The sequence below is a fragment of the Mesoplodon bidens genome (genome assembly GCF_964165515.1).
Source record: "Mesoplodon bidens genome assembly, chromosome: 4".
Classification (NCBI taxonomy): Eukaryota; Metazoa; Chordata; class Mammalia; order Artiodactyla; family Ziphiidae; genus Mesoplodon; species Mesoplodon bidens.
In genome coordinates, this window is record NC_138160.1 from 137639979 (window position 1) to 137712067 (window position 72089).

The 72089-nt window shown below is 44.0% G+C and overlaps 2 protein-coding genes and 1 pseudogene across 3 annotated transcripts in view; 1 reads left to right on the forward strand and 2 right to left on the reverse strand.

Moving 5' to 3' along the window:
* LOC308616384 (EP300-interacting inhibitor of differentiation 1-like) overlaps positions 1–108 on the reverse strand; it is a 568-nt pseudogene extending 460 nt beyond the window's left edge. The window contains exon 1 of the transcript in view: positions 1–108. This exon is cut by the window's left edge and continues 168 nt beyond it. The product of the transcript in view is annotated as an EP300-interacting inhibitor of differentiation 1-like (transcript).
* A 14421-nt stretch (positions 109–14529) lies between these two features.
* Positions 14530–15463, forward strand: LOC308615342 (olfactory receptor 2M3-like; the record flags this gene model as incomplete). Its single annotated transcript, XM_081230693.1, is given in 3 exon segments — positions 14530–14610; positions 14612–15229; positions 15233–15463. Coding segments are annotated over 3 exon segments (930 nt in total).
* Positions 15464–43640: 28177 nt separating this feature from the next.
* Positions 43641–57014, reverse strand: BTNL9 (butyrophilin like 9; the record flags this gene model as incomplete). Its single annotated transcript, XM_081230682.1, has 10 exons — positions 56903–57014; positions 54613–54960; positions 52469–52750; positions 49836–49964; positions 49628–49660; positions 49309–49329; positions 48093–48113; positions 47831–47857; positions 45179–45205; positions 43641–44263 (listed from the first exon to the last, which is right to left on the reverse strand). Exons 1-10 carry the CDS (start codon positions 57009–57011, stop codon positions 43641–43643), a joined length of 1620 nt encoding a protein of 539 aa, XP_081086808.1. The 5' UTR covers positions 57012–57014.
* Positions 57015–72089: the final 15075 nt, after the last annotated feature.

Genomic DNA, 72089 nt, shown 5'->3' on the forward strand with positions numbered 1-72089 from the left:
CTCCCGGCTCCCGCTGCCTACCTCCGTCTGTGGAAGGTCACTCTTGCCAGGCATCAGGTCCATCTGCACGTCATTGCTCTCTTCATAGAGCTGGAACGGCTCGTTCATTCCCAACACTATGCAAGCGGCTCAACCTCCCAAAAGGCATTTTTAGCACGATCGGAGCTACGCCTTGAATCACGTTTTTTAAACTTAGATTTTTATGTTATTAAAATTTCCAAAACCTCATTTGAATGGTTGGCTCAAATTCTAGAAGACAAAAGTAGCCTGATTTCTGTCCCTAGGGCTCTGAGTTTGGATGGGAGATTCGAAGAGAAGAGGGTAACCAATACTCTAGGATTACTGCTGCATTCGGTGGCTTTATTCCTTGTGCTTATGTTAAATCTTAATGTAAAGATTGTGGTGTGATTTTTATAACTTTGTATAGCTGTCTGCTTTTCAACCAATGTGTGTGTCTTTCAGGCCTCATGGGCCTGCAGAGATTGGCCTTAGCTGAGTATTTCGTGTTTTAATAACACGACCTTCCACTCAGTCATTTTATTAACAGGCCCTATCACTGCTCCACAGTGAGGTCCTCAGTGTGGATTAGAAAATGTCTGTAAAACCACATGGAATCATGAACTGACCACAGCCCCTGACATTAGCAGGGCTCTTACTATCTACACATTAGAGCATTAGCTTCTTAGAATGTTAATTTGGAATCTGGGCTCAAAGAAAGAGAGAAAGAAAGGAAGGAAGGAAGAAAGAAAATATTTTGAAATAATTATAGATTCACATAAAGCTGCAAAGAAATATACAGGGAGGTCTCATGTACCTTTCACCTGCTCTCCCCAGTGATGACATCTTGTATAAGTATAGTGCAGTAACAAAACTGGAAATTGATATTGGTACAACCCATAGAGTTTATTCAGATTTCTCCATATCTCTATATAGCAATTTTTTTCCCCAGCACATTCATTTTCTCATTCTTTATTTACACTGGAATCAGCTCACTATTTAAACTTATATAATTTGCCTTAATTTAATATGTACATCATTATTCTTTTTTTTCAATAACAGAAGTAAAACTTTAATTCACTAATTTGTGGAAACTAAACAATACAATCTTAAACAACCAATGGATCAATGAAGAAATCACAAGGGAAACTGCAGAACACTTAGAGACAAATAAAAATGAAAACACAGCACACCAAAACTGCATGTTTTTTCAATGTCATGATTGAACATTGTCTATTAGGCTACCCAAGATTTAAATTTACCTAGTTCTCAAGAGGCATGATTCTTTGTTTGACTCACTACTTCTTTTTTTTTTTTTTTAAGGGGACAGGGGAGGATCTAAGAGATGGCACCGGGCCACAGTCGACCCCCCCGCCCCGTGACAGGTAACAGCTTCACGGCTGCCCCTTCCTGCCCCAGGACCTGATATATAGCAATTTTATCACACGTGTAGCTTCATGAAAGTGTCACAGTCAAGATACAGAACTGTTCCATGACCACAAGACTCCCTTGGGCTACTCTTTTATAGCCACATACAACCCCTCTAATTTCTCCTGTCTCCCATCCCTAACCCCTGGCAACCACTAATCTATTCTCTGTCTCTAATTGTGTTGCTTCAAGAATGCTATATAAATGCAATAAGACAATATGTAGTCTCTAGAGATTGGCTTTTTTACTCTGCATAATTGCCTTGGGATCCATTCCAGTTATATCAATAGTATTTCTTTTTTTTTTAATTGCTGAGTAATATTCCATGGTATAAATGTACCACAGTTTGTTTAACCATTCACCTGTTTACTTTTATTCCTAGTCTGTTGAATGTTTTTATCATGAAAGGGTACTAAATTTGGTCAAATGCTGTTTCTGCAGCAATTGAGATGATCATGTGATTTCCCCCCCCTTAATTCTGTTAATGTGGAGAACTTTTTAAAATATTAGGTTTTGATAAGTTCTTTATTTAGTCCAGCTACAAGTCCCTTGTCAAATATGTGGTTTGCAAATATTTCTCCCCAACTAATCTTTTTGTCATTGTTGTTGCTATCCTTTTTGCTGCTTGCCTTTTTTTTTTTTTGAGGTAACATTGGTTTATGGCATTATATGTTTCATGTGCAACATTGTATTTCTACTTCTATATACGCTATGCTGACAAAGGGGCAAAAGCAATTCAATTTCTCAGAGAAAGGACAGCCTTCTCTATAGATATTGCTGAAGCATCCATAGGCAAAAGGATGTATGTTCTGCTCTCCCTGGAATTTCCTCCACTCAAGTCTCACTGGCCTCCCTTCTGTTCCTCCAACAGAGCAGGCGGATGCAAGGCTTGTTCTTACCTCCTCATATAAGACTCTCCCCAGGTATATTCCACCTTGTTCCTTTACCTGCTCCTCACCTTCTTATCCAGGCCTTCCTCCACATCTATTTAGAGTTGAAATCCTTTTTTCCTTCTCATTCCTAACCTGCCACATGTTTCTCATTGCACTAAACACCATTGGGCATGCTACATTTAATTCACATGAATTTTGTTATACTCCTAATTTCTCAACTAAAACCTATATTCACTGATGCCACTTTTGCACATGGTGGGATCTCAGGCTCTTAGGACAGTGCCTGGCATATATTGTGTTCTCAGCACATATTTGTTGAATGAGTAATTGTATTATGCAAAACAATTCAAGAAATTATTCTGGCATCTCACATGCTCATTTCTTGCACTATAACGTCATTCCTTTCTCTGGGTGTTTAGTTAGCAAGTTCATTTTTCTTCCTAGAAATGTCACCATAAAACAAGTCACCTTTTGGGGAAAAAGCGACTCTACCTCCCCTCTCCTCCCTGCCTCTTTACCTGCATCTCTCTCCACTCATCCTTTGTCTTCCTGCTTTAGAAAACTCTTCAACCCATCACTGTGGCCCCCCAATCCAGACAGAGGGAAAGAGAAAAGAAAAAGGTCAATGAGACACTAAGTTAAGAAAAAGGGAGAAGTAGATCAAAGGAAGAGGACTGGAAGAAAGAGTGAGAAGAGGCATAACAGGCCCACTGCCTTATCCCCCCAAAAGAAAATAAAAACTAACAGAGGCAGAAAATAACAGGAAGAGAAAATGCTGATAAATAGAAATGCGAAATAACCAGCAATCAGTAATAGGAACTGCAAAAAGGAGAGAGGCAGGTAACAGGTAAAGACCCTCACCTAAAGGTGGGTTCCCTGGAAGAAAATAAACTCAGCAAATACCCTGTGAAGGAGATTCCAGCCTCAAAATCACTTCAGCCTCCTTTCTTTGTTTGCACTTACTGGGTCAGAGGGGTCAGAGAGGAGCCCCTCAGCTCTGACCTCCTTCCTCAGCTCCCACCAACCTCTCAGCCCAGCTGTGGGTGTCCACGTCACCCTCAGCCTCGCTGTGACTCTCTAGCTCAGACAGTGGGCCTCAGACAGACAACAGCCTCCTCTCAGCAAAAGGGGTGTGGAGAAAGTGAACTTAGTCAAGGAGATGGTGGCGGGCAGATGGGGACAGAGCCAGCATCCGTGTATCTGAGCCCACCCCCTGATTCCCGTCCACCTTCCATGGGCTGCCTCCCAGCATGGGCTGCAGAACTGTCTCCCGTTGCCCATGCAGGTGCTTAACACTGAACCTGAGTGAGGAAGGGAAAGCTGTGAAGTCCCAGGGGAGCCCACAAACTCCAGCCCTGGAGCAGAAGCTCCCAAGTTTATAACTGAAGAAAACCAAACAGGGAGCTTGGGAACAGGACCAGAAGAAGGGCCAGTGGGACAGTGCGGGGAAACCTGGTCATGGGAGGGGCATAGGGCAGCCAGGGCACAGGCATGGGGGGCAAGTTTCTTGGTGCTCTAACCCCCACCACAGACACATTTCAATGGTTCCCCAGTGTCCTCCCAGGCCCACATGGGGTCTTTACCTGTGACTGCCCCAGTTGACTCTCCCTGTACTACGCCGTCCACACCTGTCCTTTTCCTGCCCTGTGAAGTCAGCCTGCGTCTACTGGAGGCCTATGGTATGCAGAGCGCTGGGTGAGATGTTGCACTTGAATCAAAAGTGGGAACTGAACACGATTCTGTCCCTCCTAGTGGGAGGGAAAGAAAAGCACCCACCTTTGAGAGAGTCAGATGGTGGCATGGGAGCTGGGTGTCTTCCCAAACCCTGTTAGATGTTTATCTAAGCTCAGTGCCCTTCACGTGTTTCTGTGGACAATCCTGTGGTCTAGTTATTATACCTGTTGTCCCAGCGTAATCATGGATAGCACTCCCTTTCACTCTCAAGAGTGTCTCATGTTGAATGATAAATTTTAGGGTTTCTCTATTTTTGGCTTTATGTCCTATAGAATTAATTAATTTTCTCACTGACCAATATGGTGGCATTTTACCTGCCAAATGGCTAAGTCACCAAACTTGTTTCTTCTAAATCCTTATATTTTTAGGTGTCTGTCGTATAAGCTCTGACAGTGGCTTTCTTGTTTGTTTGTTTGTTTGTTTGTGTTTTGGGTTTTTTTTATAATGCAAGTACCTGACTTAAGCTTTGATTGCCACTTCTTTGAAGGCATCCACTTCAAAGAAGACTGTGTGGAATGAACACATTGCCATCCATGTTGCCAGACAAAGAGCCAGAGCCTGGCTGCCTCTCCCCACTGAGGCTCCTTTGTTTTAGACATCCTGGTTGATTTCAGTAATTAGCCATTTGGGCTGCTTGTTTTTTTTTTCTCTTCCTGTGATTTAAATTCATGGTCTTATGTTTAAATTAACTAATAAAGAGTGATCCCCTAAAGTCCTAGGCCCCCACTCTTGACCCCTGTAAAAGCAGGACCCCAGGCCCACTCTTTCTTTCTCTTTCTCTACTTGCTGCCTCACTGTGTGGTCCCAGGTGTGTTGTGTATGTAATAAACCTCTATTTTTTCAAAGTTTCCTGATGGCTATTGCTGAAGGGTATGTTGCAGTCATAATAGGAACCACAAGGGCTGGTCCAGCCACAGCACTGGTTATTGATAAGATGAGACCATCATAAAACAGTGTCTTTGTTACAGGTTTTTTTTTATGTACCCCTTTGTATGGTCTTGCTTCCAGCTCCTTCAGCTGGAGGCAAGGAACACATTGAGGGGGATGCTTAGAGGGAGAGGCAGGAAGACCAGAGAACAGAGAATGGAATTGGGTTCTAGCAAATTGGTTTTCAGCACATTGGCTGCTGAGGACATGACTTAGAGCATTTGCCACTCTTCTCCCTTTTCAGCCCATTCCTCTTATCCTCCTTATACATCTGATGGTTTTCAATGTCCACACTTTTGCTCAAACCATTTTTCCCCATTGGAGATTACAGTCAGCCCTCTGTATCTCTGGGTTCTGGATCTGCAGAGTCAACCAACCATAGATGGAAAGTATTCAGGAAAAAAAAAAAAAAACTCCAGAAAGTTCCAACAAGCAAAACTTGAATTTGCCATGCACTGGCAACTATTCACATACCATCTACATTGTATTAGGTTAAGTAATATTATGATGATGATTTACAGTATATGGGAGAATGAGCACAGGTTATATGCAATTTAACCATTTATAAAAAGGACTTGAGCATGCAGAGGTTTTGGTATCCACTGGGGAGAGGGGATCCTGGAGTAAATCCCCATGTATACCTGGGGACGACTGTACTATGTCTGTTTCCTCTAGTCTTCCTCGGTCATTACTAATTCTCCAAAATCGAGCTTGAGCACATCTTCTCCTTTCAAACTACCCCAAAACTCAATCCACCATGATTTCAGCCTCCCACGAATCACTGCAAGCCTACTGTCTACATCCTGGGAAACATATACTGTATTGCCATGTGACATCTCCTATATTACCATTCATTATACTGAACAGGCTCCAGTTGACCTTGTACAAACACGGAAATGCATTTATTTTTGTACAACCACTGCTTTTAAATAGGACATCTCAATTCTTTCATCCCCATTTTTTCATGATATCTCATGCATATTCAAGAGTTGGGTGGTCAGACTAAAGCTCATTTAAGTATTCTAAATCCAGTCCATTAAACATCAAACTTGAATCTCATATCCAAATTCAGTGTTTTTCTCCTTGATCCATCCTAAATCAAGATAGCTTGAGGCTTGAGGACCCACAGTAGGGAAGTGAGAAAAGTCTATTAATAGCAATTATTCCTTATCTTTAAAGATTCTAAAGTCTATAGATGTAGTCTTTGAAATGCCCATTTTTCTCAAATAAATTACAAGGAAGTCTGAACTGATACCTTCTTTTTTATTTTGAAAACTACCTTGAATAAATAGAAGTATTCTGTTTTACTTTAATGCATAAGTGTAATTTTCTAAAATAATTTTTCAAGTGTCTGAGAGTATTCAAATTACTCCCCCAAACTTTAAACACTATAAAGAAAGCAGTAACTGTGGCATAAATGTCCATGAGATGTCAATATCAATATTTGTTAGAAATTCTTTTAAAATGTTCATTCCATTATTATTTTTAATTTCCTTATCTTTTAGAGAAACACACTAATGTATTTACATGTAATGAAGTTATATGATTCCTGAATTTTTGTTTCCAAATAATCCATAGATGAGGGAGGCAGGGAGAAGTGGGTGGGAGAGCAGATGAAATAATATTGGCCATTAGTTGATAATTGTCAAAGCTAGGTGATAGGCACATGGACATTTATTAAACCATTCTCTCTAACTTCATACATGTCCAAATTTTTTTCATAATAACAAAAATTGAAAGCTCACTAAAGGTGGTCTGATCAAGTTATAATATAGCCACATGATGGAGTACTATACAACTGTAAAAAGCAACATAAAGTATTTCTATCTGCTATGCTGAAGTGATCTTCAGGATATAATGTTGAGTGCAAAACAGTGTACATAGTATGCTATCTCTTGTGTAAGAAAGGAGGATAATTATATATATATGTATATATATACATTTGTTTATATTTTCAAAATTGAAAAATGAATGGATAACCAAAAACTAATAAAAATGTGTTTCATATAGGAAGAAGGAAGAAATTTTGGAGAAGACAGATAGAAACTAGGCATCTTTGAATGTACTTTTGTTTATAGTTTGGGTTTTGGCAAATGTTTCACACAATTAAAAATAAAAATTAAATAAAGAAGAAAACATTTCTAGCTATAGTGGAGTAATTTGTATTAGAGCAACTTTCACAATGAGAACAATTATAGAAGTTGGATAAAATACAAGAAAGCAAAATTTTTTGAAGGCATCATAACAATAGCAAAGCAACCATGACTTGAGAGGCTGAGGTCCCAGATAGAAGGGAAGTATTTTGAGATGGGTTGGATGTTCTGTGGTGCTTTCTCTTTCAAGGAATTTGTTGATTTAAACAGCAAAGGGTCTAATGGCTGGAAAGCTGAGCAGAGCTTTCAGTAATCTCATAGATCTGGGAGACAGACATTGGAGTTCACAGCCCTCAAAAACATCCCAGGTTTCCAGCTAAGACCACAGAAGGACTATACCCTAGGAATAATAATTAATCAGAAATAGACAAATTCTCATAAATACTGACCCAGCTTCCTACAGGTCAGTCATAGGCTAGATTAAAATCTGCTGACAATTTAGCTGCATGACAGAAGGAAAAGATTATCATCCAGAGCTTCAGACTATCTCTTAATATGTAATTCATAATGTTTTCCATTCAAGAAAAATACGAGGTATTCCAGGGCAAGGATAAAATGACCAAAAATCAAGAGAGAAGAAAAAGAAACAAACTCAAAGGAGATTCATATATTGACATTACCTTTTAGAGACTTTAAAATAACTATTATTATTATACTCAAGAGGAAAGAAAAGAAGATGGATAATTTCACCAGACAGCTATAATCTATGAAAACATTCAAATAAAACTCTAGAATGAAAAAAATCAAAAACTAAACTAAGAACTTAATAAATGGATTTAGGAGCAGTTTAGACACAAGTGAGGAGAGCAGTAGGTCAATAGAAAAATCAAGGCTGAAACACAGAAAAAGAACATAAAATATGGGAAAGAGCATGAGAAACATATAGACTCAGTGAGGTCTAACTTAAATGTAACTGGAGTCTCAAAAGCAGAGGGGAAAAAGAGAATAGGGCAGAAACAATATTTGAAAAAAATAATGGTAAAGAAACTTCCAAAAGTGATGGAAAACATCAAGTCATAGAAGCTCTATTAGTCAAAAGCAAGGTGAATGAAAAGAAATACATAGTGTAAACTCTGGATAATCAAAACAAAAAGAAAAAATTTAACAGCATCCATCAAAAAAGACAGATTACATTAAGAAGTGCAGTAAGAAGACTAAGAGTTGCCTTTTACAAAAAATAATGGGTAGAGTGTGCTGAGGTCCTCATGTTAAGCAGGAAGTAACAAAAATATTTGGATTAGACACTAGTAATCAAGTATGCCAGCTGTAATTTCTAGGTAACAACTAAAAGAAGAATAAAAATAATGATAACTAACAAGTTATTAGAGAAAAGAAAAGAATGAAAAATATTACCTAATTAATAATAATAATAACAATACTAATAAGGCAAGCAGAAATTAGTACAAGTGGGACAAGTGAAAAACCAAATAGTAAGATTATGAGTTTAAACTGAAATATATCAGATATTGTTAGGGGCTGAATTGTATCCCCCCTATATTCATACACTGAAGCTCTAACCCCCAAGTACCTCAGAATGTGACTATGTTTGGAGCTATAGCCTAATAAATGTGATTAAGTTAAAATGATGCTATTAGGGCAAGTCCTAATCCAATCTGAGTGGTGTCCTTATTAAAAAGAGGAAATTTAGACACACAAAAGAGACATAAGGGGCAAAAACACACAGAGGAAAAAACATAGTGAGAAGGCAGCCATCTGCAAGCCAAGGAGAGAGGCCTCAGAAGAAACCAAACCTGCTGACATTTTGATCTTGGACTTCTAGTCTTCAGAGCTGTGAGAAAATAAATTTCTGTTGTTTAAGCCACCCACTCTGTGGTATTCTGTTATGGCAGCCCTAGAAAATTATCACAGACATCATACTAAATGTAAGTGGACTAAATATGTCAAAAAATGATGAAAATTGTCAGGCTCAATTTTTTAAAGAGCATAAACTGTACACAAAATATTCTCTTAAAATTAAGGGTATTAACAGTATAAAGCAAAAGAATGGACAAATACATGCTATGCCAACAATGTAAAAAATGTTGATGAAACTATGTTACTATCAGGCAAAACAGACATTAAAGTAAAAAGCAAAGCTAGAGATATAGTGGGATATTTCATAAAAGGTTTATTCAACCAGGAAGGTAAAATAATTTAAAATTTATATGTACCTCAAGCAACTATATGCTAATAAAATGGACAAACTGGAAGAAATGGACACATTCTTAGAAAGGTACAATCTCCCAAGTCGGAACCAGGAAGAAATAGAATATATTAATAGACCAATCATAAGTACTGAAATTGAAACTGTGATTTAAAATCTCCCAAAAAACAAAAGTCCAGGATCAGATGGCTTCACAGGCAAAGTCTATCAAACATTTAGACAAGAGTTAATACCTACACTTCTGAAACTATTCCAAAAAATTGCAGAGGAGACAACACTCCCAAACTCATTTTATGAGGCCACAATCACCCTGATATCAAAACCAGACAAAGATACCACAAAAAAAGAAAATTATAGGCCACTGTCACTGGTTAACATAGATGCAGAAAGCCTCAACAAAATACTAGCAATCCGAATCCAATAACACATTAAAAGGATCATACACCATGATCAAGTGGGATCTATCCCTGGGATGCAAGGATTCTTCAATATCTGCACATCAGTCAATGTGATACACCACATCAACAAATTGAAGAAAACCATATGATCATCTCAATCATTGCAGAAAAATCTTTTGACAGAATTCAACACCTGTTTACGATAAAACTCTCCAGAAAGTGGGCATAGTGGGAACATACCTCAATATAATAAAGCCATATATGACAAACCTACATCTAACCTCACACTCAATGGTAAAAAGCTGAAAGCATTCCCTCTAAGGTCAGGAATAAGACAAGAATGTCCACTCTCACCACTTATACTCAACATAGTTTTGGAAGTCCTAGCCCAGCCAATTAGAGAAAAAAAAGAAATAAAAGGAATCCAAATTGGAAAAGAAGAAGTAAAACTCTCACTGTTTGCAGATGACATGATACTATACATAGAAAATCCTAAAGATGCTACCAGAAAACTACTAGAGCTCATCAATAAATTTGGTAAAGTTGCAGGAAACAAAATTAATACACAGAAATCTGTTGCACATCCATATACTAACAATAAAAGATCAAAAAGAGAAATGAAAGAAACAATCCCATTTGCCATTGCATTAAAGAATAAAATACCTAGGGATAAACGTACCTAAGAAGACAAAAGACCTGTACTCTGAAAACTATAGATGCTGATGAAAGAAATCAAAGATGACACAAACAGATGTAAAGATATACCATGTTCTTGGATTGGAAGAATCAATATTGTTAAAATGACTATACTACCCAAGGCAATCTACAGATTCAATGCAATCCCTATCAAGTTACCAATGGCATTTTTCACAGATCAAAAAAATCTTAAAATTTGTATGGAGACACAAAAGACACTGAATAGCCAAAACAATCTTGAGTAAGAAAAACGGAGCTGGAAGAATCAGACTCCCTGACTTCAGACTACACTACAAAGCTATAGTCATCAAAAAAGAATGGTACTGGCAGAAAAACAGAAATACAGATCAATGGAACAGGATAGAAAGTCCAAAAATAACCCCACGCACCTATGGTCAATTAATCTATGACAAGAGAGGCAAGACTATACAATGGAGAAAAGACAGTCTCTTCAATAAATGATGAGGGGAAAACTGGACAGGTACATGTAAGAAAATGAAATGACCATTCTTTAACACCATATATAAAAATAAACTCAAAATGGATTAAAGACCTAAATGTAAGACTGGATACTATAAAACTCAGAAGAAAACATAGGCAAAACACTCTTTGACATAAATCACAGCAACATCTTTTTCAATCTGTCTCCCAGAGTAATGGAAATAAAAACAAAAATAAACAAATGGGACAGAATTTAATTCAAAAGCTTTTGCAAGCAAAGGAAGCCACAACAAAATGAGAAGACAGCCCACAGAATGGGAGAAAATATTGCCAAATGATGCTATGGACAAGAGATTAGTCTCCAAAATTTACAAACCACTCATGCAGCTCAATATCCAAAAAACAAACAATCCAATCAAAAAATGGGCAGAAAACCTAAATCGGCATTTCTCCAAAGAAGACATGCAGATGGCCAAGAGGCACAAGAAAAGATGCTCAACATTGCTAATTATTAGAGAAATGCAAATCAAAACTACAATGAGGTATCACTTCACAACAGTCAGAATGGCCATCATCAGAAAATCTACAAATGATAAATGCTGGGTGTAGAGAAAAGGGAACCTTCCTTCACTGTTGGCATGAATGTAAATTGGTACAGTCACTACGGAGAATAGGATGGAGGTTCCTTAAAAATCTAAAAATAGAGCTACGATATGATCCAGTAATCCCACTCCAGGACATATATCTGGAAAGAAACATGGTTCTAAATGATACATGCACCCTAATGTTTATTTCAGCTCTGTTTACAATAACCAAGACATGGAAGCAACCTAAGTGTCCATCAATAGATGAGTGTATAAAGAAGATGTTGTACCTATATACAATGGAATATTGCTCAGCCAAAAAAAGAATAAAATACTGCCATTTGCAGCAACATGGATGGACCTGGAGATTATCATATCAAGTGAAGTAAGTCAGACAGAGAAAAATAAATATCATATGATATTGCTTTTATGCGGAATCTAAAAAAATGATACAAATGAACTTATTTACAAAACAGAAACAGACTCACAGACTTAGAAAATTAACTTATGGTTATGGGGGGAAGGGCGGAGGGGTGGGATAGATTGAGAGTTTGTGACTGACATGTACACACTGCTATATTTAAAATAAATAAACAATAAGGACTACTGTAAAAAAATTTAAAAATTAAAAATTTTTTTAAATTAAAAAAATTATATGTATCTAACAATGTGGCGTTATATAAAGGGAAACTTGAAAGAACTAAACGTGGAAATAGACAAATTCACAACATAATGTGAGATTTTTGCACACATGTCTTAGTAACTTTAGAATACAGTAACAAAAATACCAGTAAGGATATGGAGGATTTGAACAACTAGAGTAGCAACTTGGCCTAGTGGGTATAAGTAGAAAATTATACCCAACTACTACAAAATACACATTCTCTTCAAGTGCATACCCAACAGTTGCCAAAATTGATCACATGCTGTTCCATAAAGCAAGTCTTGACATATTTCAGAGCCTTGAAATCAGATTTCAATATTCTTTTAGTATTACACTAGAAATTAATTGACAAATAAACAAAACTAGAAAATCCATTTATATGTATTATGAAAAATTAGTAAACAGAAAATTCAATTAAATAGAGCTGTGAGACAAGAAGGGGGAGCTCTCACGCCCTTCCATGATAGCAGAGCCCAACAGGAAGAAGAAAAACTTCTTTCCTGACAAGGACTCAGCAGATGAAAAGCTGTGGATTCTGCTTGCTCTACCCCTCCCAATTTGTGACCACCTGGAGAGGTGGGATAGGGAGGGTGGGAGGGAGACCCAAGAGGGAGGGGATATGGGGATATATTTATACGTATAGCTGATTCACTTTGTATACAGCAGAAACTAACACAATATTGTAAAGCAATTATACTCCAATAAAGATGTTAAAACAAAAAAAGTTTCTCCTTCCCTTGCTGTTAGGGCACTTGCATATGGCTCCCCATCGTAGCAGACCTTGAATTGCAATTTTCTGCTGATCCTGAATAAATCTATCTTTGTTGGAGAAATATCTGGAGTCTATTTGTTTCAGGTCAACAGTATATTCGTATATATGGAAATTAAGGGATAAGCTTCTAAGTAACCCAAGAGTTAAATAAGAAATTACAATGGAAATTTTAAAATATTTTGAAAAGAGAGATAACAAAGATATGACATGTCCAAACTTGTGGAATATAGGTAAAGCTATGCTTAGTGGGAAATTCATAACTTTAAATGGATATGTTTTAAAATGAAAAAGGCAGAAAATCAGCTGTCTAATTTCCATCTCAGGAAGTTAGCAAAGAAACACTACATATATAAATCTCTTGTATACATTATATATTTTTTTAAAATAAAAAACTAAAAATTAGAAAATCAAGGTGTAGAACAGTGTTTATAGTGTTATAACTTTTGTGTAAACATGGGGAAGGGATTTATGTATGTACTGGTTTTTAAATGCACAAAATATACCCAGAAAGATACATTCGATACTTGGGAGAGAATTTCACTCTACACCCCCCCCCCACTTTGTTTTTATTGGGGTATAGTTGTTTTACAATGTTGTATTAGTTTCTACAGTACAGCAAAGTGGAGTTCCCTGTGCTATACAGCAGGTTCTCATTAGTTATCTATTTTATACATATTAGTTAGTGTATATATGTCAATCCCTATCTCCCAGTTCATCCTACCCCCAATCCCCCTTCCCCCCTTGCTGTCCATATGTTGTTCTCTATGTCTGTGTATTTCTGCCTTGCAAATTGGTTCATCTGTACCATTTTTCTATATTCCATATACATGCATTAATATACGATATTCATTTTTCTCTTTCTGATTTACTTCATTCTGTATGACAGTCGCTAGGTCCATCCACATCCCTACAAATTACCCAATTTTGTTCCTTTTTATGGCTGAGTAATATTCCATTGTATATATGTACCACAACTTCTTTATCCATTTGTCTGTCGACAGGCATTTAGGTTGTTTCCATGAGCTGGCTAGTGTAAATAGTGCTGCAATGAACATTGGGGTGCATGTGTCTTTCTGAGTTATGGTTTTCTCTGGGTATATGCCCCATAGTGGGACTGCTGGGTCATATGGTAGTTCTATTTTCAGTTTTTTAAGGGACCTCCATCCATAGTGGCTGTATCAATTTACATTCCCACAACAGTGCAAGAGGGTTCCCTTTCTTCACACCCTCTCCAGCATTTATTGTTTGTAGATTTTTTTTTTTTTTTTTTGCGGTACGCGGGCCTCTCCCTGTTGTGGCCTCTCCCGTTTTAGAGCACAGGCTCCGGACGCGCAGGCTCAGCGGCCATGGCTCACGGGCCCAGCCGCTCCGCGGCATGTGGGATCTTCCCGGACCGGGGCACGAACCCGTGTCCCCTGCATTGGCAGGCGGACTCTCAACCACTGCGCCACCAGGGAAGCCCTCCCTAGTCTTTCAAGAGAAATAAGATCAAATCCTGAGGACAGCTGAGAGCAAATGGATATTCACTGCAGAAGGAAAGAATGGGGCTATGACAGTGCGCTGGGCACTGCCCTGTAGAAGAAACAGGAGGCAGTTATTTTCCTTGTATGATGCAGATGCCAGGCAAGTTGCTTTGTTCTTATGCTTGCTCCTCTATTTTTTCTTCAGGGCCAAGGCCATGGATGTCTGGAACCACACCTCCCTATCGGATTTCATCCTTTTGGGTCTGTTCAGCTACTCACCATATGACTTCTTCCTTTTTTTCCCTTGTCCTTCTGGCCTCTGCTGCCGCCCTGGCTGGCAACATCCTCTTCCTCCAGCTCAGACAAGCCGATAGGCGCCTGCACACCCCGATGTACTTTTTTCACAGCCAGCTCTCTATCTTGGACCTGACCCTGAATGGCACGGTAGTACCCAAGATGACAGCCAACTTCCTCTTGGGCAGTAAGTTCATCTCTCAGGGTGGCTGCGCAGCTCAGGTCTTCTCAGTGGTCATGGTAGGAGGAGCTGAGTGCTTCCTCCTGGCGGTCATGGCCTATGACAGGTACGTGGCAGTGTGTCACCCCCTGTGGTACCCTGTGCTCATGAACTGGAAGACCTGTTGTCTGATGACCTTGGTGTCCTGGATGGTTGGAGTGGCCAACAGCGTGATTGACGTGGGCGTGGTCTTCAGCTTCCCCTACTGCTGCTCTCTACAGGTGGATCACTTTTTCTGTGAGATCCCCACCCTGCTGAGGCTCTCTCGTGCTGACACCTCGCTCTTCCAGGGCTTCATCTGTGCTTGCTGTGTGGTCATGCTGCTGCTGCCTCTGGGGATCACTGTGGCTGCCTATGCCCGAGTCCTCACGGCTGTGACTAGCATGCCTTCTACTGAAGGGTAACAGAAGGCTCTGACCACTTGCTCCTCCCACCTGGCTGTGGTGGGCCTTTACTATGGGGGAGGCATATTTAACTACATGCAGAAGGCTTCTGCTAGAACACCAGCGGGAGACAGAGCCATCTCCACCTTCTACACCATCTCTGTGCCAAGGCTCAACCCACTCATTTACAGCCTGAGGAACAGGGAGGTAATGAGGGCCCGGAAGAAGGTTCTGGGGAGATGGAGAGTGTAGACACGCCCACCCTTTTGGGGCCTCCTCTCTTGTTCTGCTCCTTCCTCTGCAAGCTCAGGTGCTCTTGTGGTTCATGTTCCTCCTCTCTACTCTTTGGGCCCTTCTGGCTGGTTGGGTTGAGGCTATGAGCTGAGCAATCTGAAAACATTTGGATTGAAGAGGTCAAGGAAACAGATGGTAAGTGATCAGTTTTACAGTGAATCTTTCCTCCACTGAGCACCCCTATTTCTGTCCAATGAAGGTAGATACATAGATACATTATTTACCTTTTCTCCAAGATTGCTAGGGGCAGTCTTACTTCTGAATTGCATGTTCAAAGTGAGCAAGGAGTGGGGACCAATTCAGAGCTCATTGTTCCCTGAAATGTGGTGCCAGGATCAGAGGTGGAGTCTGACATGTAGGAGCTGTGCGACCTTGGACAATGTTACTTCATTCTCTGGGCTTCACTTTATCCTCTGTACCATCATAGCTACCAATAAAGTAAGTCCAACATTTCCTGACACTAATTACTAGTTACTTACTATAACACAAACTCCGTTTCAATCTATCTTATGTCATTGAGCAATGTAAAGAGTTTTGTGCCTTCTTGAAATTGTATGTTAAATATAAGTGCCAAAGTATAAAATCTCAAAGAGAAACAGCCAGAACATTTTTATAGTCTGTAGGTCAGTATAACACTACAGAAGACACAAAGGGATCACTCCACGCAATCAGGGAATTTGGGGAGACTATTAATTCTTTTTTTTTTTTTTTTTTTCTTTTTGTGGTATGCGGGCCTCTCACTGTTGTGGCCTCTCCCGTTGCGGAGCACAGGCTCCGGACGCGCAGGCCCAGAGGCCATGGCTCACGGGCCCAGCCGCTCCGCGGCATATGGGATCCTCCCAGACCGGGGCACGAACCCGTATCCCCTGCATCGGCAGGCGGACTCTCAACCACTGTGCCACCAGGGAGGCCCGAGACTATTAATTCTTGATCATTGAAACCAAAGATGGAATGGGAGTGACGTGAGTGTAAGACCCCAGCAGGAACTGGCTTCTATCATGTTTCCATCACAGGGGCTCTGGAGGGATTTGGGAAATAATCTCTTGAGCCACGTCTTCTACAAAGATCTCCTTGAACACACTGGACCTAAAATCTCCCCTCAATTGTTCAATCACACTGCTCCCAAGGGTCCTGCTCTCAAATCCTGAGAGCCTGTGGGGTTTGGGGCACCAAGTGGCTGTGCACACAGAGTGATGAAGGAGAGGGTATGTTGCCAAAAACCCTTGGCTCTCTGCACACTGATGCCAATCAGAAATACAGAGACAGAGTTTTTGGAGGAAAATAAAGATAGCTCTTAATTCTTTGCCAGGCAAAGGGGAAAACACAGCAGACCAGCACCTCAAGAACCATGCCCCGCCTTCCCGGGGAATCGGAGGAGATCTTATAGGTGGGGTTCGCACTCCAGGGTATATGGTTAGGATCTAAGTCATGAAGGTCTTGCATTTTTCTTCTTCTTGCATTATTTCAAAACAGTCTCAGCTGGTGTCAGGTGTCCTGGTAATTGGGTCCAGCAGCCCAGTAATTGGGCTCATTTTCTCTGGTTTATTGGTCTATGACCTTTTTTTCTGAAATGCAAAAAGCTACAAGGGGTGATTTGTTACAAGGGAGTGCAGGGGCGGTAAACACCAGGTGCAGGATGTAATTTACATCACACAGAGTTAGGGGGTGACAGGTGCAGGATGTAATTCACATAGTGTCAGGGAGTGATAGGTTAGCTTTGTGAAGGACAAATCTAGTTACAGACACTACAGACTAGTAACAGTTAAAATAAAGCTAGGAGTGATTAACTCTTTCAGGCCCGTTTATGTTTCTTCTCTAGGCTGTTCACTGTTCCCTTTACTTTCCTTGTTCTCAGGAGGGGAAAAACTTCATTTCTATTTTTGCTGCAACAGGTATGGTCCAGCCCTGGGAGAGTTTGGAGTCTGACTACTGATACAGAGTGTTCCAGGCAGAGGGGACAGCTGAGCAAAGACTAAAGACAGTATTCTAGAACAGAGAGACTCAGGGAGACTGAGTAAGAGCTGGCCAGAAAACAGGGCCCACATCTTGTAGGGCCTTATTGGCTTGTGAGGAGGTAGGGCTTTGCCGTTTTGTTTTTTTTTTTTTTTTTTTGCGGTACACGGGCCTCTCACTGTTGTGGCCTCTCCTGCTGCGGAACACAGGCTCGGGACGCGCAGGCTCAGTGACCATGGCTCACGGGCCCAGCCGCTCCGCGGCATGTGGAATCTTCCTGGACCGGGGCACGAACCCGTGTCCCCTGCATCGGCAGGCAGACTCTCAACCACTGCGCCACCAGGGAAGCCCTGCCCTTTTTTTTTTATAGAACTAAAAATAAGTGCACAACCTAAAAGCTGAGAGTTATATTTTATTCAGTGGACAAAACCGAGGACTTATGCCCAGGACACAGCACCTCAGATAACTTTGCAACGAAGACCATGTAGTCAGAACATAAAAAGATTACTGTTAATTAAAGGAAACCAGATATCTCAAGTTACAAAATTTAGCACTTTTCTGCGTATGGGAAGATGCAAAGTCTGGCCTCACTGAAATCATTCCCTTGATACGCGCCTCAGCTATTTGAGTCCAGTATCCTGTGCTTCTCATCCTGAGTCTCCTCAGGGTGCACCCTCAGGCTTGACTGCTGACTGCTAGTTGGTGGGCAAATCCTGCCTACCTCCTGAGTTCCCTCAGGGCTTACCGTTGGGGAGGCTATAATGTGATGGCTTGATGGCTCTAACATCCTTTGTTTACTGATATGGCAGGTGGCATTTTTAGTTCACAGAACCACCCTGGAAGCTCTGTAGGGTCCACCCCAAGGCTCCTGTAGTAATTCAGGTGAGAAATGATGGCACTTGGACCAGGGTGGAAATACAGGAGGTAGCAGAAGTGGGTAGGTTCTGGATACATTTTGAAGGTCAAGCTAACAGGATTTTCTAGCTTTCAGTTGAGCTGATATTAGCTCACACAGTTTTAGGAGGGATAGAATGAGAAACTGCACTTAACCTGCTTTGTACTTTGAGCTCTTTGCTAGCTCTTTCTATTAAAATGCATATATACTTGCATAATCGATGCATTTCTTTTCTTTTTTTTTTTTTTTTTTTTTTTTTGTGGTACGCGGGCCTCTCACTGTTGTGGCCTCTCCCGTTGCGGAGCACAGGCTCCGGACGCGCAGGCTCAGCGGCCATGGCTCACGGGCCCAGCCGCTCCGCGGCAAGTGGGATCTTCCCAGACCAGGGCACAAACCCGCGTCCCCTGCATTGGTAGGCGGATTCCCAACCACTGCGCCACCAGGGAAGCCCTCAATGCATTTCTTAAAAAACGATAGATAATTGTATACCATTAATGAAGCATGTTTTCAAACGATTCTCTATAAGGCCAATGAGTTTTGGGGTGGATGCATTATACACCAACATTTGTGTTGCCCAACATTCATTTTGGAACCTTCCTGGGATCCTGTCTGGGCAGTGTCTTCCACGTCCAGTCAGACCTCTGAGCCTTGTTCCCATTTCCCAGGAGCCAAAAGTCCCACATACCTTTCTCTCCAGGGCCCAAGGCAGTGTAGCGTGGGCCAGGCTCTCCTCCCATTGTTTGCAGCCTCAAGGGCACAGGCCATCCCACTCTGGGTCTCCTCTTGTGCCCTCTGGGGCTCTAGAGGTGGTGACTTCTGACCCCTGCCCGGGACTAAAGCTGCAGTGTGCCTGAAAGGCAGATGGGTGGCCTGGGGGCTTCCTGGCATCCTAAAGCAGGCAAACACATCTCCAGCTGCCAGGGCCAGGCATAGGGCAGACTGGGCCGTTCTCCAGCAAGAGGTACCCTCTGGCTCAGTTGGGAAGTTGCAGGGTGGGAGTGGAGACCCAGAGTGGGGTCTCTGCCTCCTCCTCCTCCCTTGGGCCCTGAGCTTTGTCCAGGTGTGAGTGTCTGGGTGCCTCTGCCTCTGCTGACCTCCACTGTAACTGAGGCTCCATCTTCACCAAAGTGTGGTGTTCCCTTGGACAGAGAGGCTTAGGTGTTTATTGGTGATGAGGTGGAGATTAAAGTATCAAGTGGTTTCCAGGCACCAAGGATTATGGGGAAATTTCCTAATATTCCTTGTCTGGTATTGTTGCAGGAAAGAGAGGGGGCGCAAGAGGACAGTCACATACCAAGTCACATCCGAGTCCCTGGGATGGCCGCCAAGTGTGGGTTCTTGGCCTCGTGCAGGAAAGAATTTAAGGGCAAGACATAGTAAAGTGAAAGAAGGTTTATTCGGGGAGACAACACACTCCATAGACAGAGTGTGGGCCATCTTAGAAGGCAAGAGGTCTCAGGGTATGGGGTTGTCAGTTTTTATAGGGGTGGGTAATTTCATAGGCTAATGAGTTGGAGGAGTATTCCAGCTATTTTGGGGAAGGGGTGGAGATTTCCAGGAATTGGACCACCACCCACCTTTTTTTTTTTTTTTTTTTGCGGTACGCGGGCCTCTCACCATTGCGGCCCCTCCCGTTGCGTAGCACAGGCTCCGGACGCACAGGCTCAGCGGCCATGGCTCACGGGCCCAGCCGCTCCGCAGCACGTGGGATCCTCCCAGACCGGGGCACGAACCCGCGTCCCCTGCATCAGCAGGCAGACTCTCAACCACTGCGCCACCAGGGAAGCCCACCACCCACTCTTGACCTTAACATGGTCAGCCTTGGAACTGTTACGGCCCATCTTGGACCTAGTTGTTTCTACTCAGTTGATGCTGTGTCCTCAGGCTCTGTCATTCTTTTTAAAGGTTGTGCTCTGACCCCTTCCGATCTCACTCCCCCCCCTCAGAGATTTTAATCCTATAATCTTATAGGAAGTTGAGGGGCGACAGTCTGCCTTCTGTAGCTGTTTCAGGGCTGAGTAGCGGCGTCGATCGACCCCGCATGTCGGGGAGTAAAAATGTCTGGATGCCTGACCTAGGGGCCCCAGGGGCAGGACAGCTTCTTGTTTTTGAGTTGTTATGGGCTGGAATCCTTGCATAGTCATCATCTTGATGTGGAACTGGTTGTAACTGCTTCCATGGCCTTTCTATGAATCTCATTGTTGATGAAACACTTTTTGTAACAGCAACAGAGTACAAGAATAACTATAAATGACAAAAGACTTAAAAGCCATGGTTAAACATCTGATTACAGTGCAATCGATAAAGAAACTTGGTTACAATAACCTGAATTATGAATGATTGCATTTAACTTAACATACCAAATAATCCTAGTTAAATATTTCTCTTTGAGATAGTTTAGGGGTCCTCTAAATTATCTCAAGGTTAGCTGGAAATCAAAAGAACTTTAATTAAAATTTTTATTTGGGAAGTTTGTCAAAAAGTTTTCAAACACTTGGTTAAATAAGGTCACAGAGGCTTCCCTGGTGGCGCAGTGGTTGAGAGTCCGCCTGCCGATGAAGGGGACAAGCGTTCGTGCCCCGGTCCGGAAAGATCCCACATGCCGCGGAGCAGCTGGGCCCGTGAGCCATGGCCGCTGAGCCTGTGCGTCCGGAGCCTGTGCTCCACAACGGGGGAGGCCACAACAGTAAGAGGCCCGCGTACCGCAAAAAAAAAAAAAGATCACAGGTGACTGTGAGACAATACTTATTCTGGCCAGATTATTTTTTACTTCTGATTATATAAGGGCTTAATTTTCTTTAAGTCAATTAAATAGAGCTCTTTTATGAATTAATTTTTGGCAATACCATACATCCACGACACACACGTAGATACATGCAAACACACAGACAAACACAGAGGCCTCAGAGTTCCCATTCCAAAATTTCAGCCATGAGTCAGGTACAGCAATTTAAAACCCATCAGTCTACAAAAGAGATTGGATCTGGCAGATGGAACAAATCAAGCTCACTTGTCTAAATGGCTAAACCCTTTTTACTAATATTTATGGAAAAGATACTTAAGATTTTTATTTGTCCTTGACAAGTTCCAAATTATTTACCTCCTTTTTCAAAATTTGTATTTTAAAAAGATGGCAGAGATAAGTGTTCCTGAGAAGACCAGATAGGACATTTTCATCTCAAAGGTACAGGTAAGTTCCTCCTAGGATGACTTTGTTTCCCCTTTGTTTAATACTTACAAGCCTCTTAACATAAATAGGGAAGGTTTGGGGAGTGGTAAGTGGATTGGTGGGTTTTGGATTATTTTTGGAGCCGTACCTCTGGTCCTGTAAAAACTAGATTTGTAAAACAAGGACAAGTTTTTTTTTTTTTTTTTTCCCAAACAATTGGATGGTTACCTCAATGATATTGAAGGACTGACATACCCATTTACCTATGTTGGAATGTTTTACTTTTCCTCATTTAGTTTAGGGGAGAAGCCCTCCCCCAAAATTCCTATCAGGTATGGTTAGTTTAGTCAGACCAGTGGCCTCTCATTTTGGTAATGTATTTACAATTTGGGGGATCCTTCCTGGGCTTAAAAAATTTTTAAATTATGGCTCTTACTCTGGCCTTTGATCTGAGGAGGCTTGCCTATAGCTTCATGTGATCCCATTTTTAAAGGTAGCTGGACAATTTTTAGTCTAATTTTTTTCCATCCATTCCATTCCTATCCTGTAGGCACCCTCAGCTTGAATTTTATAAGCACACAGAGTGGAGGCATTCATGGCATTACAGCGTCTGAATTTGTCCACTCAAAGGCAAAGAGATATTGGGAGTCTTGGTGCAGCAGGGGAATGCAGAAGAAAGTGACCTTTAGTTCTACCACTGTGAACCAGTCTAATAGCCCATAGCTTAAAAACTCAGACAGGGTGGAATGGAGACGTCCTCTGGCTTGGAACTGGGGTAGACTCCTTCAGCCAAGAGTAATTGTCTTTCTTGGTGGGTGTCTTCCCTGTGAGTGTCTCCAGCTTGGACTATTGTCTGGAATTTAATGAGCGAGTCCGTTCCCAACAAGGGGAGAGGGCACTCAGGCATGAGCAGAAACTGATGTGCAAAGGTAAAATTTCCTAGCAAGCAGTTGAGGGGAGGGGTGAATTGCCTGGTTTGGGGCTTTCCACCAATCCCCATTATCATACAGGATTGGGAGGACAAGGGTCCAGGGAAATCAGTCAGCACAGAGCAGGAGTTCCCTGTAGCGAATAAGAAAATGAATTTCCTACCTGCCTCATCAAGGGTTACCCAAAGCTCCGCCAGAGAAATAACCAGGTGTCCTTTGGGAGCTGGGGAGGTTCCCAGGTCCTATCAGTCTTCAGTCCTCTTGGCCATTACTGGTTTGGGGGCCCCGAGTCCACCCCCTTTGGGGGTGGTCCCAATTCCAGTGGCCCTCTCATTGGCATACTGGGCAGTGTCCCAGTGAAATTTTCCCATACAGGGAGTGTTCGTTCTTCCAGTGGCCCTCTTGGCTACACTTAAAACAGATGTTTTCTCAGGAGACAGTGGCTCTGCTCTAGGCTCTCTGGATCTTGTCCTCACCATGGGTCTTCACAAGGGAGGGTAACCCTGAGGTGGTACAGGGGTAGGGCTGCCTCCAGTAATTGTGCTGTTAGATGTTGTCCCTGAATCCTTTTTGCCTCTTCAACCCTATCTCTATTGTTAAATACTCCAAAGGCCAAATCCATGAGCTGATTTACGGTGGGGGGGGGCGGGAGGGGCAGGGGGGGATTAGGGTAAATGGTCTGGAAACTGTCCCCCCTCAGAATCGGGGTAGGTAGGATATCCCGGTTGTGGACCTTGGGGAGGTTGACTCATAAGGAGATCATCTAAAACATCAGGTTCCTGTTGGGGGGGTGGGTGGGGGGAGAAGGCACTTTGAAGGTATGTGAGCCAAGCACACCTGGCAGGAGTTCTTTTTATTTTTTTTATTTTTTAGCTGTGCTGGTTCTTCGTTTCTGTGCGAGGGCTTTCTCTAGTTGCGGCAAGCGGGGGCCACTCTTCATTGCGGTGCGCGGGCCTCTCACTATCGCGGCCTTTCCTGTTGCGGAACACAGGCTCCAGACGCGCAGGCTCAGTAGTTGTGGCTCACGGGCCTAGTTGCTCCGCGGCATGTGGGATCCTCCCAGACCAGGGCTCGAACCCGTGACCCTGCATTAGCAGGCAGATTCTCAACCACTGCGCCACCAGATAAGGACCCTGGTAGGAGTTCTTTAGACCTGGATTTTGGAATAGGGCCATGAGCATTTGGATGTATGGGACTTCCACCCATTTACCTTCCCTTTTACAAAATAGGTCCAGCTGAAAGATGGTATTGTAATTCAGTGACCCATTCTTTGGCCGGATCTCTTGGTCCCCTAGTTTGTATTGGGGCCATGCAGTATTGCAAAAGGAAATTAATTTCTTTTTTCTTAAGCCATCCTCTTTAAGCCATAGCTAAATTAGCCATATTAGCTAATTTTCCTCAGTTAGCTAATATACATCCTAGTGGGGAGTCCATTGGGATGCTTGTAGTTGCCCCATTTTTTGTTGGGATGTCTTGACAAGACAGCGGTCTGATGGATCCTGGACAGATGGTAGTTATGGTAGATATTTGTCCTGGCATTCTCCCAGTGTCAACTGTGGGGTCCCTGTGAGCACCCAAAATCTGCCTGGTCAGTTAGCCTGAGGAGGCCCCTTGGATTAGTCAAGGAAAGGAACAAGAGCCAGGGTGAGAAAAAGCAATTAGTCTCAGGGCCTAAATCCTTCAGAGAGGGAGGGAAGAGACCTAGCCCCCCCCCCAAATGGATTAACTTTATCCCTACTGAAACAAAAGAAAGAGAAACAAATAGAGCCGAAGGGTAGGGCTGGAGCCTACAAGGCGGTGATAACAATAAAAGGCAAAAACTCCCCTCAGGATATGGTCCTTGGGATGTTGAGGAGGGCTACCTCTCCACAGAAGTAAAAGAGGTAATACCCAACTTGCTGGTAAAGCCAGCAAGGAGGCTCAAGGATCAATAGTCAGTCCAAGAAGTCATGAGAAAAGGAAGATATAAGGGAAATCCAGGACAGTAAGGAAGGTGTCCAGCCATGATGCTTCCCAAGAGAGATTTGTAAGCCTGCTGAGAAAGGTGTTCACCCACTACCTCCCCTCAGGGGTTGATAAAATCTGGAAAAATTAGGAAGGCTGAGTGGGATTAGGAAGGTGCACAGCCCCGATGTTTCCTAGGGAGGAAGGGACTGCAACCCTCTTGAGGGAAGTGCTTGCCTGCAACATCTGCTCCAAGGTGCAATGAGGCCATAAGCCTCACTGCGGGCAGGCTACAAATCTAGGAGTCCCCCAGTTTGGGCCCCCTCGCAGTTCTGACTTCCCAGAACTGGACTGGGATGAAACGAGTAGGGAGGGGGAATTGGGCTCGAGGAGCCACAGGGGAAACTCACCCAACCAATTTGTCAATTACTTGTCACACAGTCTTAATTTGGATGTTTGGTGGTCCTCTGGGTGGATCTTATCAAGTCCAAAGAGATAGAGCAATAGGAGAATGAGAAAGACTGAGGGGGGAAAGCCTTGGCCTCAGTGCGCTTCTTCACAGCCAGAGAACTGGTCTCTGCCAGATCCTGCAGGCGACGTCAGCTGCCACTTAACGGGCTACTTGAATCTAATGGCTCAGGATAAGTCCCAGCCACTCTTCAGAGGGCAGCTGTAGCCCACTAGGCAGATCGAGATTATGGCCTTTGAGGCCCCGCATTGGGTGCCAGAAAAGATGTTGCAGGAAAGAGAGTGGGGTGCGAGAGGATGGTCACATCCCAAGTCATGTCTGAGTCCCTGGGATGGCTGTCAAGTGTGGGTTCTTGGCTTTGTGCAGGAAAGAATTCAAGAGCAAGACATAGTAAAGTGAAAGAAGGTTTGTTCAGGGAGATACACACTCCATAGACAGAGTGTGGGCCATATTGGAAGGCAAGAGGCCTCAGGGTATGGGGTTGTCAGTTTTTATAGGGGTGGGTAATTTCATAGGCTAATGAGTTGGAGGAGTATTCCAGCTATTTTGGGGAAGGGGTGGGGATTTCCAGGAATTGGGCCACCGCCCACATTTGACCTTAACATGGTCAGCCTTGGAACTGTCATGGTCTATCTTGGACCTAGTTGGTTCTAATCAGTTTATGTCATGCCCTCGGGCTATGTCATTCTTTTAAAGGTTGTGCCCTGCCCCCTTCCTGTCTCAGTATCACCTCAGTCTTGGCAGTAGAGAACTGACAAGATAGTGGAGTGGTAAGAATTTGAATTTGGGTTCTACACATTTCTCATTTCATTTCCTTCATGTTTTCCAAGTAGAAGCCTGGACCCCATTATCTCTTTAATTTTTTTTTTTTTTTTTTTTTTTTGCAGCTGAATATGATGTACATAGGTGTGGGTTTCAAGACATTTTTTCTGCTTGGTATTCTCTGAGCTTCCTCGATCTCTGCCTGCATTAATTTGGGGAAATTTTTGGTCATTATAGCTTCAATTGTTTCTTCTCCTGGTATTTCCATTATGAGTGTGTCATAACTTTTGTGGTTGTCTCACAGTTCTTGGATAATCTGTTCCTTTTTTATCTGTCTTTGGTTTACTTTTCAGTTTTTTAGTTTTTTTTTTTTTTGCGGTACGAAGGCCTCTCACTGTTGTGGCCTCTCCCATTGCGGAGCACAGGCTCCGGATGTGCAGGCTCAGCGGCCTTGGCTCACGGGGCCAGCCGCTCCGCAGCATGTGGGCTCTTCCCGGACTGGGGCACGAACCCGTGTCCCCTGCATCAGCAGGCGGACTCTCAACCACTGCGCCACCAGGGAAGCCCTCCGTACAAATTTTAAAATTTATTGTTCTACTTCTGTGAAAAATGCCATTGGTAATTTGATTGTGATTGCATTGAATCTGTAGATTGCTTTGGGTAGTGTAGTCATTTTCAAAATGTTGATACTTCCATTCCAAGAACATGGTATATCTCTCCATCTGTTTGTGTCATCTTTGATTTCTTTCATCGGTGTCTTATGCTTTTCTGAGTACAAGTCTTTTACCTCCTTAGGTAGGTTTATTCCTAGGTATTTTATTTTTTGTTGCAATGGTGAATGGAATTGTTTCCTTAATTTCTCTTTCTGATCTTTCATTGTTAGTGTATAGGAATGCAAGGATTTCTGTGTGTTAATTTTGTGTACTGCAACTGTACCAAATTCATTGATGAGCTCTAGTAGTTTTCTGGTTGCGTCTTTAGGATTTTCTGTGTATGGTATCATGTCATCTGCTAGCAGTGACAGTTTTACTTCTTCTTTTCCAATATGTATTCCTTTTATTTCTTTCTTCTCTGATTGCCATGGCTAGGACTTCCAAAACTATGTTGTATAAAAACACCTTTCCAAAATTTACAAACAGTTCATGCGGCTTAATATCATCAAAACAAACAACCCTATCAAAAAATGGGCAGAAGAACTAAATAGACATTTCTCTAAAGAGGCCAAGAGGCAAATGAAAAGATGTTCAACATCACTAATTATTAGAGAAATGCAAATCAAAACTATAGTGAGATATCACCTCATGCCAGTCAAAATGGCTATCATCAAAAAATACACAAACAATAAATGCTGGAGAGGGTGTGGATAAAAGGGACCCCCTCACACACAAAAAGTGGTGAGGGTGGACATCCTTGTCTTATTCCTGATCTTAGAGGAAATGCTTTCAGCTTTTCACTGTTGAGTATGATGTTAGCTGTAGGTTTGTCATATATGGCCTTTATTATGTTGAGGTAGGTTCCCTCTATGCCCACTTTCTGGAGAGCTTTTATCATAAATCGGTGGTGAATTTTGTCAAAAGCTTTTTCTGCATCTATTGAGATGATCATATGGTTTTTATTCTTCAATTTGTTGATGTGGCATATCACACCAATTGATTTGAAGATAGTGAAAAATCCCTGCATCTAGGGGCTAAATCCCACTTGATTGTATATGATCCTTTTATTGTATCGTTGGATTCAGTTTGCTAGTATTTTGTTGAGGATTTTTGTATCCATGTTTATCGGTTGTTAGGGGCTGCTTTTATCTTTCCTGGCATTTCTCACCATAATTAATGTTAAAATAATTTGTTTAGTATTTAGAAAATAAACAGACCTCTTTAATTATATTCCAAAATAAAGAGCAAGGAATTAAAAGTAAGCAGGCAAACCGAGGTATATGTTAACCTTCAGCTGACAGGGGAAGATCTTTCTAAATTTAAGAAGGAAATTTCACAGGTTGATCCTTGAATATAATATCTGTTTATCAAGACACCCATGTATAAAGCAAACAGATAAGTGAAAAATTGGTAAATTTTGTTAAATTTCACCAAAAGAGAGATTGATTAACATCCAATATATAAAGAGAGCCACTATAGAGAGACATACACTTTGACAGAAACATGGACAAAACCCCTGATTAGCAATTCATGGAAGAAATAGAGATAGCCAATAAAGATGAAAAAACTAGTATGTTTATTGATTATATTTTAATTTGAGATACCTTTCTACTTATCAAATTATTTCTGATTGAAAAACTAATCTACCTGGAGATGGAGAGGGGATGGAGCTGGCTGCTGTCTTGATGGACCCCAGAGATACAGCCCATCTGGGGTTTGTGTTCATAACAAGTTCCCAGCAGATGTCGCTGCTCTCTGAAAATTATGAATGGAAGCAACAAATCACGGTAGTGTGTGTCTCACCAACAAAAATCACAGCCATTTACAGATTATATTGCAGTTGTTGCAGATACCTTGAAATATTGTTTATGTTTACCACTTCTTTGTAATTACATCATTTGTTAGTCCTACTGCTCTATCTTGTTATTTACTGTATAATAAGTATGTGTTACTATTTGGTTGAACCATGTGGAATTACTGGTGGTTGTTAGACCATTTTGACATAGAAAAATGGCCCATCTAAATAAAATTTGTTTTAGTTTTTGATAACCAAGGGTTAATACAATAACTTTCCTTTGTAATACTATGCATTTTGAATGTACCTCAAACATTCTGAGAAGGTGTCCATGGTACAAAAAAGGTTAAGACCCCTCCTTTGGTGCAATGGTATTCCTCCTTGGCTGCCCATTACAGTCACCCACAAGCCTTACATTCTTTTATCTTGCTCCCAACTGAGAGCTTTTGATTTAACTGGTCTGGGGAAGGGCCAAAGCAACTTTTAAAAGATATTCATGTGATGGATAAAGAAGATGTGGTGTAGACAGTATTAGCCATAATTTTTTAAAAACTTGACCATGGAGGGCAGAGGGAATAGGATGGAGAAGACACAGATAGAAGCTAAATTTCTTTGAATATACCTTGTTCTGTAGCCTTGACTCTGAACCCATGTAAATATTTAACATAATTATAAAAAAATTAAAATTTCAAAATTTTCTCAAAAAAAAGATGTGGAGTGTGTGTGTGTGTATGTATGTATACATATACATATATATACATATATATATCTAATGGAATATTATTCAGCCATAAAAAGGAATGAAATATTGCCATTTGCAGCAACATGGATGGTCCTAGAGATTATCATACTAAATGAAGTGAGTCAGACAAAGACAAATATATATCACATGACTTATATGTGGAATCTTAAAAAATATATACAAATCAACTTATTTACAAAACAGAAGCAGACTCACAGACATAGAAAACAAACTCATAGTTACCAAAGGGGAAAGGGGAGGTGGAGAGGTGAATTAGGAGTATGGGATTAATAGATACACACTGTTATATATAAAATAGATGAGCCACAAGGGTTTACTGCATAGCACATGGAATTATATTCAATATCTTGTAATAACCTATAATGGGAAAGAATCTGAAGCTGCACACCTGAAACTAACACAATATTGTAAATCAACTACAATTAAATACAAAATAAATAAATAAAATATATTCATGTGATTCCGATAGGCAGCTAAAGTTTGGAACCATTGCTTGTGATGACCTCTTCTCCACCCTCCTCAAATCCCGGGGCAGGCAGAGCAAATTGAAATGAACTGCTAATCCAGCTGGGAAAGCAGGAGAGTACAGTGTAGCCTTCTCTCCCCAGCACACTGTTAACAAACTGGAGAAAGGCCCAGACAGACTCTCTGGGCCTTGATCAGTGGGTCTTTTCAAGTTGACTGCTTAAAAGCCACCCAGGTTGCTTGTTGATGGAGCAGATCTGGGTCGGGGGTGGGGGGCGTCTACCTTCACAGGGTCTGATTTAGTACATCAGGTGTGGGATCAGGAAGTCATTTTTCCAAAAAGCTGCTGGGAGATGGTGGTGCAGGTGAGCCACCCTCATTTGGAGAAGCACTGCTTTGGGGGTGCTTTTCTCTCTCTTCATGCTTGGTTCAGCCCCCCTGCAAATCCTGCCCCAGTGCCTCCTACTCAATAAGCCCCTCTCACTCTCACTTGGAAGCTGAGTGCCTCCCATGGCCATGCTGACTCAGTTGCCTCTCAACATCTTTCTGCTGCCTTGGGGTGTGGGGTGCCTGGAGAAAGGAAAAGTACTAAACCCCAAGGGAAAAACCCCATTCACCACCCCTTCTAGTAAACGCTGAGGAAGGTACAAAGCTTAAGTTCTTCCATCCTCTGACCTCTCTCTAGCCCACCTGAATAGCTTCTTGTCCTTTGCCTCCAGCCCCTCCCACCTTCTCCAGCCCTGTACTCAGTGACCGCCATCCCACCCTCTTCCCTGAGGCCTTGTGTTCTGCCCTTTCCTGCCTTCCATGTAACTGGCACCTTTCATCCTGCATTGCCAGTCCGCTCTGTCAGTGACCTCAGTTTCCTCCACCTTTATCTCACCTTCCACTTCGTGGCTGCAGAGCCATGTTCCCCCTGCTGACTGGCAGGAGAAGTGGGCATCCTTCTCAACTGTTTCTTGGAGAAAAAAGATCATCAGTGGTGCAGAAGAGGTGAGGAGTTAGGTACCATCCCTGGAGTTTGACATCCAGCAAGTTTTTGTTGTTGTTTTTTTTTTTTTTTTTTTTTTTTATTTATTTTGCGGTACGCGGGCCTCTCACTGTTGTGGCCTCTCGCATTGCGGAGCACAGGCTCCGGACGCACAGGCTCAGCGGCCATGGCTCATGGGCTCAGCCACTCCGCGGCATGTGGGGTCCTCCCGGACCGGGGCACGAACCCGTGTCCCCTGCATCGGCAGGCGGACTCTCAACCACTGCGCCACCTGGGAAGCCCCGTTTTGTTTTATTTTTTATTTTTATTTTTTGACTGCCCAGTGGGGCATGCAGGATCTTAGTTCCCTGACCAGGCATTGAACCTGTGCCCCCTGAAATGGAAGCGTAGGGTCTTAACCACCAGGGAAGTCCCACATCCAGCAAGTTTTGACCTCACCTGGCTTTGGGGGTGCCTCTGAGATTTTTCTATTCCTTGTTCTGGAACTCTCTATGCAGGTTAAAAAAATTAAAATCCCCAAGGGCCATCCCCTGTGTGAGGCCTTCTTGTAGCTCAAAGAGTGGCAGCTGGTGGTTCTAAGGGTGAGGCAGGACCGCATTTGGAAGTGAGCGAGCCTCGTGTTTGTGCTGCAGTTGGGAAGCTGGTGCAAATGGAGAGCTTATGGGGCTTCCCTGGTGGCGCAGTGGTTGGGAGTCCGCCTGCCAATGCAGGGGACACGGGTTCGTGCCCCAGTCCGGGAAGATCCCACATGCCGCAGAGCGGCTGGGCCCGTGCGCCATGGCCGGTGAGCTTGCGCGTCCGGAGCCTGTGCTCTGCAACGGGAGAGCCCACAACAGCTAGAGGCCCGCGTACCGCAAAAAAAAAAAAAAAAAAAAATGGAGAGCTGATGAAAACTGTGCACTGGACTGTTAGGTCCCAAGAAGGAGGGGCATGAAGGAAGAATTAATCTGTTCTAGAGAAGTGACTGGGAGATCAGGTGTCACTCACTGAATCTCCTCTGGAAGGTACACAGGACCTTCACTCCTAGAGAACATTTGGGACAGTGTTCTCCTTTTACACCCATCTTGGGACCTCTGTTGAGCACAGCTGCTCTTTAGCCTCACTTGTCCTTCCCCATCTATACTCTTTGCACACCCCATAACCAGCCCCACTAGAACTGCTAGGAAATATACTGGGGCTCCAAACCTTCTCTGGCAGCGGTGATGACCATCAGCCCATTGCTCCCCTCCCCACAGCAGTCTGATTCCCCAGGCTTCTAAAATAGATCCACCTGAGTTAGAATCACCCAGACCCTGTTAAACCTGTGGGTTCTAGGGCTCCTCTCTCGACTTCCTGAATGTTTTGGGGTGGAGCTCATGAATCTGCATTTGTGACAAGGCCCTGGGCGGTTCTGAAGCATCCTAAAGGGTAAAGACCAGCTCCAGCACTTCCTGGTGTGGGGGCTTCTTCTTCTTCTTTTTTTTTGCGGTACGCAGGCCTCTCCCTGTTGTGGCCTCTCCCGCTGTGGAGCACAGGCTCCGGACGCGCAGGCTCAGCGGCCATGGCTCATGGGCCCAGCCACTCCGCGGCATGTGGGATCTTCCCGGACCAGGGCACGAACCCGCGTCCCCTGCATCGGCAGGTGGACTCTCAACCACTGCGCCACCAGGGAAGCCCTGGCCTTTTAGATTGGCTTATTTCACTAAGTAATATGCATCTAAGGTTTTTATGTGTCTTTTTGTGGCTTGATAGATCATTTCTTTTATTGCTGAATAATATTACATTGTATGGATGTACTACAGTTTGTTTATCCATTCACCTTTTAAAGAACATCTTAGTTGCTTCCAGTTTTCAGCAATTATGAATAAAGCTTCTATAAGCATTCACATTCAGATTTTTTTTTAATGTGGACATAAATTTTCAATTCATTTAGGCAAATACTGAGGGGTGTGATTGCTGGATCATATGACAAGGCTGAATTATGGTCATAAGACTATGTTTAGTTGTGTAAGAAACTAAACTGTCTTTCAAAATGACTACATCATTTTTGCATTCTCAACCAGCAGTGAATGAGAGTTCTTGTTGCTCCACATCCTTGTCAGTGTTTGGTGTTTGTCAGTGTTTTGGATTTTAGCCATTCTAATAGGTGTGTAGTGATAACCTGATGTTTTTATTTGCAATTCTCTAATGGCATATGATGTTGAACATGTCTTCATATGCTTATTTGTCATCTGTACATCTTCTCTGAGGTGTCTGTTTGGATCTTTTGCCCATTTAAAAACTGGATTTGTTGTTGAGTTTTAAGCATTCTTGGTATATTTTGGATACAAGTCCTTTATCAGATATGTATTCTGCAAATAGTTCCTATCAGTCTGTGACTTGTATTTTTATTTTTAACACTGTCTTTCACAGAGCAGAAGTTTTAAATGAAATCCAATGTATAATTTTTTTCTTTCATAGATCATGCTTTTGGTGTTTATCTAAAATCTTATTACCGAACCAAGGTCTCCTAGACTTTCTCCTATGTTATCTTCTAGAAGTTTTGTAGTTTCGTATTTTACATTTAGGCCTGTGATCCATTTTGAATATTTGTGAAAGGTGCAAGGTCAGTGTCTAAATTCTTCTCCTTCTTCTTCTTCTTCTGCATATGGATGTCCAGTTGTTCCAGTACCATTGCTTAACAAATATTAGTTGGCTATATTTGCCTGGGTTTATCTCTGGGTTCTCTATTCCTTTCCCTTGATCCATTTATTCTTTTGCCAGTGTCACACTGTCATAATTACTGTAGCTTTACAGTAAATCTTGAAATTGAATTGTGTCAGTCTTCTGACTTTGTTCTTCATTATGATTGTGTTGGTTACTCTGGGTCTTTTGCAGCTCCATATTAGCTTTAGAATCAGTTTGTTGATATTCACAAAATAACTTGCTGGGATTTTGATTGGGATTGCATTGAATCTATAAATCAATAGGAAGAATTAGCAGTTTAACAATATTGAATATTCCTTTCCATGTACATGGCATATCTCTACATTTATTTAGAATTTATTTGATTTCTTTTATCAGACTTCTTAGATTTCTTCATATAGATCTTGTGTCTATTTTGTTAAGTTTATTCCTACGTATAATACTTTGTGTGTGTGTATGTGTGTGTGTGCGCACTAATGTAAATTGTATTGTGATTTTAGTTTCAAATCCAACTTGTTCATTGCTGGTATATATAGGAAGGCAATTGACTTTTGTATATTAACTTTGTGCCCTATAAACTTGCTATAATCACTTCTTAGTTCCAGGAGTTTTTTGTCAATTCTTTGGGATTTTCTACAAAGATAATTACGTCGTCCTTGAACAAAGACATTTTTATTTTTTCCTTCACAATCTGTACGCCTTTTATTTCTTTTTTTTTTTTTTTTTGTCTTACTGCATTAGATAATTTCACTGACTACGGATTTCTAGGTTGGTGGTTTTTTCTTTCAATACTTTCAATACTTCACTCAATTCTTGCTTACATGGTTTGTGATAAGAATTCAATGTAATTCCTATCCTCTATAGGTAAGGTTCATCTATAGGTAAGGTGTTTTTTTCCCTCTGACTTTTTTCAAGATTTTCCTTTTTGTCTTTGTTTTCTGCAATTTGAATATGATATGCCTAGGTGTCGATTTTTAGTGTTTTATCCTGCGTGGTGTTCTCTGAGCTTCTTGGATTTGTAGTTTGCTGCCTGTTATTAATTAGAGGAAATTTTTAGCCATTATTACTTCTAATACTTCTTCTGTTCCCTTCTCTCTTTCTCTTCCTTTTGGTATTCTTATTATGCATGTGTTAGACCTTTTGTAATTGTCCTACAGTTCTTGAATATTCTGTTCTGTTCATTTTTTCTATGTTTTTCTCTTTTTATTTCAGTTTGGGAAGTTTCTATTGACATATTCTCAAGCTCAGAGATTCTTTCCTCAGCCCTATCTATTGGTGAGCCCAACAAAGGTATTCTGCATTTCTATTATAGTGTTTTAGGTTGCTAGCAATTTTTTTTCATTCCTTCTTAGGGTTTCAGTCTCCCTGCTTATGTTATCCATCATTCTTGCAATGTTGTTCACCTTTTCCATTAGAATTCTTAGCATATCAATCATAGTTATTTTAAATTCTCAGTCCAATCATTCGAAAATCATTGCCATATCTGAATTCAGTTCTGTTGCTTTCTTTTTATCTTCAGACTATTTTTTTCCTTGCCTTTTAGCATGCTTTGTATTTTTGTTGAAAGCTGAACTTGATGTATTAGGTAATAGAAACCAGGTAAATTGGCTTTAGTGTGACGGTATACATTGATCTGGCTGGGAGTTATATTGTGTTTGCTGTGTGCTGTAGCTGTAGTTGTCTGAAATGTCAGTTTCCTCTAGTGTCCTTGTTTTTCTTTCTCCTATCAAGTCCTTGTTAAATAGAGTCTGAGCCTTTCAGTTTTTTAAACTATAACCCTCTGTCATTGTGCAGGGGTTCTGTTGCTGAGTTAGAAGAAGGCACTGGGGAGAGGGAACATTCTATAGTCCTATAATTATGTCTCAGTCTTTTTGTGGGTCTGGGACCCTGGGGTATGATCTTCACAAGTGCTTCTCAGCCTCCCCCTCCCCTCTTCTACATGACAGGAAGACTAGAGGGGCTGGCTAATTGCCCTTCCCCAGGTCAGATAAAGTAGTTTCCCTTGAGTGCTGGCCTTTGTTACAGAGAATTGGAGGAAGAACGGGGTGCTCTGGCAGATTTCAAAATGGTTGCTTTTACACTGCTTCTGCTGGAAGCATGAGGGGATTTTCCTCCAATCTTCATAGTGAGAACTTGGTGGGGCTCCTGGAGGTGAAACTCAGAAAAGTGCGAGAGGGGACTAAACTGGTCCCCGCCTAGAATTTTGAACTCTCAAGCTTGTCCACGCTCTGCCCCCAGCAGTTGGTTAATTACAGTTTGTGTTCCTACTGGTACTGTCCCCACCAGCAGGCTTCTCCTCTGGGGCTCCCTGTGAAACAGGAGGGAAGGGGGCAGAGCACAACCCTTAAAGGATGACATAGCCATTGAGGATATGACATAAACTCATTAGAACCAACTATGCCCAATATGGTGGAAGATTTGACTTCCCTCAGACCTTGAGCCTCATTTTATGCATATTGTAATGCATTAGCATCTAGAAGATGCACCCACAGGTGCCATGACTGTTCTGAGGCTGACCATAAAAGGCCAAAAAGTGGGTGGCGGCTCAGTTTCTGGAAATCTCCGCCCCTTCTCCAAGATGGAATAATCCTCCCATTTATTAGCCTACAGAATTACACAGCCCATAAAAACTAACCACCCCATATTTCAGGGCCACTCTCGCCTTTTGAGATGGACTGCATTCTATCTATAGAATGTGTATCTTACTAAATAAATCCACTTCTTACCTATCGTTTTGTCTCTCACCGAATTCCTTCTGAATTGAGACATAAAGAACCTGAGCTGCAGCAAGTCCTGACACCAGGTGAGTGATTTTAACTAAAAGACAGTGGGTTCAAGTCCCGATCTGAGTTTTGGCTGAGTAGAAGTCCTAGTTCGTGGGTTCAATTCCCAGCCTGAGTTTTGGCTGGGTTTGAATCCCATCTGAGTTGTGTGGTTTCACCTATAAACTATGATTCTCTGTATCTGCCTCTCTCTCTAGTTACAGTTTGCCTTGTGACTTCAGTTCTCTGATGGATATAAGAAGAGATATTGTTTTTCAATTTTTCAGTTATTTTCTTATTGTAAGAATGGGAGTGATGCTTCTAAGCTTTTAATAGTGCAGAGAAGAAATCTGAAATCTAGGTTACTGTGCCTGAGGTTCCTTACCATGGCTGACAACAGAGGGACCTAATTCCACTTGAATGACCCATTTCCTTTCACTGACTTTGGTTTTTTTCATGCTACTGGTGTTTCTCTTGCTTCTTTGACCTACTGAGAGCAGCAAAGAAGGTGACAGTTAAAATTGTGGTCAGCACCTGGCCTTACAATGAGGTTGTGAACATCCAGATTAGTAGAAGGCAGATGACAGGTGGCCCCCAGCTTGTGTGGGGTTTACCATTCTAAAGCCAGCTTCAGTCCCAACAAAGACTCTGGCCCGCACCCCCTTGCGCCCAGCTAACCTGCTACTTCTCTGTTTCCCAGTCCTAAGGTTCTCCCAGGTCTCTCATTGACCAGCTCTTCTCCAAGGGCTCCCTCCCGGGAAAGTCTAGAGAACATCCAGGGAAGCAGCAGCAGTGATATAATCAGAGTGCCAGCAGTGATGTGGACCTTTGTCTACAAAATCTTCTCCAAATTGCTGCTGGGAAAGAAGACGACAGTGAGAGTTCCTCGGCCTGATGTGGACTGTGGCAACCAGTATACAGGGGTCTGCTGGCTGGAGGAGGAACCCCCCAAGTCTCACCAGTGTTGGGGATGTCCTGAGCCTTGGCCCCTGTGGAACTGAGTTTCAGACCAAGACTTTGGGAGCAGGCACAGTCACTGGACACAAAGCTGCCTGGAGCCAGAGTGGAGCTACCAGTAGAAGGACCAGGGAAGGAAGCAAGCAAAGTGGTGGGTGAAGGCCCTGCCCAAGGCTGCAGAATCAGAACCAGAGACGCCCATGCTGGAGTAAGGCTGGGGGAGTACCAGTATTATTGTTTGCAATGATTCTTTTAAATTATTTTTGAAGATCCTTTCTTAACCTTTAAGAATCAGAATAGTTAACATTTGAAACATTTTCTGTATCAGTTAGTTTTTAGGTGTTAGAAACTGGCAAGGAGCCTGAGAGGAGGCTTAATTCTGGAAAGTGTGTCTTTTACAACAATTTCAATGTGAAAAACCTTTTTACAAATGAATTTTGACTCTTGTGGTGAACACACACTGATAAGCTGACGCATTCTAGTATCTGATATGGTCACGGTCTTCAAATGAAAAAGCAAGCACTTGCTGTCCTTTGAAATATCTGCTGCATCTCCTGCTGCTATGTGTGCGTGAGTGAACCTGCTTTTATGGTTGTATTTTTTGTATTGAATAGCTACTTTGAATTTTCATGATTATGCTTTGATTATTCATAGTTTTTCATTTTATAGAACTGATGTATGTTGACAATAAACTAAATAAAAGAAATAAATGTGTGAAATAAATAAGTGGTTAAAAGAGATCATTTCCTTTGGGGGACAGAGGATGGGAAGGAAACTGGAGAGGGGGGTCACCGAGGTCTTGGGAGTTTGAATGCATATGTTGAGAGGTAATTACCCTCCCTGGGAGTGGAGTCACTTGCCACTCCCCTAAGCCAACTCTCAAAGAATCATGTAATTTTCGATGATGCCTGCAAGAAGAGCTTGTCATCTTGTTTGATAGGATTGTTGATCTACCCAGAGGAAGAGGAAACTGGGGGATGTGGTCCTTGAAGAGAGCATGGCCAGCCTGCACTCAGTATGCACACACGTGTGAGCTTCCCATGGGTCAAAAGAACATCTGGGAAGCTAGCCAAATTGAGCCACTTTGCTGCATCCTTCTCAAGCATGCTGTCTGCAGGTGAGGGAATCCAGAATCAAAGGAGCATTGGGCTGTCCTGGCAGGAACAGGATGGAGCAGAGATTAGGGGTTCAACCAAAGCTGAGGGAACTGAGGAATGGGGAGGATCTGGGGAGGTTGTGGCTGCACCATTTCTCTCATCTCCCGTTATTGCCTCATCGCTGAAGGAACAGCAAGAGCCTGTGAGAGGGATCAAGAGGAAGTTTCCGGAGGCAGAATGGCCCCCTCCCCACAGCAGGCCCCCAACCTGCTGGGATCAGAATTGGATACGAGGTCAGAGTTTGCAAACTGAACAGTATAATCAAAGTTGTATGAACACGATATGCTCTGTTCAAGATGCTATTGAGGGACAATAAGGAAGGATTCCACAGAGGAAATCAAAGGCAGTGATTTGAAAACTATAACAGACATGACAACATGTCATGTTACTACCCTGTGCTGTTAAGAGTGTTCAGTCAGGGCTTCCCTGGTGGCGCAGTGGTTGAGAGTCCGCCTGCTGATGCAGGGGACACGGGTTCGTGCCCCGGTCCGGGAAGATCCCACATGCAGTGGAGCGGCTGGGCCTGTGAGCCATGGCCGCTGAGCCTGTGCTGTGCGTCCGGAGCCTATGCTCCGCAACGGGAGAGGCCACGACAGTGAGAGGCCCGCGTACCGCAAAAAAAAAAAAAAAAAAAAAGTGTCCAATCAGATCAATTCAATTATACATTTAAAAAAGATTTTCTTGTGATTTTTTTCCCATTGAGATGAGGCAGAAGGAAAAGAATCATCAGCTTATTTTTAAATTTTAAACAGAAGCAATATATGCTCCCTTTAAAAAGGTATGTGCACCGTAAAAATTTATAGTGCCATAGTACCCCATAGTATGAATAAACCATATATATCTGTTCTCCTAGTAGCAAGTAGGTAGTTCCAGACATCTGCTTTCACACTGCTTCTGTGAGCATCCTCTTGTATCTTTAGGTATCGGTGTGAATATTTCTGTAGAACAGATTTCTGGATGTGGAATTCTTGGTCAGAGGACGTTCATGTTGAGAAATTGGTACACATTACCGAAATTGACCTTGAAATGGCTCTACCAATTTATAAGCCCACCAAAAATGAGCCCAATCCATGGGAATCTTTGTCTTTTCGTGTAAGATTTCTATGGAGCCAATGATAACTTGACTTGCATGCTGTTGTCATAGTCTAGGGGCTCTCTCAGCTCTGCCAGTTTTTGTGAGTTAACCATCACAAAGGCTGCGTCAAGCAGGGAAAGCCTCACCTCATAAGTGTGTTTTGTACACTGGATTGGGATCCATACATAGATGCTGGGCTCACCCTTTCCCGGGTTTGAGGCATAGCTGCATAGAAAATGTGAACAGTGGGGAGAACTGAATATACCATGTCCTATTTTTAGAAACTTGCCAGAGGGTCACTGGGTGTGGGCTGGAAGGAGATGGGTGTGTATTCTGAATGTTCCAGCCTCCTAGGTGGCCTCCAGCATGGCCTTTATGGGTCACAAAACAGTCAGCTGAATGTCTAAGATCTTTAATGTTGCCTTTTGTACCAGCTATATATGCAAATGTTTTAATACGCAAAACTCTTAAAGCAATAGATAAAGATTGCATATGGTCAAGGAACATATTTTTAATGTTATCACAAAACACCTGTTTGGACTCCAAAATATCTGCACACTAATGTAAATGATTATAGAAAATAAAACTTCTGGGCTTCCCTGGTAGCGCGGTGGTTGAGAATCTGCCTGCTAATGCAGGGGACACAGGTTCGAGCCCTGGTCTGGGAAGATCCCACATGCTGCGGAGCAACTGGGCCCATGAGCCACAACTGCTGAGCCTGCGCGTCTGGAGCCTGTGCTCCGCAACAAGAGAGGCCGTGATAGTGAAGAGCCCCGCACACCGCGATGAAGAGTGGCCCCCGCTTGCCACAACTAGAGAAAGCCCTCGCACAGAAAGGAAGACCCAACACAGCCAAAAATAAATATAAAAATAAATAAATTTAAAAAACCCCTTCCTTTCTCTGAATACCATTCATGGTATGTAAATAAGGCTATAATTGTATTATAACAGGTGGCCGAGCATATTTTCATAAGCTCAAAAATGTTTGATTTGTTAGAGAAGCCACAGGAGGTGACCAAATGCCTTACGTGAAATTGTATAAACTCAGTGATGGGCTGGAGCTGGTGTCTCATGAGAGCTGATCGAGGGCATCTCTTCCCAACTTCACCAAAGAAGTCACATCAGCAGCTTGAAATCAGCCACAGTGTGAGTCAAAAAATGTTACAGATTTTTTTCCCCAGAAAGTCAATTTTTAAATATTTATCAGACACCACTGCATTACTTTATCACTCCCTCTATATTACCATATTTTTAAATAAACCATTTGGAAATAATTATGTTCTATTATTCCTTAATACAGAAGTGTATATTTTCTTAAAATAAGGACATTCTCCTAGATCAAAATCAGGAAATGAATATCTATCCAACATTACTAGCTGATCCATAACCATTTTTTTAAAAGATTTTTTTGGTTGTGGACCATTTTTAAAGTCTTTTTATTGAATTTGTTACAATATTGCTTCTGTTTTATTATTTTTTTTGGCCACGAGGCATGTGGGATCTTAGCTTGCTGACCAGGGATTGAACCCACACTCCCTGCATTGGAAGGTGGCGAAGTCTTAACCATTGGACTGCCAGGGAAGTCCCTGATCCATAACCATTTTTTCAAAATGTCTCTTCTTCTCGAAATAGTGTCTTGTATAGGTCTGGGATCCCACTCAGAGTCACCTGTTGCATTTAGTTGTCATGTCTCTTTAGTCTCCTTCAATCTGAGGCAATTCCTTAGTCTTGCTTTATCTTTTTTTTTTTTTTTTTTTTGCTGTATGTGGGCCTCTCACTGTTGTGGCCTCTTCCGATGTGGAGCACAGGCTCCGGACGCACAAGCCCAGCGGCCATGGCTCACGGGCCCAGCCGTTCCGTGGCATGTGGCATCTTCCCGGACTGGGGCACGAACCTGTGTCCCCTGCATCGGCAGGCAGACTCTCAACCACTGAACCACCAGGGAAGCCCTTGCTTTATCTTTTCTATGACCTTGACATTGTTGAAGAGTATCAGCCAGTTTGTCTGATGTTTCCTCCTGATCTATGAATTTTGGGGGCAAGAATACCTCAAAAGTGATGCTGCTGTATTCTTCTCACTGTACTGTATCAGAAGGCACATCGTGTGAATTTATGTTGTATTTGGTGATGTTAACTTGTCACTTGGTTGAGGTGGCATCTGCCAGTCTCCTCCACTGCAAAGTTGGTAAGTGTTTTGTACTTCTAAAATAATTAGTATTTTATGTTGAGATACTTTGAGACTTCTATTGTAGGGTAAAGTTTTCTCTTCTCCCCCATTTATTTGTTCATTTATGTATATCAGTACAGATATACATAATCTTGGATTCCATTTTTCTCAGTCTGTAACTTCTATTAATTATTTTGATGTTCAAATTTGGCTATTGGGAGTCCCTTCAAGCGGGCTTTTCTGTCCATTTGACATCTCCCCACTATTCTTTGAGGACTTCTTTGCATTCTGGTAAAAGATGGTTTAGACCCATTCTGCTATGTGTTTCTTCAACATCCTCAAGCTATTAAATCAATTCTGACACTATTTACCTAGAGATAGTGTCAGATCCCACAGGTTAAAAGCTCAGTCCTATAAGACTCCCCCCACCCTTCTCACACCGATTACAAATCCAGGTTGCCTGTGTTTCTGTCCCACCCACCATAAATTGGAGATTCCCAAGACCCCTGCCTTGGGTTCTGTTAATTTGCTAGAGCAGCTCACAGAACTCAGGAAGAGTTTACTAACTAGATTACAGGTTTATTATAAAAGGATATAGCTCAGGAATCAGATGGAATAGATGCATAGAGGAAGGTATGTGGGAAGTGGCACAGAGCTTCCTTGCTCTCTCTGAGCACCTCTCTCCCTGCATCTCCAAGTGTTCACCAACCTGAAACCAGTCCTTTTGGGGTTTTATAAAAAGGCTTCATCACATAGGCATGCCTGGTTAAATCATTGGCCCTTGATGACTGAACTCAATCTCCAGCCCCTTTCCCCTCCCAGCGGTGGAGGGGGGTGCGTGGGCGGGGGTTAGTTCCAACCCTCTGGTCACACAGTTGGTTCCCCTGGCAACCAGCCCCATCCTTACTGGCTTTCCAAAAGTTATCTCATTATCGGGTGTGGTTGAAAGGGGCTTGTCATGAATATCGAAAGACACCCTTATCACTCTTATCACTTAGAAATTCCAAGAGTTTAAGAGCTCTGTTCTAAAATCTAGGTTGAAGACCAAATAAATATTTCCTAGTATAAATCAGAACATCACACCCTTCTTATATTTTCCCTGCCCCAGCCCTGGAGTCCACCATTTCTCCAAGGAGCCTTGGTTCCTTTCAGTGGTAAATAGTACTAAAAACTAAGTTCTGGGTGCAAGGTGTGCTCAATGGTACAGGGGTGTTATTGTTTCTAAGCCCTCAAAGCAGACAGAGCTAGGAACTATATGTATGTGCACACACTACCTCTCTATCTCTCATCTATCTATCTGATCTATCTATCCATCTATATATCATATGTGTGTTTCATCTATTACATAGTAAAAACCATGAGTTCACAATTATTCTTTCATTCTCTCCTTTTGCTTCTGTTTTTCGTTTGTTGTTGTTTTTGTATTTCTTCTCTCTGGCTGAAGAGACAGCACACTTAGTGAACTTTTTTCTTTGATCAACCCCTTGTTGAGCAATTCTTGTCATTATCCATTTTAATGTGCAAATTGTCCCATGATTGGTCAGTGGAGCCTCTTCGACCTAGCTCCTATATCTTTTTGTTATGTTCCCATCAGTGTTTTGACATTTAAAAAATTTTTATTTATTTACTTTTGGCTGCAATGGGTCTTCGGTGCTGTGTGTGGGCTTTCTCTAGTTGCGGTGAGTGGGGTCTACTCTTTGTTGCGGTGCGCGGGCTTCTCATTGTGGTGGCTTCTCTTGTTGTGGAGCACGGGCTCTAGGCACGTGGGCTTCAGTAGTTGTGGCTCGTGGGCTCTAGAGCGCAGGCTCAGTAGTTGTGGCACACGAGCTTAGTTGCCCCGCGACACGTGGGATCTTCCCGGACCAGGGCTCAAACCTGTGTCCCCTGCATTGGCAGGCGGATTCTTAACCACTGTGCCACCAGGGAAGCCCCCCGTCAGTTTTTGAGCATGTTTGTACATTACAGCAAAAGATGTTCCAGATTTACCTGTACTTTCTCTGCTCCAGCCCTGGAACCCATCATTTCTCCAAGTTCATTTTAGTGGGAATTGACAGTGAAAACTAGGATCTGAGCCTTAAGTGAACTCATTGCTTATGAAGTGTCATTGTTTCTAGATCTTTCTAGAGCTAGAAAATATATACAAAACTATTAAAATACACAAGTTAACTGATACCTCTAATTTTATCCAGTGAAGTTTCTCTTTTCCCCCCATTCCAGTTTCTTTCATGTCTTCCACAGTGAACACCCTGACTAGCAGCAACATGAATATATTTCTACTCATCAGCTCAAGCCTACAACATGCACAAATAAGCTTTGGAATTGCCTTTTTTTTTTCAAAGAAAATCATATTCATACATGTACACATACACATCTATTGATACATAGGCAAAGGTCTCCGTTTTTCCCATTTCTGCTATACTGAGCCTTTTAAGCCTTTGCTTGCGTTTTGGTTCATACACTGGGGTCGGTGTATTTGTTCCGTCTAGAGGAAGCGGCAGAGCAAAGCACTGACTGGGTATCCAGGAAGCCGCCCAGGACCCAGTCCTGTGGCCACGAGGGCGCCTCATCACATGGCCAGGGCGGGGTCCGAGGGCTCATAGGGTTGTAACCAGGTGTCATTGTCCTCCTCTTCGGGGACGCGTTTCTCTCTAACTGGCAATGGGCAGATGGTAAGTGGATCTGGGTGTTCGCTTCCGTCATGGGCTCTAGGCCTGAAATACGCGCAGAGTGTCCCAGAGAAGGTGTCCGTGAAGGTGAAGATGTGGGAGCCATTGGATACATTGAAGAAGGACAGCTTTCCCGCCTCGCAGTCCAGAAAGATGCCCACGCACCGGGGTGGCACGCGCATGGTGAGCGCGACGCGGTGCGGGTCCAGCACGAAGTACTCGCAGCCGTTCCACAGCCCCATCACCCAGTAGCCACCCGCCGGGCTCAGGCGCGCCTGCCCTGCGCGCGGCACCGCTGCCAGGCACGCCCCTAGGAACCAGCGGCTGCGGCGGCCCACGTGCACCTCCCAGTAGTGGCGGCCCGTGGAGAAGCGCTCCCGGCTTAGAACGCACATCTGCTCGGAGGACCGCTGCGGGTCAGCGGCCGCTGAGTCTGGCGCCATCCTGCGGGAGGACACGCTCTTGCCATCCTCGGAGACCTCCAGGCTGGGGTGGGCGGAGCCAGGATCCAGGGTCACATCCACTGCGCAGAGGCATATGTTTAGTGCAGGTGAAGGACGGTTCTGCCCCTACTCCCACACCTGTCCCCTCCCCCGACAGGCAAACCCTCTAGTTATCCTGATGGACCAATCAGTGGAATAGTCACCCCGTCTCCTGCAACCCCCTTCCCACCACCCTGATACTGAAGGGGCATGAAAGTCACTTCCTAGTTTTTGAAAGTGATTAGAGGAATCCCATTTCTTTCCTGAACCCTGAACCGGAAGGTTCTTGAATTCCATGGTGCCATGCAGAGCAGAGAGAGCAAATGAGGTAGGTTTGTGGGGCTAGAGGTGGGCTCACTTTCCCCAAGACCTGATCAACGGGAAGGAGCTTAGGGCTGATTCTGTCCCGGCTGCTTTCACCACCCTGTGTGACCATGAAATCACTAGTGAGCTCTGGGACTCTTTTACAGCAATTTTAGGATTTTAAAACTGTAGGGGACCTCTGAGGTCATCTAGTCCAGTACCCTGCACTCTAACACCCCATCCCCCCAAAAAAAACCCACACCTATTTGATGGATAGGAACCCTCTGTCAGACGATGTGGGAGGTTCCTTACAAACTCTGTATTCTCTCCTGCAAAGAGGCCCCAGTAGCAACCTTTCTGCCAGATGGAAACAAAGCTAGTAAAACCCAGAAAGCTATGTGCGTGTGGGAGCATGTGTGTGCACACAAACATGTGCATGTGTGAGTGCAATCACATTAATGCATGCGAGCATGTATGTGTGCAGGCCTATGTGTCATATTATGTGTTTTATACGTGAGCTTGTGTGTCTGTATGTGGGCTCCATACTTGGCTCCTGGACAGACCCTTCCTCTAATCTCAGTTCTGGATACCTCCCTTCTACTTAAGATCCAGCCAGCCTAATTCACAAGGCACAGTTCCTTGGCTTCAGCTACCTGCATGTTGTTGGGCTGCTCTCCACTCTGAAACCAAACAGAGGGGAAAAAGAGGATCAGAGATCTGAGTCAGTAACCCTAGAACCTTGAGGGAGGCTCAAGATGCAAAAGGGATGCCTACAAACTAAGTAACCTCATTCCCACCATGATAGCTGGCTTGGATCCAGACTGGCCTGGGTCCACCACGGCATCTTCCCGGGAATTTGGGATTGGGTGGGGGGCTGGTGTCAGTGCTGGCTTGTACCAAAGCTGTGTACAGGCTGAAGTTGTGCTGGGAACAGTGGGATGACAGAGTATGTGGGCAAAGAGAACCAATACAAGCAACTGGGATACCTTAAAGGATGGAAATGAAGCCTCAATCTCTGACTGGCTTAGTCTCCAGGAGGCCCAGCTGAGCTTGGCTCCTGTCCTGAGACATCCTCTGGACACCCTGTCTTGCCCTCTTTCTTACCATGAGCCATTCTGTGTGGATTTCTGTTTTGTTTTATCTTCTTCTATTTTACAACAAAGAGAGCACCTTAGTCACAAAATGCAAAAGCAATAGAAGACATTTTCAGAGCTCCATAAATTTACAGCAAGGCCTTGCAACCCTGATTTTGCAACAGAATAACCAGTAGATCTTTAAAAATATAGAACTCTTGCATAGAATAACTCAATTCGATAAAGGTGTCAATTCTCCCTAAATTTATCTATAAATTCAAAGCAATCCCATGTAAAACTACTTTTGGACTTTTTTAGAAACTTCATAAATGTATCCTAAAATTTATATTTTAAAAAGGTCCGTTAACTTTAAAAAGGAAGGGGAAATGGAGGAGGACTTGCGCTTTCAGGTACTTTAAAAGCCAAAGTAATATGTGACCAAAAGACAGACCCATGAAGACATGGGAACTGAATATGCACTAAAGGTGATACCCAAATCAATGGGGAAATCATGGATGGTGTAGTAGGTGGCATTGGGAAAACTGACTCTTAATTCGGAGAAAAATTGCTGGATTCTTGTCTAATACCACATAAAATGGTGAATTTCAGATGTATTAAAAACCTGCACATAACACATATACAGTGAATAGAAGAAAATGTAAGAGACTGTCTTTGTGACCTAAATGTAAGGAAGATCTTCTTCAACAAAACTTCAAAAACACATGCCATTAAGGTAAAAATGTGATGAATTAGCTTTTATCAAAATTGGTTATTTTTTTTCTTTTCTTTCTTTTTTTTTTTTTTTTTTTGCGGTACGCGGGCCTCTCACTATTGTGGCCTCTCCCGCTGCGGAGCACAGGCTCCGGACGCGCAGGTCCAGAGGCCATGGCTCACAGGCCCAGCCGCTCCGCAGCACGTGGGATCTTCCCGGACCGGGACACGAACCCGCATCCCCTGCATCGGCAGGCAGACTCTCAGCCACTGCACCACCAGGGAAGCCCTGGTTATTTCTTTTCAATAAGGGGCACCACTGGACAAAGCTAATAGCAGGTGACAGAAGAGAAGAAGGAATTCACAATGTATAATAACAATGAGGGATTAATATCCTATGTGTATATATCATATTCTATAATAATAATATTGCATGAAGGATGCCTGCAAACCAAAAGGCTCCATTCTCCAGCACTGACACCAGCCCTGTCTTGTGAATCAACAAGAAAAAGCTAGCAATGCCATATGGAAAATAGGCAAAGGACAGGAACACTGTCAATTTTCAGAAGAGGAAGCCCAAAAAGCCAGCTAGCATATAAAGAGATGCTCAAACTTCTTAGTGTCCAGAGGAGTGCAAACCAAAAGAACAATTACTTATCCCCATTGACTGGTAAACTTAGAAAGATGGCTCACACGGGATGTGGGCACATGGAGCCTCCATGCACTGCGTGAAGGATGATGGTGCTACCTTCAGGAGATCCTTCTATCCCACTTAGTGACACATCCCCCATGGGCCAGCAGTTCCCCTCTTGGGTATACATCCCAGAGAAACCTCCACACACAGCCAGAAGGCAACACGTTTTCAGATATTTATTCAGCATTGTTTGTGGTGTATAGAGTTAGAAGCAGGCTGGATGTCTACTCCAGGTGGGTGGCTAGCTCCAATGGAGTGCCCTGCAGCAAGGAGATACAGACTAGATTTACATGCAGCAGCAGGGATGGATATTAAAACACAGCAATGAGTGAGAAAAGCAAGGAGCAGCATGAGACTGTAAATGTCTTTACAGAAACTGAAGTGCACGCACGTGCCCAAAACAGAAATTCACCTCTTGCAAGAATACATACAAAATAAAGATACACATTAGACTGTTTGTTTTACAGGGGAAAATGGAGGAAGGTACAAGGAGAAATTATTACATATAAGGTAACATGCCTTATATTTACATATAAGGTAACTCTCACCAGGAGTGATGGTCTTTGAGGGGGGACACCAGGAATCTAGGTGATTCTGATGTGCAACCAGGATTGGCACCAATGATTTACCATATGCTTACACTTCAGGACAATATAAAAATAAATATAAAAGTAAAACTCAAATATAACCTGTACCAAGCAACACAGATTAATACATGTGTGTAGCTATGGAATAAACCAGAATGAAGCATAGTTGGTTAGTCAGAGCAGGTGACTGGGATGCTGAGATGTGACGTGGACAGTGGGAGGAAAACGGGCTTCACTCACCAGCCTGGCCTTCAGCCCTTCTCCAGTCTGAAGCAGCCAAGGAAAAACAGAATTAGAACACCAGGTCCCTGCAGCTTCCTTGTTCACACATCAAACTTTGCACCCACCCCTGCTCCTCTCCCCTTTCTCCTGCCACCCACACAGCCAGCAGAGTTCCAGCCTGGCCATCACACCTGGTTGGGAGATAAGAAGAACATACACGGATAACCAGATGCTACAAGGTGGACAACAAGAAATGGTTCTAAGTGGGGGGGTCACTTACCCAGCTCCGCTTGAAGTTTCCCTGTAAGCAGAACACACAGAGAAAACATCAGCCTTTGGATGAGTGGAACCACCTTCCCAAGGCAGTTAGGCCACTGGGAAGAGGTTTCTTAGTCTTAAACCGCTGCTCACCCTGACCCCATCCTAGATGCTGCATCACTCATCTGCAGGATTCTTACACCTCATCCTATTCTTTGCTCTAAGGCAGAAATCTGCACAGCGCTGGGAAGGGAAAACTGCTCTTGATACTGCTCTTTCAAGGTTTCTGGTCTGGTTTGGAGAGGCTACTGCTCACTTGCCCTGTAACACAAGCTTTTCCTGGGGAGGAAGTCCTGTGTAAGTCCAGGCACTGAGCACACCCTGCAGGAGCCTCAGGGTCACTTACTGGGTACATTATTTAAAGAACTAGGAGGACATCACACTCAATTATTTCCCCAGGCCAGATACCAAAACTCTGATATTTTGCCACTAGAAACGCATTCCTCTGATTTCTCTAATCTTTGTCCTTTTTTAAGAGTAAGACTGGGAAAGGCAACAATATACACTAATTCGGCCTATGATGTTAATGACTTATTGTGGCTCTTTTTGTTGTTTGGTTGATTGCCTTTTTTGTTTGTTTGTTTTCCCCTCCATGACTAGGTAGACTGCAAGACAAGCTTCAACTTTACTATTTTGTCTGGTGTTTTACTGGGGCAGACAAGGTGGTTCTCAAGGTCTTCCCCCACCCATGGTGGCCTTCCCCTCTCCTCTATCCCCTCTTCCTTTGGATTCACTCTTCCCTCCTCCCCCAACACGGTTTCAAGGTGCTGAGTCCCCCTGGGAAGAAAAGTGGATTTGATAAATTGCTTTCCCTTTGGTGCAAATTAAAGATGGCTTCCTTCCCAGTGACATTTGCATTAAAAAGAGGTTGTCCTAGGAAGATGAACCAGAGGGAGTAGACCTTTTTCAGTGGAATTGTAACTGAATTGTACACTTTGCAGGAGAGGGCCTGGCAGTCTTTCCAGAGGGTCTTAGGTCAGGTTTCCTTGGCAGGTGCACACAAATCGGTTTCGGAGGGTCAAGGCGGGAGGCTTAGAGGGATGGATTTCGAATGAGAGCGCTGCCATCCATTGCTCTCCAAAGGGCGCCTAAAATCACTGAACCCCTGCTTCCACCGTGCACCGGGGTTAACCCCCTAGCCCACAGCCAGCACTGTGGGCATGGCACCCAGAACTTACCCAGCTCTTCTGTGAGTTTCCCTGGGGAAAGAAAACGAAGAAAAGAGGAAAATCTCCATGGATCACTGAGGCCTTGCATCTCCAAAATGCACAGACTTGGAACCCTATGTGCTCTGGAGAACCAGTTTGAGCTGGACTCGAGGGAGGCGCAGGCTCCGAGGCAGGAGAAGTGGAAGAAAACCTCTGCCACGCCCCCGCCCACCCCCATCTCTGCCCTCTCCTAACCCCCGCGCTGTGACCTACTCGTCTTCTTCACCCAGCGTCCCCACTTCTGCGAGTCAGGGATGCGCGCGAAGAGCGCGTCTTTCCCTCTGCTTACCTTTGTCCTTCTCCGCCTGCTTCTTCAGCTTTTCTGCAAGGAAGAAAAAAGGGGAGGAGACGTGAGCGTGCGCGCTCCCCTGCCTGTTTCCACGACCCATGCCAGCCCTGCCTCCGCAGGATGGCCCCTCAGCAGTGCCCCGCTATGGCCGCCTCCACCACTGGGCAAAAGCCACCTCCAGGAGGGCAGCCCCCAGCCTGCCTGGTACCTTGGGACCTCCGTTGCTTCCGGAAGAAGTACAGCGCCAGCGTCGGGAGGAGAGCCAGGAGGATCAGCGGTCCCATCAGAGTCCCGAGGAAAGCTCTCTTCCAGGGAGAGGTTCCGGGTAAAAATACGTCTGGAAAACACCCCACATGGAGTTGTCTCGATTTGGTTTTCGCTAAACATTAAGTGAGAAGGCTAGTCTAGACACTGCGTGCCGGAAAACCCTCCCAGTGCCTGGTTGCCGCTTCCTGGGCCCCAGCATAGCCCTCTGTAAAACGGGCCTGAGAACCAGTCTGCAGTGCTCTAGAGAGAGGTGGCATCAGAGGACCAGCGGCGAACTTGAACTTGCTCAGCGCAGAGGAAGACACTGTAAACTGAAGGATGGGAAAGGAAGGCGCTGATGGGCTCTGCCCAGCCCTCCAGCTTAGAACCTCTGTGACCACAGCCCTGACCTCCCTCTACTTTTTCCTACTCTTGCTTTACATCTAAGGGCATGACAGTCCAAGGTGTTGATACCTGAAACCCAGTTAATAACTGCCCTCTACCACTCTGACGAATCCACACGTCATCTCCCGCTTCTTGCAAACACCTGGCTTCTACTTCTCATCACACCTTTGGAAGAACTGTTAGCAAAGCTTTGTGGGGCTGACTGACACTTCTTCTCTTCCCTCTCCAGGCGTCCTAGGGAGGATCTGCCCAGAGGCAGAATGTGGCGCAGGGTTCGCAAGGACAGTGGCTGGACAGTAAAGAAATGAATGCAAGATAGAGAGCAACCCTTTAGTAACTCTTGTGGCAATTTAATAGAATAATTTTGTGTCTGTTGAAGATAATAAGAAATTGGTGCTTTTATCTCAGTGGTCTTTAACTTTTTTATCATAGTAAAATATACACAACATAAAATTTACTATCTTAACCATTTTAAGCTTATAGGTCAGCAGCATTAAGTATATTAACATTGTTGTGCAACCATCACCACCAGAACTTTTTTCATCTTCCCAAACTGAGACTCTATACCCATTAAACACTAACTCCCCATTCCCCCCACACCCCCAGCCCCTGGTAACATCTATTCTACTTTCCCTCTCTATGAATTGACTATTCTGGGTACCTCATATAAAGAGAATCATACAATATTTGTCCTTTTGTGTCTGGCTTATTTCATTAGGCATAATGTGTTCTTTCGGTTTCTAATTTTATTTTTCTAGCAGTGCATTTTTATTGTCTTGGTTAAAAGTGTTGAGCTACAAAGGATTGGTCCTTCACCACAGGTGTTTTTGAAGCACTGACTTAGGGGTTAAAGAGCTCAGGGTCCTGTGCCTCCCTGACCTGCAATCTCCAGCCTCTCCTGCATCTTTCCAGCTCCTCAGAGAGCTACACACATTTCCATCTCAGGACCTTTGCACTTGAATGGCCTCTACCTGAATGGCCTCCTTGCAGATATCCATGTGACCCACACCCTTTGTCAAGGTTAAACACAAATTTAAAAACTGGATTTCCCCTGGTGCAAAAATGGAGGGAGATTCCCCTTTCCCTTCTCTTAGAGTATTTCCTTTAGAAAATTTGTCGATTCTTTCTCTATCCCCTCAAGATGTATACAAATCTTTCTGAAAGGTAAATAAGCCCCTTGCTAATTTTAAAACCCAGGAATGTTTTTCTTAAGGAGCTAGAGCCATCTCTTTGAAATGGAAACATCAAGGAGAAAGTACCCTTATCTCCAGGTCTGCTGGGAGTTTCACTTAGGTACCTGGCTCCAAGTTGTAATTACATGCTTGTCATAGAGATAAGAGATATCTTATTTCTCCTTTGGAGCAAGACAATTAGCTAACACAGATGTTACTCCTTACCCAATTACCAGGTAAATTTCGGGTGAACTATGTGTGACACATGGTGCTTATCAAGTCCTCTTACCTGAGGACAAGTTATCGCTTATAAGGGTGAGATTTCTTTCTGTTATGATAATATAACTATTGATTTGGACCATGTGAAACATGGCCCATAGGTTGGGTTTATCCTCAAGACTTAAAACAATTAGAGCCATGAACGTTAAATCCTTCAAATGGGCGCCTCACAATAAAACTGTGATCCTAGATAATGGTCTTCCTTTGAACTCAGGGCTTAACTGGTCTTCTTCCCTGATCCACCACTTTTAAATCCATATATACACTCCACCCCGCCTTAGCATGCTTCCCTGCTTCATGTTTCTCTGTCTCAGATAACATCTTCTAACATGTGCTGTAATTTACCCTTTTGTGTATCTGTTTCCCCGGCTGGAATGTGGACCTGAGGCCAAGGGTTTGGGGACCATTGTGGGTGATCAATAAATATTGTTTGAGGGATAAAATTAGGAACACATGGGCTCTCATGATGCCCTCTAATAACTAGAGTTTCTGGATTTTAGTGCCTGGTCTTTGGTTCATAATGTTGGCTTTCTGGGGCCTCCCCCAATTACTGTTTGGGTTGTCAGTTGTACACTCATTAGGTTCCTGATACTATGGCTGACTTTCAAGGTGTCAGGTTTAACCCACCCCATACACAGCCAGGCTCCAGGGCCATTGTGTCCTAATAGATGGTGTTTGGGATAATGGACATGGAGAACTTGAAGACTAGGAAGATGAGGGTGCGCTGGCACCCACTGACCTGCTATCTGGACCACGAACTCTTTCTTCTGGCCCAGGAGGGGGTTCTGGATGGAGCAGGACACGTTGCTGTGGGCCCCCCCTTGGACGACCACAGAGGTTTCCAGACTGAACAGGCCTTGGGCATCCTTGATGATGACTTCAGTCTCTGGAGGCAGGCATCGTCCCTGATGGTCTCTCCACTGAGACTGTGGCTTGGGGTACCAGCCACTGGAGCTGCACCTTAGTTGAATGCCTCCCTGCTTGAAGCCCTCAAGGGAGATGTGAGGGTCCGAGCCCAGCCCTGAGAGAGGCAGGAAGAGTGGGAAAGATCAGGCTCCTTCCCAGAAGTTGTATGTGAAGTTCATGCCACCATTCACCATCTGCAGTCACCATAAGGCATCATGACTGTGACTGCGCTTAACACATTTGTGGGCTTGCAGCCCTCCACCAGTGGACTATAAATGACAGGCTAAATCACCGGTGGCATGTGGGGACAGCACTACCTCTGAAGGGCATTTGAAAATAGGGAAGGGCTACTGATATTTAGTCATATAATGCAAGGGACAGTCCCCCTAGAATGAAGAGTAATCCCACCCCAAATTTCAATAGATTGTCTTTTCTCTCTCTTGAATCCCACTGGCACTCAAGTGGCTTTGTTATATATACTTCTTTATCTCTCTATCCAAGTAAGCTAGCTTTATATTTTGAATATGCAAAACATTAAGATGGTTTAAACATCAATACTGTAAAAAACAGTAGATCAAAAAAGCCCCAGGCGGGCTTCCCTGGTGGCACAGTGGTTGAGAGTCCGCCTGCCGATGCAGGGGACACGGGTTCGTGCCCCGGTCCGCGAAGATCCCACATGCCGCAGAGTGGCTGGGCCCGTGAGCCATGGCCACTGAGCCTGTGCGTCTGGAGCCTGTGCTCCACAGCGGGAGAGGCCACAATAGTGAGAGGCCCACGTACCACCAAAAAAAAAAACCCAGGCATTTCTCCATCCTTTCCATCCCATTGCACCCTCTCCTCCCTTAAGTAACCAATTTCATTAGCTTCTAGTTTATCCTTCTTGTTTCTTTTGTGCCATGTTTCTCCTCCTTTCTTACACAAAAGCTAACATGCTATAGAACCTCTTTTGCGTCTTCCTTTTTTCTCTTAAAAACATCACATAAATCACTTCATATCAGCTTAGAGCTCTTTCTCATTTTTTTAGCTGCATAGTGTGATAGACCACACTCAGCATCCATGCTTGGACATTTAGGGAGTTTCCACTGTTGTACAATGTAAACTTATACATATGCCTTTTTTCATACTGGAGCTGTGGGAGGTGTATCTTCAGGGTCAACTCCTAGAGGTAGAATTGCTGTTCAAAGGGTAGATGCACAGGCAGTCCTGTTAGCCATTGCCTAATCCCCCTGACCTGGAGCTGCAGGACTTTGAACTCCATCAAGAAGGTAGGTGGGGACTTCCCTGGTGGCACAGTGGTTAAGAATCCGCCTGCCAGTTCAGGGGACACGGGTTCGAGCCCTGGTCCAGGAAGATCCCACATGTTGCGGAGCAACTAAGCCCATGCACCACAACTACTGAGTCTGTGCTCTAGAGCTTGCATGCCACAACTACTGAAGCCCACGTGCCACAACTACTGAAGCCTGCGCGCCTAGAGCCCGTGCTCCGCAACAAGAGAAGCCACTGCAATGAGAAGCCCGCACACCACTACGAAGAGTAGCCCCCACTCCCCGCAGCTAGAGAAAGCCCACGCGCAGCAAGGAAGATCCAATGCAGCCAAAAATTAATTAATTAATTAATTAATTAATATAAAAAAATAGGTAGGAGGGGGCCTGCTTCCCTACACCTCCACCAAGAGTGTGTGATCCAAATATTGAATGTTTGCCAATCTGATGGGTAAAAAAATTGTATCTCTGTAGCTTTAATTTGCCTTTTTCTCACTATGAGTAAAAGTAATCATCTTTTCTTATGTTTCAGGGCCATTTGTGTATCTTTTTTGTGTGCATTTTTTTGTTCATTTTCTAATGAATCTTTCTTTTTAATACTTTTTTTTAAAAATTAGAGATATTTTCCCTTTCTCTGTTCTTTTCTATCTACTCTTGACCTGTTTCCAAATGGACCATTTTCTCCTCTCTGTTGGGGCTTGACCTGGTCACGCACCTGCCACCTCCAGCTCCCAGACTGCTTCCCCAGTGAAGTCGCTGGAGAGGAAGCGGCACCCGTATGGACCCTCGTCGTCGGGGACCACGGGGTGGAGCCTCAGGGTCACGCTGCCATCAGCGATCTCGTCCGTGACAAGCTTGGTCCTGTTCTGGAACTGCGCCATCTGCTGTCCATAGAACTCCTGCCGTTCCCGGTACAGGTGCACCACGTCTGAGGCCTGGCTCCGGAACCAGCGGATCTCCATGTGCTCGGCGTCCCGGTACGGCGACAGATGGCACGAGAATTCCACCTCATCCCCGACGTGTGCCAGAATGGGTTCCCCGTGGCCTACCACTCTGACCTCCTCTAGGACGAGAACCCAGACAATGGCCCAAATCAGCACTCCTCAAATATGTTTTTTTTGCAGTAAACCATTCAAATGACAAAGGTGAGACACTCTACAGGATGACCGGTCCGGTTGCTTGAACAAGTAATTGTCATGAAAAAGTTGAGTGTGCCACATTAAAAAATACACAAGGAACATTACAACCAGATACAAATGTGTGGTGCTGGACTGGTAGCTGGTTTGAACCTACCAAATGCAAATATTATTTTGGGGACAGTTATGTAAATATGGCCAGGGAATTAAATTAAATGGAATCTTTGGCAAAAAAAAAAGCAAGTTTCAAAACCATATGTACACTATCCTCTTATTTGATTAAAAATTTGACATATTTGCATAAATGTGCAGAATAAAAGATCTCAAGGGAAATAGACCAAATTATTGATAGTGATAAGTTCTGCCTGGTGGGAATGGATGTTTTCTTATTTTTGCTTTGTCTGATTTTCTAACATTTTATAATGCACATGGACAGCTTCTGTAATAACAAAGGGTATTAAAGTAATCTAGGGGTGCTCCTTGTTTCATGGGTTTTCCTATCTAAGGCCAAACCCTGCTTTCAAGATTTTAATTTATCTGGATCTTTCATTTGATTGTTCTCTGCAGTGATGTCTCGGTATGGCTTCTCTACTCCCTGTTTTCTGCAATTTCCATGAGAGTTGCTATTCCTGCTGCAGTGCCTCTCTACCCAGCATGACTTCATTCTTTTTTCTGGCTTCTGTACACCTCCTTCCCTTCGTTCAAAGCTCAGCTTAGGGCCTCCCTGGTGGCGCAGTGGTTGAGAGTCCGCCTGCCGATGCAGGGGATACGGGTTCGTGCCCCGGTCTGGGAGGATCCCATATGCCGCGGAGCGGCTGGGCCCGTGAGCCATGGCCGCTGGGCCTGCGCATCCGGAGCCTGTGCTCCGCAACGGGAGAGGCCACAAGAGTGAGAGGCCCGCATACCGCAAAAAGAAAAAAAAAAAAAAAAAAAAGCTCAGCTTAATCCCACCCTAAATTCTTCCTTTATGAATCTCTCCCATCCTTCACTTTGCCCATATAGCATGGGGGCACCTTTCTTCACTCCATTTGAGAACCCTTATTGCCCACCGGGTGTAGCCCTGATACCATCCCTACCAGCTTCCCTCTCCAGGTTCTCTCTAGCTGTCCCTGCCCCCATGCCTGATGCTTGGCCCTCTTCTGGGCACAGCCTGCCTCAGTTTACTCTCCATCTGTCATCTTCCTGGAGAATGTGCATCCTGCAAGGCTCTACTCAAATAATACCTCTTTTCTATGGCCCTTCATGGCTTTCTGGAAAAAACAAACTGGTCTCTTAGTTGTGCTCCCAAATCCTTGGGTACATTTCTCTTGCAGCTCTGGTCACACAGCTGGACAGCCATGTATGTCATGTCTGTCCCCCTGCCTTGAAAGACTGAGGATCTGGGCTGTGCCTAGTCACCTTGGTATCCCTGGTTTCCAGCTCAGGGAATTAGGGAATTGTATTTGCGTAACTAGTTTACACTCTCTGTTAGTTGCTTCTTTCATGAGAGATGGTAAGATTAGGATCCTCCCTGCCGTTCAAAAGCTATGGCTTATATGCAGGAGAGGAGTTAAAAATATTTTCCAACTGGTTCAGCCTAAGCACAGACCAATAAGAATCTCCTGGCACCCTGCTGCTATGCCTTCTGCCATGCTTGTGAGCTGTGGAGCTGTGGGTGGCTGCAGGGATGGTGGGGGAGCACTGTGGGGCTGGATGGTGTTTGGGGGTGGTGGCTCTTTAACAACTGGGATGGAAATCTTATATTTTAGCCCCTGGCACAGCCTGGTACCAGGCTACAAGATCTCAGCCCTGGGATCACCTGCAGAAGGGGTGGGCAGAAGCTGAGGTGCTCACGTCCTGGCTGTCTGGGCTGCAGATTAGACAGGTTACCTGAGTGCATCTCCCCGGGCTGAAGCAGGAGGAGGAGGTGAGTGAGGAAGGAGAGACTGCTGGGAAGACGTACTCGCTGGTAGGAGTCCAGGGAGACTGGGAAATCCATCACTTTTCCTCAGCAGTGGGGGCCACCTGGAGAGGGACAAAGAGATACTGGAGTGACGCAGGAGAGCTGGAACTCCATGCATCAGGCCTGACGTCTGTCACTGCCTCAATTATTTTTTGTCTGGTTCTTGCAAGCTCCAGTGCCTGGCTTCTTTTCAATCATAGCCAGATGTGAGAGCTGCTTCTAATTTTAACAGGCGGCACTGCTTATGGCATTGTTGGCCTTGCTTGGACTCACAGAGCTGAGAGAGGACAAGGCCAATGGGTCCCAGAGGAAGCAGCTTCTTAGCTTCGCATTGTTTAGAGCCAGGAACAGAGCCATGCATTGTTTTGGGGCTGAGCTAGGATTTAGTGACTTTGCCCAAACAAAGGGAAACCTGTAAGGATTCCCAGATGCATTTTCCTTCTCTCTGCCCAAACTTGCTCCCAGTTCCCTTTGACCTGGAACATCAGGTCCACAAGACAGAGGAACAAACACAGAGTTCTAATCTTTCCGAAGTAGGATGCATGCCTGGCTGCCTTTTAACTCCAGCCACATCTAGGACACCTTCTTCCATCCCTGAGACTTCAGGTGGAGCTCCCAGGAGGTCAGCTGGCGACTGTCACTGAGTCAGTAGCATCTTTGAGACCATAGTGATGGTGCCGTCCCATCTAGCCCTCCCCATGCCTCGTCTGTGGCACTGGAGACCCAGCCCCAGGCAAGGGCTGTTCCCTCTTCACTCCTGATGCCCCTTTGGCACCTGAAGTAATGCCTCACAGCGTGAGACCCAGTGAGCCTGGGCAGCTGTACATCTTGGGAGATACATAAGCCTCTCCACATTTCTCCTCTATTTAGTTGTGAGACTTTAGACAGATGATGTAACTTGCTGAACCTTAATTTCTTTGCTTAAACCATGGAAGAAACCAGTCCAACTCAGAGGGTTGTTAAGCTTAAGCCTCCTATGGGTGGGATGGGTGCTCTCTAAAGAAAAGTCAGGGACTTCCCTGGTGGTCCAGTGGTTAAGACTCCATGCTTCCAATGCAGGGGGCCCCCCGGTTTGATCCCTGGTCAGGTAACTATATCCCACCTGCATGCCACACTAAGCTCTCTCATGCCACAACTAAAAGATCCCACATGCCACAACTAAAAAGATTCCGCATGCCCCTAATGAAGATCTCGCATGCGGCAACAAAGATCCCACGTGCAGCGACTAAGATCCGGCACAGCCAGACAAATAAATAAATATTTTAAAAAGCCAGCTCCTCTCTCTGCCTCCATCTTCTTCCAGAGGCTGCCTCCCTCTCCTTTCATGCCATCATAGCACCCCCAGAGCAGAAAGCCCCATGCAGTTTCTACTCTCCAGCTCCCCGTCTCCCTTCTCCCTCTCTCTGGCCCCCCACTCCACTGTTTGGTTTTCCTTTTCCCACAGACCTGCGAGGTGGCACGTGTCCCTGGGGTCCTGGGGCTGCAGAGTCCCAGCCACACTATCAGCAATATCACTAGCGGGTTGTAGATGAAGGACTTTAAATTTTTTTTGAAATATAGTTGATTTACAATGTTGTGTTAATTACTGCTGTATAGCAAAGTGATTCAGTTATACACATATATATTTTTTAATATTTGTTTCCATTATGGTTTATCGTAGGATATTGAATATAGGTCTCTGTGCTCTACAGTAGGACCTTGTTTATCCATTCTATATATAAAAGCTTACAGTAAAAAGAAAAAAAAAAAGTTGAACTCAAAAAGAGTAGAATGATGGTTACCAGGGGCTGGAAAGGGGAGGGGGGAATGGAGTAAATATTGGTCAAATGGTACAAACTTTCAGTTATAAGATGAATAAGTTCTAAAGAGGTAATGTACAGCATGGTGATCATAATTAATAATACTGTATTGTATGCTTAAATTTTTCTAAGAATAAATTTTTAGCGTTCTCACCACACACAAAAAAATGGTAGCTATGTGAGACGATGGATATGTTAATTAGCTTGATTGTGATAATCATTTCACAATGAATGCACATATCAAAATATCACATTGTATACTTTAAATATACACAATTTTTATTTGTCAATCATACTTCATAAAGCTGAGAGAAAAAAGTATTAGCTTTTAGTAAATTATTTTTCTGCAACTATTCAGGTGGTCATATGTTTCTTTCTTCTTTATTTCCTTTCATCTGTTTTTCAATTGATTTATTTAATTTACCTAAATTGACAAAATTCTTAGACTAAAATTGTTAACAATAAAAAAAGAAAGCTTACAGTAGATGAAGGACTTAAAAAGCTGCTGGTCATGCAGCAGAAGACTAGTCTAAGGAGGTGTGCAGGTGAGTTAATGGAAGGGAGGCTCCCTGACTGACCTCTGTGCTGGAAGGACAGTGGCGGACAGGACTACAGCAGGAGGAAGGGGCAATGGCCTATGAGTCAAGTGGGCCAGCGTCTGCGGGCCCTGCCCTTCCACACACAGGTGGGAAGACAGAGGGGCAAGTTGGGGGGGCTCCATTCATGTTTCAGAAGGGACCCCTCAGGGAGGAGATAGGAGTCCCCTCTGAAGTGTGCCTGGCTGATAGCCAGCAGTTATTGGAATCATTATTCACACAATAACCAGCAGAACAGAGACCTTGGGCCAGGGTCCAGGCTCAGGCTGGACAGTCCAGCCTCTTGCCCTTTTGGCTGATGGCAGGAATGTGTCTGTGACAGGCCTAGAAACTGGCAGCAAAGGACATAGAACCCCATGGGGTGAAGCCATGAGGGTATATCAGCACCAGCTAATGCCTTCCAAAACAAGAGGGGCTCAGAGCGTGTTTCTGGATCCATTTGGATCAGCCAGACTCTGAGGAATTGGTCAATACTTGTGCTAGGTGCTAACTTGAGTCCTTCCCAAGGCAGCAATGGGGCATTAGGCCCACAGCAGGGGGCAGGGGCACCTCACAGCGGGAGCACATGCTCCAATATTCCCAGGCAGGGGGAGGCTGCCACCTGTCAGTCAGTGTGTTCCAGACACTGGAATTACTATCAGGACGGCAGTTCTCTGCTGTGATACATTCATGTGATTTCAGTCACTGAGGCTGCAGGGGGAAGAGGTCATAAACACACATATAACGTGCATGTGCCCACAGTAATAAAACTAATATAAATCGAGCACTTACTATCGACCAAGTACTTACCTATAGCAGAAATATTATCACTATTATTATAGGACCAAATTACAGGCAAGGACACTGAGGTGTCCTTGGGAGGCCAGGTGACTTGCCCTGCACACACGGCTAGAATGTGGTGGAGTGGGAGTTCCTCCCAAGCTCTGCCCTTCTCTTTTTTTTTTTTTTGGCGGTACACGGGCCTCTCACTGTTGTGGCCTCTCCCGTTGCGGAGCACAGGCTCCGGACGCGCTGGCTCAGCGGCCACGGCTCACGGACCTAGCCGCTCCGCGGCATGTGGGATCTTCCCGGACCGGGGCACGAACCCGTGTCCCCTGCATCGGCAGGCGGACTCTCAACCACTGCGCCGCCAGGGAAGTCCCTCTGCCCTTCTCTTGATACAGATTCCTCACCAGCTGTCGTGTGTCAAAGCTGGGTGCACCTTCAGTTTTCCTGTCCCCCAAACTGTGACCCGTGTTAGGAATCGCCTGGTCACTGACTGCAGTGCTCACCCTGACAGCATCTCACATGCACTGAAGAAGTGGCTTGAGTCCCCTATGTCAGCCACAAGACTAACCAACCAACAAATGCATAAAAATTTTAAAATCCACTTCTGATAAAACAACTTAAAACTGGAGTTTCCCTTATCAACAGCATCTCCTCTAGCAGGAGGTAATGCCTTGTGGTACCTTTCCTTCCAACACTTACGGACCTGACTTTAAAGACTTTAATAGGAAAGAGACAGTCTGGCAAATTCTTGAAGGGACTTCAGAAGGGCTGAATGCCCCTTCCTGGTCTAAAGGGCACCCTACTCCCCAGTCGCTACCTGAAGTTTGCCTTTTCCAACCTCCCTTTGCAGTTGAAAGTCTCTGATCCTTACCCCTCTGAAGGGAAACACTTTCTGATTTCAGCTATTTGCATCACAGTGTAAATGGATTTCAGATTCTTTTTCTGAAAAGAAAAAGAATGGGGAAGTTTTGCTGGGGAAAGTTGAGACTGGCCACGTTGCATATTTGGGGAAGAGAGAGGACCCAGTGAGGGGAAGGACAGCCAGAAAAGGGGTCTCAGGCTGGCGCTAAGCTTTGCTGGTGGGGTACAAGCTCCTTGCTCTCCAGGGAGCCTGAAGATGCAAGGAGGAATAAGGGTCGTGCACACCGATGCCAAAGAAATGCTGCTGAAATGCGGCTACTTCCACCCAAGCCTATCTTTCCTCTTCCTTCTTTCCTTCTCCTTTTTCCCCTGGCCTCACTCCAACCCCATTCCAGTTTTCTCCTCCTGCATCCCCAATTCCTAAACAACATTTATGTTCCCTTGATTTCCAGTCCTTCAGCTCTTGAGTTTCTCTTTAAAGATTATTATATTCTGCTTTTGCTAATTTGTAAGCTTGGGCTGTGTGTGCTTTGCCCTTTTCCCGCTCTCCGTATCCTAAGCTACGAGCCCCCAGGCATAGGGCTTTGGCACTCTTGCACGCCGCTCCCCTTCTAGCACCTGCTGCAATGTTTTGCCTTTCACAAGCTGTCAATTAACGATCACTGGCTTGCTCTGGTTTTTATTTCAATAGGTCCACAAGAGGGTTTCCACCCCTTGTCTCTACAGGAGATGAATTGTCCCAAGGAGGGACCCTCTTTGAGGCTTCACATGGCTTGAGGGGGAAATGGGATGTGTCAGAATCCTTCCTCTTCAAGTGGAGCTGCCTAAATGGGCATCTCCCCTTGGTCACACTGACATCCCTATCCTGCAGCCAGGCTCAGCGGATAAGATGGTGCCAACCCATCTTGCACTCCCTCCTAAGGCCTCATTTCTGCCTCCCATTTCTGAAAGGTGGAGGTTTAGACAGGCATTGAGAATGAGGCACATACCTGGCAAGTAGCAGCCAAGGGTCCAAAATGGCAGATGAATCCTGGTGATCTCAATTTCCCTGCAAGGGAGACAGTCGTGAAGTATCCAGATTCCAGATGCTAAGGTCTCCTAGACGTGGGCTGGCAGTTCACTTGAGGGGGACCAGCTCATCTTTGACAAAATTACCCACCCACCTTCCACCTAAGACACAACACTGCTTGCTCTGCCCTTTGCTATAAAAACCAAGATAGATAGAACAAAACGAGGAAGTCTCTGTCACATCCTGCCTGTGTGAGGAAAACCATGAATTGAATTTCCATGGAACATGCCCCTCCAAGGTCTTGGGAGGAGGGGAAAGGTATCTGGGAGGTTTGTAGAGACTGCAAACTACAGAGGCTCAGAGCAGGGAAAAAAAGCTCCAGTTGGCTGCCCGGGATATCTGGGGCTCCAGGGAGGCAGGATGGTCATGCCTGGCTAGCCCCTCTCTCTTCACCATCATAGCAAAAGATACAGAGACAGGACAGGAATATCCATTAACTAAGGGTTAGGAAAGGTCTGGCGCTCAACTTTTAACCAGCTATACCCTCCTCTGCAGGGTAAGGACAGTAAGAAAAATAACCCGGTAACTTTGCCATAAGTAAAACCTGCAAGAGCTGTTCACATACAACTTGGAAATACAGTGGGGTGCTGTACTGGGATTTCTCTAATGGAGTGGAACTCAAAAAAATAAGAAGCAATGACTACCCCACCCCACCCCATTTTGCCATATGCCACTGTGCAACTTTGGTATTAGTGGGAGAGAAGCACAGTGGACTAAGGTGCCAGCCACCTGGCTGTACCCTGACACTGACATCCTTCCTAGGGGACAAGTCAGATCTGTGACACGGGGTAACTCAAGCACATGGAAGACTCCCAGAAATGCCTGTTTGGGGAGGGGTCTGTGCAAGTGCTAGGGTTCTGGGTTAGTGGATGGAGGTCAAAACAGTGAGCTTTGCGGCACAAATTTGAAGGTAATGCTCCATATTCAGGCAGGCTGGTGCATGCATCCCAGGCTTATGCATGCATAGAGACATCCCAGGACAGCAAAAGGGTCCGAGTGGTGAGCTCAGATGGTGAGCTCAGGTCCCTGGGGCTGGGAAGACAGAGGGGTGCTCAGGGACAGATTAAACATAAAATTGACACAATAAAGAGCAGGATCAGGGAAATGATGGGGGCGAGGGGAGGGGGACAGAAACTCTGAGTGGAGGAAAGTGGTTAGCACGTATGGGGCAGGAAAAGCTATGGGCTTGCCACGAGTATTTATGAAACTCCTCAGTGGAATGGAAGGCTGGGACCAAATTACAAAGGACTCTTCATTCCACACAGGGAAATGAAACATTGATCTACTGGGCAGTCAAGAGCCATTTCGAAGTTCAAAGGACCTGAAGTGATTCAGGCTAGAGAAGAAAATGATGGTCGTATGGAGGGGTTGTTTGGAAAGGTTCGTCCTGAGCTTTTCATTGGCCTTCCCCTCTGGTCCTCCACACCACCTGGGGAGAGGTGAGAATGTTACAGCAAGAATGCAAAGGCAGCAGGCAGAGTTCACTTCTGTGACACAGCACTGCTGGGATATGGGAGGGAGACCCCACCTGCCACTTTCTACACCTCAGGGTGCATCCTCCAGCAGGGACATGGCCCAGTGCCCCTTCCCACCAGCTGCATGTGGGTACCTCCAGTCCAAGGCCTCAAGAAATGCATAAATACCTGTATCCAAAAAGAGAGTGAGCTCTGGACTCCTGGAGAACTGAAAGTGAAAAGGGAGGGACCCTCACCTGCCCTTGGACAGTGGGGAACTCACAGCTACTCCGTTGGGTCACTTAGGCCAATTCTCTTTGATGTACACCGGCCCTCACCATGAGGTTGTCTGAGGGGATTCAGGGGTGTGGGAGCTGGAGAACACCCCAAGCACAAAGGCCATTCTCACACATAACATGGGGAGATGGAACAAAAAGTAATGCCAAATTCTCAAGTATATGAATTAATCATTCTCTTCTGCTAAGGAAAAATAGCAAAAGAAATGGCAGTAAGAGCAGCCTAAGATAAGCTTGTGAGCACAGATGCAGGTTTGGGGGAGAGAGGGGAGTCATCTTCTCTCCTGAGTTTGAGAATACATAAAATGTTCTCCCTCATCTTCAGAGTCCATGCAGAAATTTGTATCACCCCTCTCTCTACCTCTCAGTGCTCATTCTAGCTTTTCCAACCTTCTTTCTTTTTATTCTTGGCCCCTAATCTTTACGAGTCAAGCACCCACGGTGGTCACTTCCACCCCCATGCATTTACACCCGCCGTCCTACCCACCTCTTCTCTCTGCCAATCTCTTTCCCCAAGTTCCTGCTAAAAACTTCTTCTAGTGTCTTCATGGATGAATTCCTCCACCTCTCTCTGTGCACACACTTCCTCCTTCTCACTCTTCAAGTTGCCCCGTACAGCTTGAACTTGTATAAATGTCTAATGGGGCCACATTTACAAATGTCTTTATGTGACTATATTTTCTTTTCATCTACAGTTCTGGCTCCCGGTGTTCAGTGCCAAGTCTCCTTGACCCTTGGCATATTCTTGGGTTCCAGCAGAGATTCCTCCTCATGAAGGATATTAGCTAATCGCATAAGTTGATACACAAAAGAGGAGACGGTCATTAAGGGAGATGTTTTTTGCTCTGCACTGCTCAGGGGCAGAAAGATTTGCTAATTTCTTACCAACCTTCCTCCAGCCCAAAGCGTGGCCTCCTGAGCTTTCCTCAGTACATACCTTCTTTTATTGTTTTCCAAGAAACTCAGACTGTCAGCTGGCAGGACACCCACCACTGTGCTTTTGTCACACAGATGGTGAAGTGCACACATGCATTGAGAGAGAGGGAGAAGCACCCTACCTGCTCTCTGAACTGCAGGCGCTCATCTTTAGCTGGGTCCTGGGAGGTGTAAAGGGCTGCAAGGGCTGCACACACCCTTCCACTGCCCAATCACCAGTCTCCAAGGTCAGCAGGCATTTCTGGGGTGACTTGAAGGGTATTGCCCCAAGGCATCAGCATTGGGCACTCCAGCCTCAGAGGAATTCCCTTCCGATAAAGAATTAGCCAGCATCCTCTTACAATGTGCAAAACCATATAGAATGAAAATTGGTTGTAAAGAAGCCACCAGCTGAATGCAGGTCCTGTTGAGAATTGCCTGAGGCGGGGCCGAAAGGGGGATATCATTCAGAGTTGACCTCTTCCGGTGACTACTAAAGTGTTTGTCCCACAGCTGGGACAACACACCAACTCCTGAGCAGGCCCCAGGAAGGAAAACGGAGGAGGGAACAAAGAGACTAAAATTAGAAGTACGTTCCTCCACAGCATGTAGGAGACAGAATATCTTAGAGATCACCTCTCCCAAGCCCCTCATTGCACAATCCAGAACTCAAGCTGCAAAGTGAGTGAGTGACTCCACCAGTGTAATAGGAAGGCAGAGTTTCCATGACACCACATCCCTTGGGAGGTGCACACCCTATGGCCTGGGTGCAGTTCTGAGAACCTGCCCCAGGTGAGGCCGAGAGCTGGTCATGGACACAGTTATCTCTGTTCAGACTTGGCTTTCAAGCCTGCAAGGGAGATGCTTCACATCATCCCATTCTTGTTGCTCTGTGCACCTTTTCTATCGTGTCTGTCTTGGCTTCTGATGGGCAGAAATTCATTATTACACACAAACAAAGCTGCACTGAATGTGTTCTGTGCATTTGTGTAATGATTTCCTTAGAACACAAGGGGATTTCTGGATAACAGAGAACATGCATTTAAGGTTTTGATGACTACCCTCCAAAAGTGTTACACCTATTGCCACTTTTAGCAGCAGGGTATAATGGTGCCCATCTCTGTGCATGCTTTTAATAAATGCTGAAGTCACAAATCTCTTGCATTTTGCTAAATTTATTTTAGTGTGCCTTTTCCTATCTCTCGTTCATGTTTATGGTCTACTTGTATTTCAGGGCTGTGAGTTGTCTGTTCTATCTCATTTATATTGGATTGCTTACCTTTTCTTATCAATTTATAGGTGTTCTTTAGATATTTTGGATACTGACTAGAATAATTATACCCATTGTTTCTGTTTTAACTTTACTTATGGCATCTTTCATCTTAGAGAGATGTAAAGTTTTTTAATTAATTAATTAATTAATTAATTAATTATTTTTGGCTGTGTTGCATCTTCGTTTCTGTGCGAGGGCTTTCTCTAGTTGTGGCGAGCGGGGGCCACTCTTCATCGCAGCGCGTGGGCCTGTCACTATCGTGACCTCTCTTGTTGCGGAGCACAAGCTCCAGACGCGCAGGCTCAGTAGTTGTGGCTCACGGGCCTAGCTGCTCCGCGTCATGTGGGATCTTCCCAGACCAGGGCTCGAACCCGTGTCCCCTGCATTGGCAGGCAGATTCTCAACCACTGCGCCACCAGGGAAGCCCAGATGTAAAGTTTTAATGTAGATAAATATGACAATATTTTGTAGCTCCTGGGGTCTGTTTCATGTTTTGAATATCAATATAATTTTTTTTTCTTTTGCGGTACGCGGGCCTCTCACTGTTGTGGCCTCTCCCGTTGTGGAGCACAGGCTCCGGATGCACAGGCTCAGCGGCCATGGCTCTGGGGCCCAGCCGCTCCGCTGCATGTGGGATCCTCCCCAACCGAGACACGAACCCATGTCCCCTGTATCGGCAGGCAGACTCTCAACCACTGCGCCACCAGGGAAGACCTCAATATAATTTTAAATGATGAACACGATACAAATATTTCTAGTATCTTCTAATAATTCTATAGGTTTTATTTCATTGATGTTCATCAGGGGTGTGTGTGCGTGTGTGTGGTGAGGGAATATAAAATTTCCAGTGGAAAGTAAATGTCATATCACTTGTTAGAGAAAACCACAGTTTTTCCCATGATTGAAGGGGCATCTTTATTAATTACTACATTTCCATACAATATTGGGTCTGTTGCTAAAGTCTCTGTTCTGTTCTGTTTACCTATTTATCTCTTCCCACATCAGAAACACATTATTTAGTAACATTTTGGTATTTGAAGGGCATCTCACTTCTGATTTTCCTTCATTTTTTAAAGTGACTGAAGTATATCTACATATTTGCTTCTCCATATGAACTTCAGAATCGTCTTCTCTATTTTTCAAAATAAACATCCTGGGATTTTGGTTAGAATGACTGACATCTTTATTATATGTTAATTTTCCATCCAAGAATATTGTCCACTTTTTGTCCTTCAGTATAGTCTTTTCGTTTGCTTCTTCAGGCACATTGTTAAAATTTTTTCTCCTAGATTTTATTTCACAAATTGTGTGGCTATCATGAAAGGAATTTTTAAAAGTGTTTTTATTCCTTATTATTAGTGTATGGGGAAAAATCATTGTCTTCTTGTTTATATCTTGCACCTGACCACCTTTTAAAGCTCTCTCATCAGTTCAAATAATTTTTCAATGGATTCTGTTGGGTTTTCTAGGTAGACAACTTTATCATTTGCAAGAAATAAATTTTTCTTTCTATTTAAATATTTATGCCTTTAAAATCATATTTATACTCAAAACATGAAACAGACCCCGGAAACTATAAAATAAATTATTAGCATATTTATCTACATTAAAATTTTATATCACTCTAAGATGAAAGATACCATAAACAAAGTTAGAACACAAACAATGGATAATGTATCTGCCACAAGATGAAGTCTCTGTATTTTAATAGGAGAACTTAATTTGTCACATTTATTGTGGCTACTGATTTGCTTTGACTTATTCTTGTCCCTTTACCTTATGTTCCTATGAAACATGCTTTCTTCTTGTGTATTTTCTTTCCTGACTGGTTGGATCATACAGTTTTCTTTCTTTGTGCCCCCTCTAGTGGTTTCAAAGTTCTAGAACCTATTTCTATCTGTAACTACTCTTAAAAATGTATAAGCCTGTATTTTTTTCCTCAGTGTCTAGAGGTGCTGGTTACTTCTGAATGAGACAAAATATTGGGCATGCTTTACCCCTCTTCTCTTCCTTTCTACTCATCCCCTTCCAAACTCCCAGGTTTGATTGAAATAATCTGGAAGTTTTGTTTCAGATGCTTTCAAATACAGTTTTTCCTTCTTCTATTTTAGGAACTATTTTCTAAAAATTACATTTAAAAATCATGAGTGCATTAACAGCAATTACAGTAACAACCACAACTTTTGGCAATTTTATTGCACATCACTGTTTCTTGTGTTACATGTCTCATCTACTTTATCTTTCCTTGGCTTCATCTTGCTTGAAATATCCTCCAGTATTTTATTTCCATAAAAGTCCTTCGATAGTGTAATTTCTCTGATTTCCTTCATTTCTGAAGATCTTCTTTTACTTTCTTATTGTTCAAAAATGTAAATGTGTGTATGGGAGGAAATGAAACTGTAATAGTCCCGCGGGAAGAGGGGTGAGGAGGTAGTGTAAACGACTTAATCCTGATCCCTTCAAGCAGAGTCAATAGACAGGGACTGGTGGTATTAACACATAATTTAGACGAAGTAATTACAGAAAAACCGAACCCAAAAGCCACAAAGTTCTCCCTCTGGCAACAAAACTAGGATGATTAGGGAAGAGATGAAGCAGGGAGGGAGGTTAAAGGACTACTGTTTTTTTTATTATGTTTTTTGTCCAATTTTACTCTTTAAACATGAGCCTGCATTACTTTGATAAAATTAAGTTTTTAAAAATGCAAAGGAACTTAGTTCCAACCAAATCTGGGATGTGAAGTCAGGTTTTATGTGTGAGTGACTCAGTTTATTGGCCATATAGAAAGAGAATAAACCACACGGGAGCTCACAAAATGAATCTCCCCGCTCCCCATCTCTCTCTCTCTTTTTTTTTTTTTTTTTTTGGCACGCAGGCCTCTCACGGTTGTGGCCTCTCCTGTTGCGGAGCACAGGCTCCGGACACGCAGGCTCAGCGGCCATGGCTCACGGGCCAAGCCGCTCCGCGGCATGTGGGATCCTCCCGGACCGGGGCACAAACCCGTGTCCCCTGCATCGGCAGGCGGACTCTCAACCACTGCGCCACCAGGGAACCCCCCCCCATCTCTTTTTTACTCCACACACACACACACAAATACATCTGTGTGTGAGGAGTGTGGGGATGTGCATGTGTGTAGCCAGGCTTCTCCATAGCTCTCTCTCTCCTTTCCTCCCAGGAGATGAGTTTTTGACCTCTCCTTCCACAGTGTCCCCTTAGCTGTTTTGTTTCTAGACAATAACTCCTCAGCCCAGCCCACTCCCATACTCCTCTCAGTTCTTGGTTTCATATTTCCTGCCCCTTTGGGACACACAGAGGACCAGCCCTCACCTCTGCCACTCACCAAATCTCCTAGACCCTCTGCTCCCTCTGGCCCCCTGGACTCAGTCCATCCCCCAACACCAGCCCTGCCCCCTCTCCTGAGGCTCTTCAGGATCCACACCTCCATCCCTAGGCACAGTGCATGGGTCTGGTTCCTGATTTATGCCCTACGACCCGATCCCCATCACTGTCCTAACATGGGAAAGCTCAGAAGGCTGCCCCAGGAGACAAGGTCCCGAGAGCCTCCACTAGCCTAGGTCTGCAGTGGTTTGACCCTGACCCCATCCTGGGTTTGACTAACAGCCCCTGGAGCCTGCAGTCCTGTCTATGGCTGCCTTGTTTTGCTATTCATGTTTATTATGAAAAGCAATATGGTGGTTGGCATTTTGGGGGCAAGATGTTCATTAGCCCTCATATTCCTAGTCTGACTACCACTTTACATGAACGTTAACTTTTTCACTTATTCATGAGGTTTAGGCAAAGACTCCTTGAACAAATTCAGGTTCTTCTGAGCTCTATTCTTGACTACTCCTCAACCTTGTCGTCTCCCAGCACAAATGATTTCATCTACCACCCAACCTAAGAGACTTAACAAACTCTAGCATCATTTCTAACAACTCAAGGCTGTGTCCCTGGGATGACCCAGCCCCCTTTAAATTTCCTGCCTGGGAAAATTCAAGGCTGACAAAAGAGCTTACTGTTTGTATCAGTTGACATTTGAAGGTAGGATCCCTGTCTCCTAGTCTCTGTAGGAGGGTAGGAGCCAGCTTCCACAAGTGCCTCTTCTTGTAAATTTCCATTTTTCTGACTCTGCTTGAGCCCCTGTTTACCCCCTCCCTACTCCCTCATCCTCCCTTTCAAACAGCCAGTCACCTCTGCATAAGTCAGAGTTGAGCTCCGTTTTCCTATTTCAATAAAGTATTACTCACTCAGGACCCCAGCTGCACAACTCTGAAGCCTCTGTCTTCACTCCTGACTTACTGATCAGGAATCCATCGGTGAGTCTCACTCCTGATCCAGTGCTCAAAAAAGAAAAAGCCTGTCGAAGCTGATAATGATGAATTTTGACTCTTAAGATTCTGAATATACTATACAAGCTGAGTTAGAATCCCAGGCAAACAGAGGCTGGGTTAGGGTCCCAGAATTCTCTGTTCATAAGACAGGAAGCCTGGGTTAAAGGCAGGTTTCTTTGTTTGCAAACTGCCATTAGTTAAGAACATGGGAGAGGACTTCCCTGGTGGCGCAGTGGTTAGTAAACCACCTGCCAATGCAGGGCACGTGGGTTTTAGCCCTGGTCCAGGAAGATCCCATATGTCGCGGAACATGCATCACAACTACTGAGCCTGCACTCTAGAGCCCACGAGCCACAACTACCGAGCCCTCATACCACAACTACTGAAGCCCACATGCCTAGAGCCTGTGCTCCGCAACAAGAGAAGCCACCGCAATGAGAAGCCCTTACACCGCAACGAAGAGTAGCCCCTGCTCACCGCAACTAGAGAAAGCCCGCACGCAGCAATGAAGACCCACCCAGCCAAACATAAATTTAAAAAAAGAACATGGGAGATTTTCAGCCAACTGAAATCCCCCCCTTTTCAAACCCTTGCAGCCAATACGCTTCACCACAGTGGCATTCATTCTGTTCACGTCCTTTCCTGTGGGCTGACTTTACTAGAGATAATTTGGAATTTCAGTGGCTTCTCTGGGAAACTTAATACCTCCCCCAAACTATCTCATCTGAGATGTATCCTTTCCCATCTCCTCTGCTCCTCCATCCTTTTACCACCTTCAGTTTTCCCTTCAGCTCCCTTAAATCTTTTGCTAAGTCTCCCCTCAAACCCCCATCTCCTGTATGCCTCTGTTCACCCACTAGACCTTCCCTTCCCACTCCAGCCTCTAATTTTCCTGAGGTCACTCAAATTTTCGGCCCCCTGCTCTCCCATCGGAGCTCCTCAAGGGATCAAGGGACCCAAAAAGCAACCACCCGAGGCTGAAAACGTAAAAAGAGCTAATGGGAAACAGACCAGATATTTTATCCACTCATACAGGATCTGGAGATACCCGGATTGCCATTTACTGTCTCCTCTGTGCCTCACTCCAAATTCAGCCCCTGTGAGATTATACATCAGGGCAAAAGAAAATCTTAAAAGTCTCCCTCCAGAGATATGATGAAATGTTTTAGTACCTATATTGAGCAGGTAACTTTAACTTGTTCCATCTACCAGAAACACAATTCTGATAAAAATATAAAGTGGGAAGAGATGAGGAGCAAATCTGACATAGACTAGTGAGTTTTGTATCATTTTTATGCCTGACTCATAGCTAAAATTTCAGAATGAAAGCCGTAAGATTTCTATTTATATCTGTCTGTATGTTTATGCATGTATGTTATGTGATATTTTCCTACCTGCAGATGGTATTACCAAATTCACGCATATAAGCCCTTAAAGAAATTCTATTTGAATTGGCTTAGATAAAAATGTGATTATAGAAATTATATATTCCTAAAACTCCCCAAAATACAGAAATATTTCTTAAGTTCACTTGATTTAGGTAAATCTTTGATAAATAAGACCAGTTTGATATTGTAGGTTTAATTTTTAAAAAGACATGTCTTCATAATTGTTAGAATTAAATGTAATAGTCATACATTTTTATTCTACTTGAGTTTACTAATCAAATAAGCTAATATTATATTTACCAGATGTATAAGATTATAAAAACTATAAATTTGATTTTAATCAAATTGAATTATTATCCTGACA